Source organism: Micromys minutus (assembly GCF_963924665.1).
Source record: "Micromys minutus genome assembly, chromosome: 4".
Lineage (NCBI taxonomy): Eukaryota > Metazoa > Chordata > Mammalia > Rodentia > Muridae > Micromys > Micromys minutus.
Window position 1 is genome coordinate 44,322,245 of NC_137973.1, and position 72,089 is coordinate 44,394,333.

The window sequence follows — 72,089 nt, forward strand, 5'->3', positions numbered from 1 at the left end:
CACAATTACATTCATGCTTAAACCACACAAAGATCCTACAAAAAAAGAGAACTTCTGACAAACTTCTCTCATGAACATTGATGCAAAAATACTCAAAAATATTCTTGCAAACCAAATCCAAGAACACATTAAGACAATCTTCACCATGATCAAGGTGGCTTCATTCCAGGGATGCTGGGATGGTTAAATATGTAGAAATCCATCAGGTAATCGCATATATAAACAAAGTCAAAGGAAAGAAACCACATAGTAAGCACATTAGGTACTGAAAACATTTGACAAAATTCATTACCCCTTCATATTAAAAGTATTGTTAAATTGTGAATTTAAGGCCCATACCTAAACCTAGGAAAAACAATATACACCAAACTAAATGAAATAACTTGAAGCAATTTCATTCAATTAGGGACTATACTAGGCTGCCCACTCTCCTGCTATGTGTTCAGTATACTACTGGAAGTCCTAGCGTGAACAATTAGACAAGAAATGGAAGTCTAATGAATATAAATTGGAAAGGAAGAAGTCAGAATATCACTATTTGCAGATGATATGATAATGAGCAGAAAAATTTCACCAGAGACCTTCTACAGATGATAAACAACTTCAGCAAAGTGGCTGGATATAAAATTAACTAGTTAACAAATTAACTAGAACTAGCCTTCCTCCATTCAAAGGATGAAGAGATTGAGAAGTAGGGAAAATGAAACCCTTTATAATAGTCATAAATAATAGGAAAAAAAAAAACTTGGTGGAACCCTAACCAAAGTGAAAGATCTGTAGGACAAGAACTTCATGTCTCTGAAGAAGGGAATTGAAGAACTCAGAAGATGGAAAGATCTCCTGTGCTCACTGGTTGGCAGGATTAACATAGTAAAAATACCTATTGTGCAAAAAGAATCTACAGATTCAGTATAATTCTCACAAAATTTCAACCCAATTGTTAGAAAGAAAAATTTTCAAATTCATGTGGAATAACAAAAACTCAGGATAGCAAAAACGATTCTAAACAATAAATGAACTTCTGAGGCAGTCACAAACCCTCAAAATGTATTACAGGTCAATTGTGATAAAACAGCATTTTTTTTTTTTTTTTTGTACAGAGAAAGGTAGGTAGACCAATGGAATAAAATAGAAGACTAGAAATGAACCCACACACCTATGGTCACTTGATTTTTGACAAAGGAGCTAACAACATTCAACTAAAAAAGGACAGCCTCTCCAAGAAATGGTGCTGGTGCAAGTGGTGGTCAGTATATAGGAGAATACAAATTGATTCATCCTTACTTCTTGTACAAAAGCTCAAATCTAACTAGATTAAAGACTTCCACATAAAACCAAGTACATTGAAACAAACAGAACAGAAAGTGGGGGAAAGCTTAGAACATATAGGCACAGGGGAAATTTTTCTGAACAGAGCACCAAATGCTCATGCTCTAAGGTCAAGAAACAATAAATGGGACCTCATAATCTTGCAAAGGACAATGTGAAAAAGACAAAATAGCAACCAACAGATTGGAAAAATATCTTTACCAATCCTACATCTAATAGAGTGCTAGTATCGAATATATGAGAAGAACTCAAGAAATTAGATTCTAGAGATGTAAATAATTCTACTAAAAATGAGGTACAGAGCTAAACACAGAATTCTCATGTGAAGAATATAAAATGGTTGAGAAACAACCGAAAATTTCTCAAAATCACTAGTTATCAGAGAAATGCTGGTCTAAACAACCCTAAGATTCCACCTCACATCAATCATAATGTCTAAGATCCAAATTCAGATGATAGTAGATACTGGTGAAGATGTGGAGAAAAATGAACACTCCTGCACCTTTGGGTGGATTGTAGGCTGGTATGACAACTCTGGACAACATTCTGCCATTTCCATAGAAAATTTTACATAGTACTACTTGAGGACCCAGCCATATCACTACTGGGCATATACCCAAAACAAGCTTCAAATTATAAATTGACACATGCTCCACAATGCTCATCACAGCCTTGTTTATAATAGCCAAAATTTGGAAAGAACACAGATGTACTTCCACAAAGAATGGATACAGAGTTTTGTTCCATTAACACAATGGTGTACAACTCAAATACTAAAAAGAATTATTTCTCCTGGAATTTTTGGGGTCACTTATATACACTATCATGTCATCGTAAAAATTACACCAGAGAATTTTACAACTAATAAACAAGATCAGCAATGTAGCTGGATATAAAATTAACTCAAACCAATCAGAAGCCTTGCTCTACTCAAAGGACAGACATGCGGAGAAAAAAATTAGGGAAAAGATACCCTTAAAATTAGTCAAAAACAATATGAAATACCTTGGTGTGACTCTAACTAAGCAAGGGAAGGATCTGTATGACAAGAACTTCAAACATCTAAAGAAGGATATCCAGGAAAATCTCAGAGGATGGAAAGATCTCCCATGCTCATAGATTGGAAGACTCAACATTGTAAAAATGGCCATCTTACCAAAAGCAATCTACAGATTCTATGTAATCCCCATCAAATTTCCAACCAAATTCTTCATAGAGTTGGAAGGAGCAATGTGAAATTTCATCTGGAATAACAAAAGACCTAGAATATAGAAATCCATCCTCAACAATAAGAAAACATCTGTGGGAATCACTATCCATGTACTCAAGGTACATTACATAGCAGTTATAATAAAAACTGCATGGTACTAGTACAGAGATAGGCACGTGGATCAATGGAATAGAACAGAAGATCCAGAAATGAGCCCTCACATATATGGTCACTTGATTTTTGACAAAGGAGCTGTAAACATTCAATGGAAAAAGGACAGCCTCTTCAACAAATGGTGTTGTTCCAACTGGCACTCAGAATGCAGAATAATGAAAATAGAGCCTTTCTTATCTCCTTGTACAAAGCTCAACTGAAAGTGGATCAAAGATCTCCACATTAAACAAGGTACACTAAAATTATTAGAAGACAAAGTAGGAAAAACGTTAGAACACATAGGCATAGGAGAAAATTTCCTGAACAAAACAACAATAGCTCCTGCTCTAAGGTCAAATATTGACAAATGGGACCTAATGAGATTGCAAAGCTTCTGTAAGGCTAAGGACACTCTCAAGAAAACAAAACAGCAGCCAACAGATTAGGAAAAGATTTTTACCATCCCCACATCTGATAGAGGCCTATTATCCAAGGTATACAAAGAAATCAAGAAGCTAGACACCAGAGAATCAAACAACCCTATTAAAAATGGTATACAGAGCTAAACAAAAAGTTCTCAACTGAGGCATATTGAATGACTGAGAAGCATCTTAGGGAGTGCTTGACATATTTAGCCATCAGGGAAATGCAAATCAAAACAACCCTGAGATTCCACCTCACATCAGTCAGAATGTATAAGATCAAAAATACAAATGACAGCAGAAGCTGGTGAGGATGGGGAGAAAGAGGAACACTTCTCCACTCTTGGTGGGGTTGCAAACTTGTACAACCACTCTGGAAATAAGTCTGGTGGTTCGTCAGAAAATTGGACATAGTACTGCCTGAAAACCCAGTTATTCTACTTCAGGACATATACCCTGAGATACTCCAACATACACCAAAGACACATGCATTACAATGTTCATAGCAGCCTTATTTATAATAGCCAGAATCTGGAAAGAACCCAAATGTCCTTCAGTAGATCAATGAATACAAAAATTGTGGTATACTTATACAATTTAGTACTACTCAGCTAACAGAAACAATTACTTTATGAAAATTCTAAGAAAATGATGTATCTAGAGAATATCATCCTGAGTGAGATAACCCAGTCACAAAGAACAGACATAATATTTAGTCACTGATTATTGGATACTAACCCCAGAAAGCTCTAAACACCCCAGAAACAACTCACAGACTATATGAAGTTCATGAAAAAAAGAAAAAAAGAAAATGAATAACCATGATGCTTAATCTTTACACACCAAGAAAACTTTGACTATTTCCAGGTTACATCTTGTTTTTCTTGTACTTTATGGTCATTGTAACTAGTAAGATCTTAATGCACACTATCAAACTTTTATAAAACCAAGTACTGACAAAAATGTATATTTATATGCAAAAATGCTTAAAGTCTGTACATTTATCTTTGTTTTTTAAAATAAAGTTGTTCATAAAAAAAAAATACGAATTGGGAATTACTTTTTTAGGAACAAGGTTTTGGGTTTCCTGAATTTGTTTTTCTACCACAAATCAGTTAAGAAAAAAAAGAGTGATTTCATGAAATTCCTAGGCATATGGAAGGAAGGAGAATCTATCATCCTGAGTGAGGTATCCCAGTCACAAAAGACAAGTAGATCATTGCCTGAGAATTAGTTCCGAATATACAAGAAACAATTTACAGATTTTTGAAAATTGAATATTCTCTGCATTTTCATTAAATATATTATCCCCTCCACCAATGCCATCACTCCTCCCTTCCCATTGCTTCAATGAAGGTGCTCTTTCTCCCAAACAACCTCTCTCATCTCATTACCTTTGAGTTCCAGTTCACTAGGAAACAAGCCTTTGATGGACCAATGGCCATAAGATTCTATCCTCTGCTGTGTATGCACCTGGGGCCATGGGTCTTTCCATATGAACTCATTGGTTGGTGTTTTAGTCATTCTGAGATGAGGTGGGTTTGGTTAGTTGACCCTTTTATTATTCTCACGGCGAGAACAACATCATAAACCAAGCAAATCCTCCAGATCTTACATGGATTAAAACACCAACCAGTGAGTACACAATTAGAGACCCAATTCTCCAGTTGCATATGTTACAGAGGAGAGCATTTTCTGGATTCAGTGAAAGGAGAGGCCTTTAGTTCAGTGAAGTCTTGTTTTTCCAGTATAGGAAAAGGCCAAGGCAATGAGGAGGGAGCAGGTGTTTGGAAAAAGGAGCACCTTCATAGAAAGAAGCAAGGGGAAGAGAGGGGAAAATGTAGTGGGGGGAAAGCAGATTATATTTCAAATGTAAATACAGAGAATATTCAATCTTAATGGAAAAAATAATATATGTTTTATTATTTTATTATGTGTAAACATTTGTATTTTCATAGTGGTTTTAGCTTATCATAAATCTACATTTATGTAGCTATGAAGTAGCACATAAGACAATGGGTAGCTCAAATCCTAACATGCAGCATTGATCACTTGGATGCTCTGCTCTGTTAGTGAATTTATGTTTGAGTGGTGGTACTATTCAAGCAGAAGTACTTAAGAGTTATTGTAATACCAATGTAGCAGATAATTAAATATGTACAGAATATATTAGTGTGTATAATGAAGATAGAACATCACTGGCATTTATTATGAAATTATAGTATCCTCTAATAATCCTGAAAGGCACTGTTTGTCATGGCATATTGCTTAATGATCTCCAAGCAGTTCATGTTTCTAGAAGTTGAAGTAATTAATATAATTAGTATATAGTGAGGAGTAGTTATAAAAGCTGTAATAAAAATATTAGCAAATATAAATGTGAGTCGAAGAAATAGACTTTAACAGGCCACATTTCCTTTGAAAGAGATTAAATTTATTCTCTTGTACTCCTCTCAGTTAAGAAAGAATAGAAGTGCTCCCTTCTCCTTAGCGGTCATTGCCCAACAGTTAAAATCACTGTTATGCACTTTAGAATTGATATAATTAAATGAAAACTTATGAGAGGAACAGATTAACAGTGTTTCTTTATAGCACTGGAACATCTCTATGGCTCAGTATTCTCAGTGCATATTGGTGATGGACCTTAAAATTATTTTAATCAAGAAGATAAATTCTATACACCAATATTATATAGGGTGCATAATAAACAGAGAATTTCAGCTACTGTCATTATTATTAAATTAGTCCTGATTTATTAAACTGCTTTTGCTTTTACTAATTGTATTTAACAATTTTTTTAAATATTTATTTATTTATTATATGTATGTGAGTACATTATTGTTCTCTTCAGATAAAAGAAAGAGGGGATCAGATCCCATTACAGATGGTTGTGAGACACAAAGTGGACCTCTCCTGAGTTCAAGGCTCTTAATGCTCTTAACCACAGAGGTATATCTCCAGTCCTTCACTACTGCTTAGAGTGTAGATCATGTTATTCTTTTGATTTTCTCAGAAAATCCACCAAAATAACTCCCTTTTGCAAATATGCCCAATAAAATATAGATGTTCAATGGCGTTTGATGTTAAGTTTACAAATAATATAGGAACTAAATCATTCACAAGATTTTTTTTTTTTTTTATTTTTCCTTCTGATCCATTTGAACACAGGTTAGGAGAATTGACACACGGCAGCATTCATGTTCACAGACACTTTCTTAACTTGAAGTAAATGCTGAAATTCTCTTATTTTTAGAAAGTTTCTGCAAAATAGAATATAAATTCTTAAGTAAGAGCATAATTGCTTCATATACCTAGTCACTTGATAGAAATATATTTAGAAATTTTTTTAGAGCAATTATGTATCACACTATTCTACTGAATAACAAAGTGGGGGTTCCATGTTCAACTTAGTTTCCATTGACTAAAGAGCTTTGTCTTTGCATAATTTTCAAGGATATGGAGAGTGAGAATTTATCCAGTTTAATAGGTTTCTTAAACATACACAATTCTCTTCATCGGATATTTTATATATTTACATTTCAAATATTACCCCCCTTTCTCCCTAACATGCACGATTCTTAGATTGAATCCCAGTCTAAGAAACATATATTACTGTATTTCTTAATCTGAAATTATTATATGTTAACTGATTAATAAATATTAGTTAGTGAATCAGATACACTAAGAAACTCAGTTAAAGTTGCCTAGCAGATAAAATAGGTCAAGGTTTCAAAGCATATTAAGATGAACTAAAATGTTCTTATTGTGTTCCACGGTATCAGTACCAGCTTAGCTTGAGGTGGTACACCAAGAGAAGAGTGTTTAAATTCACTTAACAACGAGCAGCAATAACCAAAACTTTAAAATTCTTTCAAAGTGATAAATAGTTTTGGTCTTAGACTCCTAATTTAGAAGATAATAGAAATGAATATTTACTTTTATCGGAGAGTGTTTTTCTATAATGAATGTTTATAGCCAGGAAATGGTGATGCCTTTGCTAACTGGAGGCATCAAAAGACCTCTGAGGCCTCAGAACATCCAAATCTCTTGATTCAAGATGCCATTACCCACTAAATTAATGCAAATACTACTTAATGAAATGTTTCTAATATCATGGTTACAAAATTTCTCTGTAAAATACCACTTTCCACTTTATAAATAAGAGAGATAAACCAGAGTCCTCAACATATTGGTTTTCAAATGTGTATTTCACACAGACTTCTCAAACACTCAGGCTATGAACATAAGCCTCAAAGGTCAGTCTAATTATACAATTTTAAATTGATTTAACATCTATGTAAAATATATATCAACAGATTTAATAATGATAATATTCCTGAATGCACTCAGTGTAAAACCACATGACTGACTCGGTTCCTCACTGAATAGAAAGATGTCTTCTGTGACTTCTCACTAGTTGCTGTGTGTAACTGTAAGACTAGTGGTAGTGACTTATGTTTACAAGGCCAATGAAGTACTAACAAATAAGTAAGCAGTTAGTTATGCTCATAATGATTTGATATCATTATACTATTTAATCCATGATATTTTATAGTTATTCATTTTCTACCCTATTAAATATTAGACTAGAATATGATTAATATAAAAAGATGATGATTATCAAAAAAGATGTTTTTTTGGAAACAGTGTCTTAAAAGCCTTATGACTAAATTTGTACATAATGGGAGATTTTTCTGAACACCATTGTTGAAGATCATAGGAATGAATGGAAAATCCAGATTTCATCCTCACAAAAGCAAAGCTAATAGACCTCAGTGCTTAAGAGCACTTTTTTTTTTCAGAAGACCTTGGTTCAATACCCAGCTCCAGGTAATAGGTTGCAACCATCCATAACTCAAATGTCAACAGATCTGAAGACTTCATCTGACTTCTGCAGTTACTATGCAAATATGCAGTACATATACATGGCACAGGCAAAACGCTCATACACATTATCTATAAAAAATAAAAGGATAAAAAATAAAATTCAGAGCACTGTTTAAAACTTGATTCATGACCCTGAGGTACTGATGCATCTCTTTAATCACAGCACTTGGGAAGCAGTAGTATATATATATATATATATATATATATATATATATATATATATATATATATATATATTAGTTTATAGTTTATATATAATATATAATTATAATATATGATATATTATATATATGATATATGATACATGATGAATGATACATGATATATGATATATGATATACGATACATGATACACACTCTATAATATATACTATATAATATATAATATATAGTATATAATATATAATATAATGTATAATATATAATATTACACATTATAAATTATATATTGTATATTATATATTACATAGTATATATCATATATTATATATCATATATTATATATTACATAGTATATATCATATATCATATATCATATATCATATATCATATATCATATATCATATATCATATATCATATATCATATATCATATATCATATATCATATATCATATATCATATATCATATATCATATATCATATATCATATATCATATATCATATATCATATATCATATATTATATATTACATATTATATATTACATATTACATATTATGTATTATATATTATATATTATTTATTACATAGTGTATATCATATATTATATATCATATACTATATATATTATAGTATATAGTATATAGTATATCGTATGTCATATATCGTATATCGTATATCATATATCATATATCATGTATCATGTATCATGTATCATATATCATATATCATATATTATATTATAATACATATTATATTATAACTCTGAAAGAGCTGAAGGGTTTACATCCTCATATAAAGAACAGTAAGATCAACCAACCAGATCCCCCCCTCAAAAGCTCTGAGAGACAAAGGTACTAACAAAAGTGTAGACATGGGGAAACCCATGGCTCCAGGTGCATATGTGGCAGAGGACAGCATTGTCTGGCATCAATAGGAGGAGAAAGCCTAGGTCCTATGAAGGCTTAATTCCCCAGTGTAGGGAAATGTCAGGGCCTTGTGTTGGAAGTGGGTGTATGGGAAGAGGAGTATCCTCATAGAAGGTGGGGGGGGGCATATGGCAGAGGAGAAAACAAAGAAAGAGGTTAATATTTGAAATGTAAATACATAAACTGTCCTATAAAAGTTTTAAAAATAGATATTATATAATGAGACTGTCTCATATATAAGAGTGGGAGATTTGTATGCAATCCTCAAGCAACTTGAGGCCCCTGGGAGTTGGAGACCATTATGGTGGAAGAGCATCCTCTCAGAAAAGAAAGGAGAAACAAAATAAGAAACTGTGGGAGGGGGAACTGAGAGGAGACACTGTCTAGATTGTAAGTAAAAAAATATTTTGTACCTTAAAAACAAAACAAACCAAAACAAACACAAAATCAAGCCAAAACAATACTAATTAAAAAATAAAAATAAAGAAGATAAAACTAGATTCATATTGGTCTTAAAACTAAACAAATCAGAAAAATAGAGTTAATCTTAAAAATATTCTTCAGTGATCTTCAGAAAAATATGATGCACTGAATATAAATATTTTATTTGTATAGACATTCAGAATTAACAGAAAACAAAGTACCATTCATTGAACTGAAGGGAAAATGTTATTGTGGGTTTATGGACATGTTTTTTTTTTTTTTTTTTTTTTTTCAGAATCCAGAATTTGTCACCTCTCAAAGTATAATGAGTGATATTTGCCATCTGTTCACTTCAATAATTCATAAAAATTGAGTAGGTGTGGGATTTGTATAGTCCTGAGTGTTTCAGGCATATGAAAATCTAGAATAAGTGGAATAAATTCCAGTGCAACTAATTAAAATGTCCATAGTAGGATGAACTGAATAGAATATTTTATAAAGAACTAGTTAATATTCAATAGAGTAAATCACATTGAAGTATCCATTAAGTAAAGAATAGATACTTCAAAATGCCTTTTGTCTTTCACATTCCATATAAAATGTTCACTCATATAGAAAACCCTTATGTAAAATTGTTGTTGGCACCCTTCCTGCCCTTTCAACACACTTTCAAATTATTGGCCAGCTTATTATATTCATTGCATAAGTATATTAGAAACTATATTATTAATCAATTATAGGACAGAACATTTTATGTTTCTAGTTTCTGCAGGCATATATTTTCTCGATGAGAATTTTCTGGACATAATATCTATTTAATAATTAACTAGGATACTTTTATATTCTTAGAGAATATATTAGACATAATAATATAAAATTGTTAGAAAATTCTAATAGATAATTTTATGTACACAACTGAGGTGAGGAAATCTAAGATAATGGATAAAATAAATATTTTTGATTCTTTTTATAAAGATATATTCTGATTTTGAGATGAAAACACAAAGTAAAACGTTTTGGATTTCTTCCCTAAGTTTATTCAGCTCATAGTTAAAAACTAGAGAAATTAAAGAAAGCAACGAGGGTTTACTATGTATCTCAATCTTGCCTGAGACTTATTACATAGAAAAAGACAGCTTTGAATTCACAAGTATCCACCAGTGTTTGTCATTCAAGCACTGAGATTAGAGATGGTTGCTATGATGTCCATCCCAATACATACATACATACATACATACATACATACATACATACATATATATTTAATTGAACAACATTATTTTTAAAAGCAAAGATAAATGTAAAGATTTTAAGCATTTTTGCATAAAAGTATACAAATACATTTTTGTCAGTACTTGCTTTTCTAAAGGTTTGATAGTGTGCATTAAGATCTTACTAGTTACAATGAGCATAAAGTATATGTAAAACAAGATATAACCTGGAAATAGTCAAAGTTTTCTTGGTATGTAAAGATTAAGCATAATTGTTTTTCATTTTCTTTCTTTTTTTTCTGGAACTTCATATAGTCTGTGAGTTGTTTCTGGGGTTGTTCTCAGCTTTCTGGGGTTAGTATCCAATTATCAGTGACTGCAAATTATGTCTGTTCTTTTGTGACTGGATTATCTCACTCAGGATGATACTCTCTAGGTGCATCCATTTTCTTAGGAATTTCATAAAGTCATTGTTTCTGAAAGCTGAGTAGTACTCCATTGTGTAAATATACCACAATTTTTGTATTCATTCATCTACTGAAGGACATCTGAGATTTTTTCAGCTTCTTGGTATTATAAATAAGGCTGCTATGAACATTGTGGTGCATGTATCTTTGTTGTATATTGGAGCATCTCTGGGGTATATGTCCAGAAGTGGAATAACTGGGTCTTCAGGTAGTACAATGTCCAGTTCTCTGAGGAATCGCCAGACTGATTTCCAGAGTGGTTGTACCAGTACCCCACCAACATTGGAGAAGTGTTTCTTTTTCTCTGCATCCTCACCAGCATCTGCTGACTTCTGAATTTTTGATCTTAGCCATTCTGACTGATGTGAGGTGGAATCTCATTGTTGTTTTGATTTGCATTTCCCTGATGGCTAAAGATGTCAAGCAAGTCCTTAAATGCTTTTCAGCCATTCGATATTCCTCAATTGAGAACGTTTTGTTTAGCTCTGTACCCCATTTTTTAATAGGGCTGTTTCATTCTCTGGTGTCTATCTTCTTGAGCTCCTTGTATACCTTGGATGTAAGGCCTCTTTCAGATGTGGGGTTGGTAAAGATCTTTTCCCACTCTGTTGGCTGCCATTTTGTTTTCCTGACAATGTCCTTGGACTTACAGAAACTTTGCAATCTCATTAAGTCCCATTTGTCAATCTTTGACTTTAGAGCATGAGCCATTGGTGTTCTGTTCAGGAAATTTTCTCCTTTGCCTATGTGTTCTAAGTTTTTTCCTACTTTCTCATCTAATAGTCTCAGTGTACCTGGTTTAATGTGGAGATCTTTGATCCATTTGCACTTGATCATTGTACAAAGATATAAGAAAGGGTCTATTTTCATTCTTCTGCATGCTGAGTGCCAGTTGGACCAACACCATTTGTTGAAGAGGCTGTCCTTTTTACATTGAATGTTTACAGCTCCTTTGTCAAAAGTCAAGTGACCATATATGCGTGTCTCATTTCTGGATCTTCTGTTCTATTCCATTGATCCACGTGCCTATCTCTGTGCCAGTACCATGCAGTTTTTAACACAATTGCCTTGTCGAGTCCCTGATTTTAGTGGGATTGCTTCAAGTTTCCAATACAAATATTTATGTTTATAAATTTACAACTTGAAAATTATAAAAGAAACTAGTATGATATAGGTACATAAGATGCATGATATACAAATCTTTTCATGAAAAATAAAATATTTAATTTATCAATGTGTTATACTTACATGAGGAAAACAAAAATTAAAAAAAATCACAAAGAGTAGATCTCAATGAAATGGCAAGTATACAAATCTCAAAACAAACAGAAGTTGACACATGTATTGTTTGGTTTGTTAACAGATTGTCTATCATTTCATTGTAACTAAGGTAGTATATTCATAAGTTCAGTTGTTACTTGTTTCATGGAAATATGCAGATATATAGGTTGCTTGAGATGTAAGAATATCAACTGAAGATTCTGATAAAAACCAGAAACTTGGAGCTAATTTCTAATAACCATGAAAGCAACCAAGAATGGTATATTCATTCAGTATTTGCTCACTTAATAGACTGCGTGTTCCTATCTATGTCAGCCAAGAAGAACACACAAAGAATCCATCTAGGTGCAATAAAAAAGTCAATGTCTAATCTCTTAGAATAGAAGTGACATCAGATTTACTGTTCATTCTGCTTTGCATTCAGCTGTGCATTAGACTGCCCACACACTCATACTTGCATATGCATACTTATACACACAAGCAAACATACACAAAGGTATCTAATACCAAATATAGAGATCCTTGTGAATATATGTTATCACTACTTAAAATACTTATGCTATGAATTTTTACAGAAATATGATAAATAATTTCATGTGCTAGACTGAGTTAAGATTTTTAATAATTTTAAGCCTCTTTATAGATTAGCTAATGTCATACTTAAAAACATAAATGTAGGTATCTACACATCTAAATAACAGAACTAAAGTAGACTTGTATCATCATGAATAAAAGCAAGATTTCAAAGCAAAGAACATGCTATGAAAATGTAATATTCAATGTCAAACTTCACAGGTTTTGTCTCAAATAATTATTTCATGAAAATTAATAAAATTGGTGTGTTGTCAATTCATGAAACAGTTTCAATATTATTGCATGTCTATATGTATTCCAAAATATATTCTTTTTAGAAAACATAGATTTTTGAAAAGCAAATATCTGAGAGTAAGACATTTGCCTCTGAGTAGTTTAGCTTTTATCTCTTAAAGCATCCCCAAATAATAGAGACTGTTTACCTCTCTAAAGTTGTTCGGAACTGGGAGACTGGATTCAAAAAGTGAAACGTGCTAAAGTCCCATTCAGTAGACAGCATTATTCAAATCATGAGAAATCATATACTCTGATAGTAAAAAGGATTTAATAAGCAAAATTTCTATTGAGGAGAAAAAGTCACAAACAATAGCAACAATGAGGGCAACAACAACAAGAACAGCAACAACAGATAGCCAACTGATATATATAGATCTGCGGTAAACTAATCTCTACCTACTACACCTGCAATAGGCAGATAGAACATTTCAAGAACAAGTCCATGTTTTTGAAGCAACTAAGTCTCTTGTATACAAAAGTTTTCTCACAAGCACTCAAAATTATTTTGGTATGGCTCCATTCTTGGATGATTTTCTAATAGAAGGCTATCCTTTTATTCTAGTTACCTACTAGAAGTATACATCACACTCTGGGCAGTGCACCATATTAAAGTCTGAACTTTAAGGAAACGGTTCCTCCTTACCAAGTTGCAGATACAGAAGGTTTTAATTATGAAGAAAATTATCATTTGAACTCTGTGTGTCCAATTCTGACAACTCAAGCAAAATGGCCCAAAGCTACAATAAAGTCTTGATTGTTTAGAAGATAGCCAATTTCTCTTTGATTGGATTTAAAGACTGCTTCTTGGGATAAAAGACAAGCATGATACTGTAAACCTGGTCAAAATACCATGGCAAGATTGTTCTCAGGCCTTAGGTAGGCTACATGAAAATGTGTCCATTTTTTTGGTAAATATTGCATTTATGTCCTTATACTAGCTCTACTTTATTTTTGGCCAGAGCAACTTATTTCTGAAAAAAGACAGATTACAGAGATCAATGTATGCCCAAAGTACAGAGAATAAATATCTGTTCATTATTCAGCCGTGTGTGTGTGTGTGTGTGTGTGTGTGTGTGTGTGTGTGTGTGTGTATGTATGTGTTTGTATCACCGCTTATAAAAATTTTTGTTTTGATATTATGAATATAAATGTTTTAGGTTGGGTTTCCTTTTCTTCAAAATTCCCCAATGTGTCATCTCTGTAGGAGGGAAATAAAAAGTTTTAGGACAAAAAGAAAAAATATTCATTTCAGGTGCAAAATTCTCAAACAGGAACAAAAATCTAACTCTGAATGTCCAGAGATTTATTTTTAAATAAAAAACCATCTTGTTGAGAAGAGAGGATTTAGAGCAAGTATGTACACACATAGTCATATTAAAGATGAGAGACAGGAGAAACTTTGAATAGGCTGAATTTAAGTCTCGTATTTTTTACTTCTGTTTGGGACTTCTATTTAGGAGAGGAAGACATAATAATCAGGTAGTTGGTATTAATAGTTATCACCAGAAGATGCCAGATGAAAAATCAGAAAGTAAGACTCTGCTCAAAACCATTTGAAAAAAATGACAAGTACAGTTATCTTTATAATGTGAAAGCTATAAACTCTAAGCATTAAGAAGTTTCCATGTAGTTAATGAAACAGTTGTAGACTTCTTTTTTTAAACTAAAGGTAGGTTTTGTGTGTTTGTTTGTTTGTTTGCTTGTTTTTTCTCAAAAGAAAGATGTGCACTAACTCAAACTCGAAGCTACAAAGACTCGCTAAAAAATGATGTGTTCTTGAGAATTTGGTCCTGATTTCTGCTACTACTTGCTATTTATTTCTTCTTTTTTGAACGTTAGTTTTAATTTTGGGATTACAGTTTCTTTTCATTAAAACAGAAAAATTAAATGAAATATAAACTAGATTTAGGGTATATTATATGAAGAGAGCAACAAAAATGTTTAAATGCATAACTAACATACAAAAATAGTATTATTTTTACAAATATTAAGATAATTAGCTATATAAATGGTCACTCTAATGACCTTTTAAAACTGTATATTTTTAATGAAAATCAACAACCATCATCACCAAAACCACGTCCACCAATACCAATAAGAACAAACAAACAAACACCGAAGACCAATGCTTTGGTCTAGTAAATCTTGTAAAACAAGCCAACTCATCATCCCTGGTTCTAGGTCATCACAGTTAAATAAACAATTCCAGTCTAGAAATGTACTTTAAAACAAACTAATCTAATGTTTATTAATGTGTTTTATTTTTTAAATCAGATTCAAATGTCCACAGATAGTAAAAGACTTTGATTTTCTTTTCAGGACTATAGTAGTAAAACATATTATATTTTTATTGAAATTACCCACTATAGTAATAAATCCCCAGACAACCATTTTGTAGAGAATAATATTTATCTATATTTGTAAACCAAATGAGTCAAGCAATACATATTTTAAGATTAATATGAAAAAATATACATATTAATACATACATGTCTTTATGTTTGCATATACATATATTTATATTTAGATATATATTTTTATACATATGTTTATATATTACCATATATGTATATGTATTTATATTTCTACCTATCTTCTATCAACCCATTATCTACTTATCTATAATCTGTATATTAAAAACAGGTTCCACCCTAGCATTTAAAAGGGATGGAGACTTGTTTGTTTGGTGCTTGAAATTTTTGGGGTTGGGGGCTGTCTTTCTGTTTACCACAGGCTAGCCTAAAAGTTTTCAATACTCCTACTTCTGCCTCTTAATCGATGGGGTTAAGAGCATGTTTCAACTTTTATATGGACTTCTTTCTAGTTAGTTTTCAAGTTATCCTCAGATATCATTCACTGAAAACTTGTACTAGGAAAATAGGTTACAGGATTACAGTTTGAAATAAGAAAGTAAAATAGAGATGGTATTTTATCTCTCAAAATATTGTTTACAATTTTCTTGATAAAGGAATGTGTAAGATGGATATTTTAATCAGGATTATATACCTTCAATCACTAAAGTGATTCATGGAAGGCTAAAGGAATTATGTAGATTGAACACTGGTACAAAAAAATTCTGATCTTTTGAGTGGATTCTAAATTGAAGTGAAAGAATAGGAGGTGGAAAATAACTTGGATTAGGCACAAAAAAAAGGCTTATTAGGTAACAGCATTATTTAGGTAAGCCTGACCACCTATGTTTTATTACTGGCACATATCTGTAAAAAACCAGGTTTGTCTGGAATCTTAGCACTCCTATGGTAGTATTAAAAATGCAGACAAATGATTCTTTTTGAAAGTAACAAGTTGGGTGTACAAAGAAATATAACAAAAGATACAGCTCACTTCAAGGAGATGGATGCCAAGAACCAACTCTTTAATTTTTTTACTTTTTTATTGTATAGGATATGTATTTACATCTCAAATGTTATCCCCTTTCGTTTTTCCCCTGTACCATGCACCTCCCCCTGCTTCTATGAGGATGTTCCCTCTCCCAACCACCAACTCCTATCTCACTACCCTGGCATTCCCCTACACTGGAAAAATGAGCCCTCATAGGAACAAGAGCTTTTCCTCCTATTGATGCCAGGCAATGCTATCCTCTGTTACATATGCTGCTGTAGCCATGGGTATCCCACCCATACCCCTCCCGGGGATCTATCCCACATGCAGCTACCAAAGCAGTCACTATTGCTAATGTCAGGAAGTACTTGCTGACAGGAGCCTGATATGGATATTTACTGAGAGATTATGCCAGAGCATTACCGATACAGATGAGGATACTGAACTTGGGGACCTCAATGAAGTAGTTAGAGAAAGGACTCAACGAGCTAAAGGGGTTTGCAACCTCATAGGAAGAACAACAACATCAACCAACCATATTCCCTTGAGCTCCCAGGGACTAAGACACCAACCTAAGAACCAACTCTTGAAAGCTGTCCATTGATTTTCACATGTCTGCCAGAGCACACGTAGCACATACAAACCACACTCATCCACACACACTAATTTAATTAAACCATAACTCAAACCCAGCATTAGTCTTGAGATTTGCCACTGGGAACAGGAAAGTTCCACGGACACAGGCCTGGTGAGACTGCACTATGAGTAGCCAGGGCACAGAGAGAGCTGGGCCTAGTACACTCACTGTAGGCAGAGACCTCTGGTTGGTCCAGGAGTGCAGGAATTTGCTGTAGGGACTCGGTGTCTACCTGGAAGTCCCTTACATGTGAACCAAGCGCTCAAGCCATTTGCCACCTAAAACAGTAGAGATCTGGGGACAGAGGCTAGGTACATAGGAGAGATGGAAACCAAACACTGACAACAAAACAGCATATAATCACAGACAAGATGGCAAGAGGAAAGAGAAAGAAATCACACAATGGAAACCTAGACAACCTGGCAACATCAGAACACAGCTCTCCCATCACTGCAAGCAACAGAATGCAAAGCACTCCAGAAAAAGAAGACTCAGACCTGAAATCATACCTCAAGTAGATCTTTTAAAAGAGCATGAATAACTCACTTAAAAAAGATCAAGAGGTAAATTACAAACAAATAGAAGCTTTTAAAGAGGAAACATGAAAAAACACTCAAAGAAATCAAAGAACTAGAGAAAAACAGAAACAAAGAGATGAAGGAATTGAAAATAGAAATGGAAACAATAAAGAAAACACTAAAACAGACAACCCTATATGTGGAAAACCAAAAAAGAAATTGGAGTCACAGTTGCAAGCCTCTCCAACAGACTAGAAAAGATGGCAGATAGAATCACAGGGGCTGGAGACAACAATGAAAACATAGACCAAACTGTCAGAGACAATGCAAAAGCCAAAAAGCTACTAACAAAAATTATCCAGGAGATCCAGGACACAATAAGAAAACCAAACCTAAGGATAATAGGAATAGAAGAGGGCAAAGAATATCAACTAAGAGGCGCAGTAAATATCTTCAACAAAATCATAGAAAAAAAACTTCCCTACCCTTAAGAATGAGATTACCACGGGCATAAAAGAAGCCTAAAGAACTTCAAATAGAATGGACCAGAAAAAAATTCCTCCCAACATATAATAGCAAAAATGCCATGTACACAAAGCAATAAAAGAATACTAAAAGCAGTAAGGGATAAAGGTCATGTAACATATAAAGGCAGGCCAATCAGAATCACACCCGATTTCTCAGCAGAGACTATGAAAGCTAGAAGATCCTGGACAGAAACCATGCAGACCCTAAGTGAACACAAGTGTCAGCTCAAGTTGCCATACCCAGCAAAATTCTCAGTCACCATAGGTGGAGAGAAAAAGATATTCCAGAACAAAACTAAATTTACACAATATCTGACTACAAATCGAGCACTAAAATGAATTATAGGAGGAAAACCAAATACAAGGAAAAAAACTACATCCTAGTAAAAACAGGAAAATACATAAGCAAGAAAAACAAAAGAAAAAAGACACACAGTCACAATTGTACCTCTAAAAGCAAAAATAGCAGGAAACAGCAACCACTATTCCTTAATATCTGTTAAAATGTATGGACTCAATTCCCCATTAAAAAGACATAGACAATCAGACTGGATACATAAACAGAATCAGGCATTTTGCTCCATACAGGAAACTCATCTCAGAGACAAATACAGACACTATCTCAGAGTAAAAGGTTGGGAAAAAAAAAAAAAAAACTTCCAAGCAAATAGTCTGAAGAAACAAGCTGGAGTAGCCATTCTAATATCAATTAAATTAGATTTTAAACCAAAAGTTATCAAAAAAGGTAAAGGACAATTATTACAGGGAAAATTTAACCTGAGGAACTCTCAATCCTTGAAATAAATGCTCCAAATACAAGAGCAACCATATTCATTAAAGAAACCCTACTAAAGCTCAAAAAATACATTGCACTCCACAAAATAATAGTGGGAGACATAAACACTCCACATTCATCAATGGACAGATCATGGAAACAGAAACTGAAAAAAGATATTGTGAAACTAGCAGAGGTCATGAACCAATTGAAATTAATACACATCTACAGAACATTCATCCTAAAAGAAAAGAATACACCTTCTTCTAAGCACCTCAAGGCAACTTCTCCAAAACTGACCATATAATCGGTCACAAAACAAGCCTCAATATACATAAGAAGATTAAAATACTCCCGTGCATCTTATCAGATCAGCATGGTCTAAGGCTGGTCTTTAATAACAACAAAGACAACAAAAAGTCTATATACACATGGAAACAAAATGATGCTTTATTAAAGAAGAAATAAAGAAGAAATAAAGAAAGAAATTAGTGATATTTTTTCTGTTTTTTAACAACTTTATTTTAAAAAACAAAGATAAATGTACAGATTTTAAGCATTTATGCATAAAAGTATGCAAATACATTTTTGTCAGTACTTGATTTTTTTTTATTTTTTTTATTTATTTTTTTTCTGTGTTTTTTTTAATGACTTTATTTTACAAAACAAAGATAAATGTACAGATTTTAAACATTATTTGCTTAAAATTATACATTATTGTCAGTACTGTTTTTTAAGACATTGAAATAAAGGTTTACATAAAACCATGTGAATGTATTTTTTTAGTCAGTACTTGATTTTTTTCAAGGAATTGACAGTATGCATTAAAAACATACTAGTTGCAATAAGCGTAAAGTACATGCAAAACAAAATGCAACATGGAAATAGTCAAAGTCTTCTTGTTTTGTAAATATATGTATATATTTATTTGTTTTCTTTATTTCTTGGACTTTATACAGTCTGTGAGTTGTTTCTGAGGGAGTGCAAGCCTCTGGGGTTAGCATCCCACTATCAGTGACTGCATATTATGTCTGTTCTTTTGTGACTGGATTATCTCACTCAGGATGATATTCTCTACATGCAGCCATTTTCTTAAGAATTTGGTTAAGTCATTGTTTCTGGTGGCTGAGTAGTATTCCATTGTGTATATGTACCACAATTTTTGTATCCATTCATCTTCTGAAGGACATCTGGGTTCCTTCAGCTTCTGGCTATTATAAATAGAGCCGCTATGAACATTGTGGTGCATATATCTTGGTTGTGTATTAAAGTATCTCTGGGGTATATGGCCAGAAGTAGAATACTTGGGTCTTCAGGTAGTACTATATCCAATTTTCTGAGGTATTGCCAGAAAGATTTCCAGAGTGGTTGTATTAGCTTGCAACCTTACCAACAGTGGAGAAGTGTTCCTCTTTCTCCACAGCCTCCCCAGCATCTGCTGTCATCTGAGTTTTGGATCTTGGCCAATCTGACTGGTGTGAGGTGGTATCTCAGGATTGTTTTGATTTGCATTTCCCTGATGGCTAAGGATGTAGAGCACTTCCTCAGGTGTTTCTCGGCCATTCGGTGTTCCTCAACTGAAAACATTTTGTTTAGCTCTGTACCCCATTTATTAATAGGGTTATTTGATTCTCTGGTGTCTAGCTTTTTGAGTTCCTTGTACACCTTGGATATTAGGCCTCTATCTGATGTGGAGTTGGTAAAAATCTTTTCCCATTCTGTTGGTTGCCGTTTTGTTTTCTTGAAGATGTCTTTAGCCTTACAGAAACTTTGCAATCTCATTAAGTCCCATTTGTTAATCTTTAACCTTAAAGCTTGAGCCATTGATGTTTTGATCAGGAAATTTTCTCCTGTACCTATGTGTTCTAAGGTTTTCCCTACTTTCACTTCCAATAGTTTCAGTGTATCTGGTTTAATGTGGAGATCTTTGATCCACTTACACTTGAGCTTTGTACAAGGAGATAAGAATGGGTCTATTTTCATTCTTTTGCATGCTGAGTGCCAGTTGGACCAGCACCATTTGGTGAATAGGCAGTTTTCTTTTTTCCATTGAATGTTTACTGCTCCTTTGTCAAAAATCAGGTGATCATATACATGAGGGCTCATTTCTGGATCTTCTATTCTATTCCATTGATCCACATGCCTATTTCTGTACCAGTACCATGCAGTTTTCAGCACAATTGCCTTGTAATATAGCTTGAGGTCAGGGATAGTAATTCCCGCAGATGTTTTTTTGTTGTTGAGGATGGATTTCGCTATTCTAGGTCTTTTGTTATTCCATATGAAATTGCACATTGATCTTTCCAATTCCATGAAGAACTGGGTTAAAATTTTGATGGGGATTGCATTGAATCTGTAGATTGCTTTTGGTAGGATGGCCATTTTTAAGATGTTGATTTTTCCAATCCATGAGCATGGGAGATCTTTCCATTTTCTGAGATCCTCCTCAATTTCTTTCTTTAGAGGTCTGGAGTTCTTGTCATACAGTTCCTTCACTTGCTTACTTAGAGTCACACCAAGGTATTTCATAGTTTTCTGACGATTGTGAAAGGTACGTTTTCCCTAATTTCTTTCTCCACATGTTTTTCCTTTGAGTACAGGAAGGCTACTGATTTGTTTGAGTTAATTTTGTATCCAGCCACTTTGTTGAACTTGTTTATCAGCTGTAGGAGTTCTCCAGTGAAATTTTTGGGGTCACTCAAGTACACTCTCATGTCATCGGCAAAGAGTGAAGTTTTTATCTCTTCCTTTCCGATTTGTATCCCCTTGATCTCCTTTTGCTGTATAATTGCTCCAGCCAGGACTTCAAGTACTATGTTGAATAGGTAGGGGGAGAGTGGGCAGCCTTGTCCAGTCCCTGATTTTAGTGGGATTGCTTCAAGTTTCTCGCCATTAAGTTTGATGTTGGCTGTTGGTTTGCTGTATATTGCTTTTATTATGTTTAAGTATGGGCCTTGGATTCCTGTTCTTTCCAAGACTTTTAACATGAAGGGGTGTTAAATTTTGTCAAATGCTTTCTCAGTGTCTAGTGAGATGACCATGTGATTTTGGTCTTTAAGTTTGTTTATATGGCGGATTACATTGATGGATTTCCTTATGTTAAACCATCCCTGCATCCCAGGGAAGAAGCTTACTTGGTCATGATGAATGATCGTTTTGATGTGTTCTTGGATTCGGTTTGCAAGGATTTTGTTGAGTATTTTTGCATCAATGTTCATAAGTGAGATTGTACTGAAGTTCTCTTTCCTTGTAGGGTCTTCGTGTGGTTAAGGTACGAAGGTTATTGTAGCCTCAAAAAATGAGTTGGGTAATATTCCATCTGATTCTATCTTTTGGAATAGTTTGGCGAGTATTGGTGTTATATCCTCAATAAAAGTCTGATAAAATTCTGCACTGAACCCGTCTGGACCTGGGCTTTTTTTCGTTGGGAGGCTTTTGATGACTTCTTCTATTTCTTTAGGTGTTATAGGGTTATTTAGATGATTTACTTGGTCTTGGTTTAACTTTGGGACCTTGTATCTGTCTAGGAATTCATCCATTTCCTCCAGATTTTCCAATTTTGTGGAGTATAAGTTTTTGTAGTAGGATCTGATGATTTCTTGAATTTCCTCAGTTTCAGTTGTTATGTCTCCACTTTCCTTTCTGATTTTGTTAATTTGGATACTCTCTCTTTGCCCTCTAGTTAGTCTGGCTAGGGGTTTATCAATCTTGTTGATTTTCTCAAAGAACCATCTCTTTGTTTTGTTGATTTTTTCAATGGTTCTTTTTGTTTCTATTTGGTCTATTTCTGCCCTAATTTTGATTATTTCTTGCCGTCTACTCTTTTTGGGTATATCTGCTTCCTTTTGTTCTAGGGCTTTTAGCTGTGCTGTCAGGTTGCTGATGTGAGCTTTCTCCAGTTTCTTTTTGGAAGCACTTAGGGCTATGAGTTTTCCTCTCAATACTGCTTTCTTTGCATCCCATAGGTTTGGGTATATTGTGTTTCCGTTTTCGTTGAATTCTAGAAAGTCCTTAATTTCTTTCTTTATTTCTTCTTTGACCCTACTATCCTTTCACAGAGCGTTGTTTAGTTTCCATGTGTGTGTGTGGGCATTTTGTTGTCTTTGTTGTTGTTAAAGACCAGCCGTAGACCATGGTGATCTGAGAGGATGCATGGGAGTATTTCAATCTTCTTATATCGATGGAGGCTTGTTCTTTGTCCAATTATGTGGTCAATTTTCGAGAAGGTGCCATGGGGTGGTAAGAAGAAGGTGTATTCTTTTACTTTGGGATAGTATGTTCTGTATATATTTATTAATTCTAGTTGGTTCAAAGTCTCTGCTAGTTTTGCAGTGTCCTTGTTCAGTTTCTGTTTCCCTGATCTGTCCATTGGTGAGCGTGGGGTATTAAAGTCTCCCACTAAGGATTTTTTTAAGAATTTAATGAATATTAAAATACAACATACTCAAACATATGGGATGCAATGAAAGCAGTACCAAGAGGAAAACTCATAGCTCTGAGTGCTTCCTAAAAAAAAAAAAAAAAAAAAAAAAAAAAAAAAAAAAAAAAAAAAAAAAAACTGGAGAGAACCTACAATAGCAACTTGATAGCACAGTTGAAAGCTCTAGAAAAAAAGAAGCAGATACATCCCAGAGGAGTATACAGCAGGAAATTATCAAATTCGAAGCAGAAACTGATGAAATAGAAACAAAAAGAACAATACATGTACTTTTTGCTCATTGTAACTAGTAAGATCTTAATGCAGAGTATCAAACCATAAAAATAAGAAAAAAAAAGCCAAGAACTGACACAATTGTATTTGTATACATTTATGCAAAAATGTTTAATTTTTTATTTTATCTTTGTTTTTTAAAATAAAGTTTAAAAAATAATATAAAATAAATAAAGAACAATTCAAAGAATAAAAAATATTTAAGAGCTGGTTATTTGAGAAAATTAACAAAATTGATAAACTCTTAGCTAGACTAACTAGAGGGCAAAGAGAGAGTATCCAAATTTACAAAATCATAGAGGAAAGTGCATACATAACAATTGAAACTAAAGAAATTCAAAAAACATCAGATCCTACTATAAAAGCCTATACTCAACAAATCTGGAAAATCTGAAGGAAATGGACGTATTCCTAGAAAGACACCAGATACTAATGTTAAACCAGCACCAGGTAAACCATCTAAATAATCCAATTATACCTAAAGAAAAAGAGGCAGTCATCAAAAGCCTTCCAAAAAAAAAAAAAAAAAAAAAAAACACCCAGGTTTAAATGGGTTCAGTGCAGAATTCCATCCGACATTTATTGAAGACCTAATAGTAATACTCTCCAAGCTATTCTACAAAATAGAGTTAGATAGAACACTGCGTAACTCACTTTAACGAGGCCACAATACCCCTCCTTCCTAAAGCACACAAAGACCATACAAAGAAAGAGAACTTCTAACCAATCTAACTATGAACATTAATGAAAAAATACTCAACAAAATCCTTGCAAACCGAATCCAAGCACACATCAAAACTTTCATTCACCATGACCATGTAGGCTTCATCCCTGGGAGGCAGGGATGGTTTAATATATGGAAATCCATTAATGTAATTCACCATATAAACAAACTCAAAGAAAAAAAAAAGCCCATGGTCATCTCACTAGATCCTGTTAATGCATTTGCCAATATTCAACCCCCCTTCATTTTAAAAGTCTTGGAAAGAAATGGAATCCAAGGCCCATACCTAAACTTAATAAAGGAAATTTAGAGCAAACCAATAGCCAACATCCAACATAACGGTCAGAAACTTGAATCAATCCCACTAAAATGAGGGACAAGTCAAGGCTGCTCACTCTCCCCCTACCTATTCAACATTGTACTGGAACTCATGGCTGGTGCAATTAGACAGCATAAGGAAGTGAAAGAGATACAAATCGGAAAGGAGGAAGTGAAAATATCACTATTTGCAGATGACACGATAGTTTATAAAAGTGACTCCAAAAATTCCACCAGAGAAATTTTACAGCTGATAAACAAGTTCATCAAAGTGGCTGGATATAAAATTAAATCAAACAAATAAGTAGCCTTCCTCTACTCAAAGGACAAACATGTGGAGAAAGAAATTAGGGGAAAAAATACCTTTCAAAATAGTCACAAACCATAAGAAATGCCTTGGTGTGATGCTAACTAAGCAAGTGAAGACAAGAACTTCAAATCTCTAAAAAAGGAAATTGAAGAAGATCTTAGAAGATGAAAATATCTCCCATGCTCATGGGGTGGAAGGATCAACATTTTAAAAATGCCAATCTCACAAAAAGCAATCTCCAAATTTTATGCTATACCCATCACAATTCCAACCCAAGTCTTCATAGAGTTGGAAAGAGCAATATACAATTTTATCTGGAATATCAAAACACCTAGAGTAGCAAAATTCATCCTCAACAACAAGAAAACATCTGCAGGAATCACCATCCCTGACCTCAAGCTATATTTAAAGGGAATTGTGTTTAAAACTTCAGGGTACTGGTATAGAAATTTGCCTGTGGATCAATGGAATAGAAGATTCAGAAATATACCCTCACATATATGGTTACTTGATTTTTGACAAAGGAGCTGTAACACTCAATGGAAAAAGGACAGCCTATACAACCAATGGTGTTGTTTCAACTGGCACTCAGTATGCAGAAGAATGAAAATAGACCTTTTTTTATCTCCTTGTATAAAGCTCAAGTGTAAGTGGATCAAAGATCTCTACATTAAACCAGGTACACTGAAACTATTAGAAGAGAAAGTAGGGAAACCCTTAAAACACATAAGCACAGGGGAAAATTTCCTGAATAGAACAACCATGGCTTGTGCTCTAAGGTTAAAGATTGACAAATGGGACTCAATGAGATTTCAAAATCAGTGTAAGGCTAAGGACACTGTCAAGAAATAAAACAGCAGCCAACAGATTGGACAAAGATCTTTACCAACTCCACATCTGATAGAGGCCTAATATCCAAGGTATACAAAATACTCTATAAGTTAGAAAGCAGAGAATTAAGCAATCCTATTAAAAATAGGGTACAGAGCTAAACAAAAAGTTCTCAGTTGAGGAATATTGAATGACTGAGAAACATCTAAGGAAGTGCTCAGCATCCTTAGTCATCAGGGAAATGCAAATCAAAAAAATCCTGAGATTCCACCTGATACCAGTCTGAATGGCTAACATCAAAAATTCAGATGTGAGCAGATGCTGGTAAGGATGTAAAGAAAGAGGAACACTTCTCCACTGTTGGTGGGTTTCTAAACTGGTACAAGCACTCTGGAAATCAGTCTGGCAGTTCCTCTGAATATTGGACATAATACTACCTGAAGATCCATTTATTCCACTTTTGAGCATATATCCCAGTGATGCTCTAACATACAACAAAGTCACATGTACCACAATGTTTATAGCAGCCCCATTTATAATAGCCAGAAGCTGGAACAAACCCAGGTATCCTTCAGTAGATGAATAGATACAAAAATTGTGGTATATTTACTCAATGGAGTACTACATAGCTATTGAAACAATGCCTTTATGAAATTCCTAAGAAAATGGATGCATCTAGAGAATATCATCCTGAGTGAAGTTACTCAGTCACAAAAGAACAGACATAATATGCAATCACTGATAATTGGATACTAACTCCAGAAACCTCTGAACACCCCAGAAACATCTTATAGACTATATGAAGCTCAAGAAAAACAAAGGCCAAAATATAAGATAAAAAAATGAAAGCCTCAGTCCCTCTTAGGGAAAAAATAAATATATAACACTCTTTCAGTGTGTGATACACCTGGACCTCAAATCAATTATAATCCAAGAGCTAAGATAACAGCCTTCTTTCAATTTTTTGTATTCACAGATCCTTATACTTAATCTTACTCAACAAGAAATCTGTTTTCATGTAATGTTCTGTACTACATGTAATTAATACTTATGGTAACTAGTGGGATTTCTATGTATGCTATCAAACATCTAAAATGATTAAGTACTGATAAAATATTCATATAATGTTATGCCAAGATGCCTTTAAAAATCTGTATATGTATCCCTCTTTTTTTTCTAAATAAAGCTGTAAGAAAAAAAAGCAGCATTAGTTAGTTTACAGTGTCTATTTTCATTTCATTTTCTAAAACTAACAATTCTATTAAATATATTTAGAATGGATGTAGGCATGTAGAATACATTATGGTGACCTAAAAAATAGGACTGGTGTCAGAAGACACAGAACTGTAACAGGAGGTGTTATACTCGAGTTTGTCATGTTTTTACCCATGGTACAAGCTGATTTTCCAGATTTGCCAAATATATCTTAGTAGGAATTGATGCAATAAAACCACACAAGAAATTTTTTTTTTAAAATATTTTCCATCTGATTTTAATTTTTTATTGGGGTAGTTACGTTTCCTAATGATATTTTTTTATTTTTTCACTATACTTTGGTCAGAAAAAAAGAAAATGAAACAGATTTTTGATGCTTACATTATTCTTTAGGTAAAGTATTTTTTGTAGTGATACTTGTTATGAAACATCTTAATAATTTCTGCATGTAAGAAAAGCACTGGATGTGAGAAGGCCCAGGAATGGAATAGATGAGTTTTACACTTCCTATAGCTGACCTAGAGATACCCTGTAACAAAGACACAACCTTTCAGCCTCAAACAGACTTCTATGAAGCACCCTGGGGAATGATAGGAAAGGAAGAGAAGGAGCCTGGGAGGAAGGGAAACTTGGTTGTTCATCCTATCCTGGAAGCATTTCTTTGAGTGGAGTTAAATAATGAAATGTGGTGGCAACAGAACATAGTCTCTGGACATCGACTTTGATGATGACATTAATTATTCAGGTGTTTTAAGGAATGGAGTTTGCTCTTAAATAATAGAAGTTCTTTGGGACCTATGCTTTTATTTTTTTTCCTTTTTCTTTTTCTTTTAGTTTCTTAGCTCGTAGTAAAGGAACATCATTTTGAAATAAAAGTTAACTCCTTGGATTTCTAATATAGCTTAATAAACTTTTAACTCTCAACAATGCTTTATATTATTACTGTTCTTGAGTTTTAGAATAATTTCTTGTAAATTATCTGAGGTTTAGGGTACTAAATGCTAAAGATTATGATATTTTTATTTGTTGGTAATTCTTCCAACATGTAGAACTGCTTAGGAAATACATTATATATTTAATCTTTTATCACACTCTTTACTTAATTTTTTCTCTCAACATCTCCTTGTCAGTTCTCTTTTCCCTTACAGCAACTGTGGTACGTTACTCAGTGATTATTGCCCTAAAGTGCTGGTGTCATTTTTATTTCTCCTTTAGCACCAGTGCCTTTTACAAGTCACAGGCAAGATATATCATCTCGTAGGAACTGCTTTGGACATTTCTTTTTGCTTCTGTTATAAGCCAAAAACTTGCCATTAATATGTGCTCCCAGTTTCATATAAAATCTACCATACACTGCATTTTCATGTCAATTCCCTACACGATACCAGTAGTGATTATTATAAATTAATAAATTCATTTAGCGTATTTCTCCATTTAAAATTTGACAGTAATATTAATTTATGCTATTCTATATATCTTTATAAATGCATGTGCTATGATGTGAGCCTCACAACATTTAACATGTTCCCTCTTCCAGCTTTAAGTATCATTGTTGTATTTATGGCATATTTTCATCATTTAAAACACACAGTTCTTTCAAATTGTTTACTGTAAATTTTTATTTTCAATTTTACAAGGTTTTGGGGTAAAAGTAAATTCTTTTGAGATTGTTTTTCTGAACGAGCTCAGTGAGAAAGAAGAAGCACAGAATCATGATGCATGTGCGTGTGTGTGCATGCATATGTGTGTGTGTGTGTGTGTGTGTGTGTGTATGTGTGCGTGCACTTGTGTATTAGGCTCTCCATTTCCTTGATGTGTGACCATGTTTTGTGCCTGTGAGGGACTGAAATTTATGTAAGTTGTACTTCTCAGTCTTTCTCTACCCTACTTTCTGAGACATTCATTCACTGAGCCTATATTACACAGGCTTGTTGTTCTGAGTGAGCCTATATTACACAGGCTTGCTGTTTTGAGTGCGACTAGATTACTCTTGCTTGCTGTTCTGAGTGAGCCTAGATTACACTAGCTTTTGTTCTGAGTGAGCCTAGATTACACTTGCTTGCTGTTCTGAGTGAGCCTAGATTATACAGGCTTGCTGTTCTGAGCAATCAACAAGGCCAAGGGATCCATCAGTATTTGTCTTCCTAGCCCTGGGATAGATAACGTGTTCCAGTGAGTCTGTCTTTTTCCAATGGGCCTGGCAATCATCATTTAAGCTCACATTCTTTTATAGTAAATACTTGACCAATCAAGTTATCTTCCCACACACTATATCGATCTAAAATAATTTCATAGTTTATTTAACTTAAGTTTTTTCCTGGATAGTTTCAAAATAAGACCCAAGTCTAATTTTCATTTTACATGTTCTTCAATAATATCACTTCCCATGAAGACACAGCCTATTTTTTTTTTTTTTTGTTTTTGAATATGAGTTGACATTTACCTGCATCAAAAAAATTGAGTAGTGAGAGGAAAGCACTATGGTGTGACTTCAAATTAGATGAAGAAAAGCCAAAGTGTCTACTTGGTTTTCTTTCAACGTTTACTATTTAGATACTTCCTGCAGACATGACCATCTCTGTAAGAAGCCCAGGACACATGGAGATTGCCCACTCTCCCATTCCCTGATCATCCCTCCAAACTTGCTCAGATTTACTGTTTGAGGCATCCCATCCAAATAACTCATGAATGTGGGACAGAGTTTCAGGTTAGGAAGAATAGAAGCTTTTCAGAAATGTAACCAGATAGTATAATGCAAAAACAAGTAATCTCTGTTGTTCACAAACCAAATCCTTACATAGAGTCTATATAATTATAACATCATAATTGATTTATAAAGGTTTTATAACAAAATGTTTGCTTTATTCCACTGGAATTTATGAAACTTAGTTTTGTGGCGATAGATATCCTGATCATATTCTTCTAAGAGACTTTAAGTGCTGTGAGAATAGGAGATAATTCCTGTGATAAGATAATGTGCTCAGTACTTATTGTTAGAAATCAAAGCTATTGGATCACTATGCTGTTATATCAACTATATCTTATCTTTTCATTATTATATTCTCATATAAATCCACAAGAAAAAATGAGCGAAATCTTATCCTATGTATCCCACTAAAATTTTTTTAATGTTTATACCATTAAGAGGGAGAAATTATATATATATATATATATATATATATATATATATATATATATATATATATATATATGTTAAAACATTTAAAGAAAGCAATGTATCAACCTTTAGTTTTATATTTTTTTTACATTTTTTCTCATTTTGCATGTTATATAAGAATTTTGGACAGCTTATTTTGATCACATTTATATCTGTTCTTCAGTTACATTTAAATCCATGACCCCTTGCTAACCATCCAACACTTTCTTAGAAAAAAATTCATCAAGAATAGTTTGGGCTTTTGTTTTTGTGGGTGAATGCCTTTTTAGAACACAGGACTCAAACCACTACATTTATTTTAAAATTTTATACTATACACAATTCCACTGAATGTATGTATCTATGAATATTATACATATGCTTGGTAGCCATAAATGTAGGAGAAGAGGTGTCAGATCCCTAGAACTGGAGCTAACAGTGCACATAAAGCCCATAAAGCAACATGTGAGTGATCAGAACCAAAACCTGGTCTTTGAGAAGAAAAAAAAGTAATTTCATATGTTCAATTATTTTTCCAGATGCCCCCATGCCACACACTTTTCTTTCTTTCTTATTTTTATTATTTTTTCAAATTGCATTAGGTAACCCAGATTTATCCTTAATTCTTAATTCTTAGTCCTTTTTCATAGGCTTCCAAGTGCTGGATTTGCAGGTACCTGCCATCATAATAAATTTTTCCGATTGTCATGTTCATATTTTCATCCACCTGGATTTTGTTGTACATTATTACCACATATGTGCTCACTTAACAATTTACCTTATTATCCAAGTGACTTAATATTGCTCATTTTTTTTTCTCTAAGTGAAAATTATATTTCTGTGATTAATTATATACCTATGAATACTTATTTATAATTATTTTTCCTAGTATACATTTATATTTCATTTTAACTTACTCATCAATTTATATTTTCTTTTCTCAATACATTTGCTCATACTTTTCAACTTAATAAATTCATTTGCATTATAAAGAACTATTTGGTTTCAAGTAGTCATAAAAAAGGATGAATCCTTTCCTATGCTTTCAAAAGATCAAAAAAAAAAATGAAAGCAAACATTCTATTGGATGCATATGATATTTTTTAACTTTTATACACTCAAAATTAATTAGGTTCTAAATGCTTTCAACTATTGAGATTAGGAACAAAGATTGAAATTTGCTGTGAAAGACCTGTATACCTTTAATGAGTTAAAATATATTTTCTTTGAGATCCTACGTACTTATGCAAGAGTACAATTGGCCTTTTTAAAAATTAAAGTGTATTTTAAATAACCATGAATGGAAATTAGTCTAAACTATAGTGGTACTGAGGAGTGTCATTATTTATACTTATTTGACTATAGAAAAGAGAGAGATAGTTGGTGGCCCGGAGAGTCCATCAAAATTTTCTTATATCATTGGACCATCTCCCTTCTGCCTTCTGGCCCAAAATATCAGACAGACTTTTCTGTGGAACAGAGATTCTGCAGGATGTGCCTACTTTGCCCTTGTGATATTTGGCAGTTTACTTTCCTGTGTTAAGGTTTTTACAGTTTGTAAAGTATTCTGTCTGTAGTTGTGTTGAAATAAGGGATTTTTTTATTATTATTGTCCAGAGAGTAGCTTGCCATATTTGAAACAAATTCTATATAGACAGTAAAACCATGCCAGAAAGTTTGGTTTGGGACACAAACACTCAGTAGGTATACACCTGAGACTTAGGTGACTTCCCTTTCCATGCAAGATTCCTGGCCTGGAATATTTGCCATACTCCTCACATTAAAAAATAAATGAACAAACAAGCAAACAAAACAGATAAAAAACCACTGCCAACAACTCATCCTATGTTTGTATAGGCCTAAAAAACGAGTTCTCCATACTAATGAGGTACCTCAAGGCCTGGAGCACCTATCCAATAAGCTTTTCTTTTCAGACATTCCTCCCTGCAATAGGTACACCTAAAGAAGTGGGTATGGTAGAGTATGCATCCATTTTCCACCATGAAAAACTAATAAACTGTATAGAACCATGGGCTGTCTTACATCAAGATCTGCTCTGGAGAGTCATGGAGAAGGTCTTCCACTACAGAGACACAGCTGAATTCTCCTGAAAAAGAATTTTCTCTGTGCTCCCAGTCACAGTTGCCACCAAGCCTGCCTCTTTGGAGCTAAAGACAAGCTGCTGGGACAAGCAAGAGATCCCCTTCTGCCCCAGGCTAGACATTATCCCCAGTCCATTTCCAACTCTGTTCTCAATTCTGCCATGATTCTAAGTGGCACTTGGATGTCCAAGAGTCTACGAACCACATAGCCCAGGTCTTATTGCAGGCCTGGGGTACCCCAAACTAATTCTGGCTTTTACATGTCTCATACTGTGCTTCCCCACCACTGGAGCAGAGTAGATAAGCTCAGTCAAACTAGCATTTTCCTCCCCAGGAGGTCATGCCCAGTGGCAGGGTAAACACAGCCCACATGAAGGTTCTTTGATGCTAATCATTGCTTTTGACATAGAATGGGGTGCTGTCAGAGGCTGACCTACTTCATTGTCAAAAACCTTTAGATTAATATAAAATATTTAAGTGCCATGTTCTCTAGATCCCTGAGGGTTTTTAATACTACCTCTCTATTTGTTGTATATCTAAATAGTTTCTTGCTATTTATTATCTGTTCAATCTAGAAAGTATATTTTCACAATGAACTAAACTAAATAAATTGATTTTAATGCGAATTTGCATTTATTAATTATCCTAAACAATTTGTAGTGGCAGCTTTCAAAAGGACTGGGAATTAACAATTTAAATTTAAGGATTGCACAGTAATAATACTTTAGCATTTTGTTGAACATCCACTCTTTAATCTGTATTGATATACAAAGCTTTATACAAACGCTGCTAAATATAATCTTGATTTGTATCAATATGTAAAAATGTATATTTTGGTAGGACTTATGGGTTATCAAAACTCTCACCTCATATTTTTTTGTACTCTTCTTAACCTCCATTTATTCTTAAAAATTCCTTTCTTACATTAATGTCTGCTGCTTCATTTTATTTTTCTGACTCACTGAGTTTAACCACAGCCCTGTGTTTGATCCAGGACTTGGAACAACCCACTGTCACCTAGTGCACTCACTAAAGGGTAAAACACTGGATAAAATGATAACCCTTTCAGAATATCTGTGTCTAATTGTTCATCAGGAAGAGAAGAAGAGATGGAGACAATGGAGATATTCTCCATTCATGACAGGTTGTTGGCAGGGACAATTTTATGAAGACTCAGTGCGGAACACAGCAGCTTGTGTGGGTGGTTGATTGCACTGGCCATTATTCTCATTCCAGATTTTCATTATTGACTAAGTCATCTCATAAGTTTAAGTCCCAGATTTGTTATTAAGACACAAGGTGAGCCAATATTTCTTAACTGTGGTGAGTACAGTTTACATAATTGTATACCGTGAACCTAAAACCTGTCTTATCAGTTTGTAAAATTTATATTTGATAAAATGGTGTATATGAACTGTTACTACTAGGTCTGAGCTTTTAAAAGTAATTACAAATGGTACTTGTAATTATAAATGTTATTTATAATTACTATGTTAGAAAACATTAAATTGCAGGTTTAATTGCTCTTTAGATATTACCAAATAACCTGTTACCTTGAACATGGCGAGGAGCATTCTACCTTTCCAAATATTCTAGAAATTTTCTCCCCATGGGATTTATGTTGAGTTTGGTATACTTGACTAACTCTCAGATAGAACCTAGAAGAAAATGTGTTATTCCAAAGCTTCAATTAAAAGCGACTGTTTTGAAAATAATCAGTAAGACATCCCCAGTAAGCCTTGTGCTTGCTCTAATAGATGGGTTCTAAAAGCACATTTCTTCTTATTAACACTGAGATGAATTGTTTAATCAAAAAATTGCTCATTTGGAGATCCTTATAAGGAAATGAGGCATAACTATTGAATACAATTTTACAGGGAAAGATTGGAAAAGAAGAGGTTCTTGCATATCATACGAAGGAAGGTAAGTGGGCAGGCAAATCATCCTGAAGCAGCAGATATAAAAAAGGTAAAATGTATAAACATCCGCATTTTAGAAATGATGTTACTGAGTGGTATTCTACACTGAAAAACCTAGAAATATGTAAGCAAGAAGCTGAGTGACAACCCTGGGTTTCTTGTGAACAAGATGTTCAATTTGAACCACTTATATTTAATGGTCAACTGATTACCTTTTTAATGTCTGATTCTAATTTCGTGATTGAAATCAATGTTCTAAAAGTTTTAAGGTTGTTTACTTTATTATTTTTTTATTTTTACACTAATTTTTTAATTCCCCTTCGTGTTCATCTCTCTACTGTCCCTCAACACATACCTCCTTCCTGTCCCCAATCTCCATGAAGATATCTCCATGCCACCCACCCTGCCAGACCTCTAAACTACCTGGGGCCTCCAGTCTTTTTAGGGTTAAGTGTATTATCTTCTTTGACTAAAACCAGAACAGTGAGTTTTCTGCTGTATATATGTTGCGGGACCTATATCAACTGATGTGCACTGCCTGGTTGATTATCCAGTGTCTGAGATATTTCAGGGGTCCAGATTATATTTTAAATTCTTTAAGAAAATAATTCATAAAGAAAAATTAATGAATATATAAATATGTAATTACATACCTATATATTATCTCTAAATATATTATATAAACTTTCATTTATGGTAAATTTAATTGATAATTTTTAAGAAAATGACTGTTTATACAATTTTATTTTAATAAAGGTATAGAATCAGATTGAAGACTGAAATATAAACATGACCTATTAGGATATATTTGATTATACAAACCCAAATGTTCACAAAACTTGATAATGCATACATTTTAGGACACTTTTTATTATTTACTAGGAAATAATAGATGTATTATGATATTTTGTATTGTTTTTTTGTTGTTGTTGCCTGAATTAGCTATGATTTCTTTTATAATCCCTACGTTTATGTAAAGTAAGTAAATAAATGGTCAACTGACATAGACTACATATAGGAAATACGTGCCCCACTATACCTCAATATAAATTATATGCAAAGACTATTAAGAAGATCAAATCACAGAATTAAATCTATCAAAAGATTTGCTATATCATCCAGATTCCTCTATTTCTGTAGCATGATTATGAATTTGTAATTCCTGTCTAGGAATAAAAAGAAAAATAACATAAATCTCAGTAATTGGGAAGTAGCCAGGTCAAAATTATTTTTCATCTTTAAACTACATATGACTTTTTAAATAATTTTAAAAATATTTTCAACTATTACTTGGCTTTGGAACAAAACATAAGACAGGCCCATTATAAGAAACACTATAACAGCTTCTATTTCTTTATGATTTTCTTCCCGTTATTGTTTAAGGATCTCTATCATCATCTTGAGGTATGATTTTGTGTCTGAGTATTTTTTTTTTCTGGAGTGTTTGGTATTCTGCTGTTTGCTGTGATGGGAGATCTGGGTTCCGGTGTTGCCAGGTTGTCTTGGTTTCCCTTGCTTAAGTTCTTTTGCTTTTCTCTTGCCATCTTGTCTGTGATTATATGTGGTCTTGTTGTCAGTGATTGGTTCCCCTCTGTCATGTGTACCTGACCTGTGTCCCTGGATCTCCATTGTTTTATGTGGCAAATGGCTTGAGTGTTTGGTCCGAATGCAAGAGCCTTCTGGGTGGACACTGAGTCCCTATGGCAAATATCCTGTTCTTCTGGACCAATGAGAGAGGGGGCAGGCATGCTTTCTGCATGCTTGGCCCAGACCTCTCTGTGCCCGGGCTACTCGCAGTACAGTCTCACCAGGCCTGTGTCCCTGGATCTCAGTTGTTCCTGATGGCAGATGACCTGAGTGCCTGTTCTGCATGCAGGAGCCCTCGGGTTGGAAATCCTGTCTCTACAGCAGAGTTCCTACTCCCCTGAACCAATCAGGGGATGGAGGATGGGCACTTTGCTTCACTCACATTCCTATGTTTCTCCTCATCAATTCATCTTTATTTCAGCCAATATGTAGCAATGTTCTCAACAGGGTTAGAGAAAGTACTTAATCACAGGCTCAGCCCTTGAAAAATTAGAATCTAGTATTTTTTATCAATTGTTTAAATTTACAAAAAGACTCATGTTCAGAGTGTAGTGGTGAGTGTTCTGTGCACTGCTTTGGCTCCTACGAGACTGCACTTGCATACCCACCCAGGAGCTCTTTTTGGATCCATGAATTAAAGTCACACACATACACACATTAGCTTATTTTTAACATGCCTTACTAGCTCAGTGACTGGACACTTCTAAGTCTCCCATGGTAAGTATGCCCTTCCCACTGGTACTCCTGACCCAATGCCTTTATCTTTACTACACTGTTACTTGCTGTGAAGCCCATTTGTCCTTGCTGCCCAAGAGACTTCTGAGCAGTCGTTCAGGGGTACGGAACAGCTTTCCCTTTTCTTCTATATTTCAGAGGCTCTCCCTTCTGCAGCTGTAAATCTGTTCTGTCTTTCCAGGGTCATGGAGATTCTCCATTCTTTCTCCTATCTTAGCCTGTGCAACTCTAAAGGGCCTGTCACATCTTTTTTGCCCAGTCATTGGTTACATTGAAATTATTTACTGGTAAAAAAAATCCAGTTGTGTGCAGGACACTGCAAAAAAGGAAAAGCGAACATCAGCCACTACATGCAATGTAAACTAAACACACAAAAATATGCAATTGTGATGTTGGTTTTTATCTACCCTCTTTTTACCCATCTTTCAAAAATATTTTATGTTTATTTGTGTGTGGGGTGAGGATGTTTATGTGTATGTGTGCATATATAAAGTGAGCATTGTGCAGTTAGAAGACAAAATGTGTGAGTTAGTTTCTTCCTTCTGCAGTATGGGAATTGAATTCAGGTTATCAGGCTTGATGGTGGGTGTCCTTGCCAATTAAAGCATCTTGGCAGCATGCTGTATATATAATGTTATCTCAATTTTGTTCATGCTATTGTTTGTATATTATGACTCAGAATAGGAACTATACCAGATACAATGCAAACTATACACAGCATAATGCCCACAATTTGAATAGCTGCACTCTTTGTTTTTAATTCCTTGGCTTCACTTACCACATAAATTGCCTTAACTATTAGGAATGCTTCAAAAACCAAGATAATAATAACAAATTTTCCCAGTCAACTTGAATGCACTTGAATACCCCAAATATTTGTGTTTACTGCTACAAAGACTGTTTCCTATGTAACCACTCTGTAAAACATTATAATCAGATGTATTATGAAATTTCCAAGGCAGTTTATAATTCACAAGTTTAGATTCATAGCTTGCATAACTTATCATGTCTTTGTACTCTTACTAGGAAATAATTAATCTTTCCTTAAATTTTATATTCTAGGCAGTTTTAAAAGCACAGAAACGTTTGAATTTTGTTTTAGTAGAATTATCATTAATTTAGATTTATCTGATGTTTACACAGTTTATTTCTTTAGATTATTTGTCCTAGCAGGAATCAGGCACGGAATTTTGTTTGAATATGCTGGCATCCTATCAGGTAACACATATTTTTGTTTGATTCTTGTATTATAGTCTCTCATAATTCCTCAATTAGGATGTTTCTTTCCAGGTATTTTTTAAAAAATGCTTTTACATTCTCTTTGGAAAATAATAAATACTTACAGTAATGTAAATGTAAGCTTCTTGATGTATTTGTTTCCAATAAATATCTCTGTTTCCCTATTTTAATTAACTGCTTGGATTCATTTTAATATTATTTATTTTTGTGTTCATATTATTCACACATAGTAATCAATGACTCTTGCAGGTGATTTCTCTCTTCTTCTGAGAGGGCTGTGCTTTCCACTGACTCATTTTTTATATTGTGATATAGTCAGCTGCTTTTGAATATATGAGCCAACTACAGCTCTTTTTCAATCCATACCTCAGCCATTTCTATGAAGTGCTTTGCTTTTTTTCATTTGAAAATACTTGTTATGAATTCAAGGTTTTGGACTTAATGGTATTCATCAGTCCTCTCAATATATGTATACACACACACACACACACACACATGCATGCATGCATGCACATAGAGACATACAGACAGAAAGGCATACTCACACACACACATACACACACATACACACATGCATGCATGCATGCACATAGAGACATACAGACAGACAGGCATATTCTCTCTCTCTCTCACACACACACACACACACATACATAGAGACAGACAGGCATACAAACACAGACAGACATGCACATACACACAATATATCAAAATCACTAGCTGATTGCTATGTATGAGTCAGTGTCTAGCCATTTGATATGTAACCGAATAAGAAAAACATTCTATTGTTCATTTGTTCATACAAATGGAATACTTTTAAGCCATACATAGTTTGGAGTAATGTGGATGCAACTGAAAATTTTTTAATCAGAAAAGGACATTCATTGTAATACAAGTGTTTGATATGTGGAGCCTAAAAATCAGAAATCTTATAAGAGGAGGGTAGAATGATAGTTATCTACACAATCAAGGATATCAGTTTCATACATTTTTGAAGAATTTCCTCATTTCTCTGCTTAAATAAACACACACACACACACACACACAAACACACTATACATATCAACAGGACATACTCTTTTACATATATACACAAGTTATTATAGATAGGTGGTATATATATGATGCATATATATGTATATAAATATATACAAACCAGTTATCGACATATAGATACTTATCAAATTTCCAGTGTCCTTTGCTGAATACTCTTAAACATAGAAGACCTCATGTATTTTATTTTTATATTTTTATTTTGATTTTTATTTGTTTTACATACTACTCACTCACCCCCTCCTGCAAGCATCCTTCCGCCATCTTCCTCTCTTCTTCTCTGAGGAAGTGAGAGAATTCTTGGTATCCCTCAATCCTGGTATATCAAGTCTCTACAAAGCTAGATTCATCCTCTCCCACTAAGGCCAGACAAGAAAGTCAAGAAGGAACATGTTCTTTGAACATAGGAGATCTCAAAGCATACTCCCACAGTGGTACACTTCTTCCAAAAAGGCAACACCTCCAAATGTTTCTGTTCACTATAGGCCAAGCATTTAAGAACATAAATTTATGGGGCCCAAAAGTACTCAAACCATCACAGCATTGAAAGATAGTGGCACAGAATTCTGTTTTCTATTCCTCTTTTGGCACTCTGTGCAGTTTTCCCTTTTGTATAAAACTAATAGATATTTCTTGTCTTAACGGTTTTGCTAAGAGGGTCATAGTGGACACCCATAGTTATTGCAGGAAAGCAAGAAAGTGAACTTACCAATAGAGGAACAAGGCAAATGACTGAAGGAGTTGAAAGAATTTACAAACCCCATGAGAAGAACAATATCAACCAAACAAACCCCATAGAGCGCCCAGGGACTAAAACACCAACCAAAGAGTACACATAGAGATATGTAGCATAGGATGGCATTCTCTGTCATCAATGAGAGAAGATGTCTTTATTCCAGTGAAGGCTGGTTTTCTCAGTGTAGGGAAATTCCAAGCTCTGAATTGGGAGTGGGTGGTTGGGAGTAGTATGGAAGCAAGAAGCGGGGAATGGGAAGGGGAAGTGGATAATATTTGAAATGTACATACATATAATATACAATAAAATGATAAAAAAAAAGCAGAAAAAAATTGGGGGTACAGAATTAAATCAGGATTTATCACTGAGTGGGAGATTTTCTTTTCTGAGAGAGAAGAGAGCACAACTACAAAGGAAGGATGCTAGACTTGATACCTACAGCATATTCCCACTGTAAACTTACTCAGGTCAAAAACAGCTGGGAGAGTGAAAGAAATGAATTACAGACGTTACCAAGCTTTTGAAATAATAATCTTTATTCATAGTGCAGAATTTAATGGAGAATTTTACTGTTCCCTGACATCTTACCCACACTGGCTCTTAAGTGTACACAATTATTAGGGATATTATCTTGGCTTTCCATCTTAAGTGATTTTGTTTGTTTGTTTGTTTGTGTTTTTGTTTTTTTTTCACACTTGCCTTTTTAAAACACTGTTCTTATATCATGCTCTGCTTCTCACAAAATTTCTGTTTCACTGGAATATTGATAACTCAGATTTAGGGACTTACTCGTCTCGTGTTTATATTCAACTCATATCAACTTTTGAATACCTAGAAGTTTTTGCTTCTGAAATTTGATAGCGAGCACAATATTGGACACCCTAAAACCCAGAGATGCCCATAATCTATTCTATAAATGTGTGAAGATATTTTCTCATGTCGTCAAAAGAGCCTTACAAATCTACCAAGTAATGGTTCTGAATATAGGGTATTTTCTTGTTAACCTGAGTGGATGAAGTTGCTCACATGCTAATATGTAGGATTGTTGGCATGCAAATCACTATTCCATCAAGGGTTTATATGTTATAATTTTAGTTCATTGGGATATGATGTCAAAGGTAATAGAAATTTGAAGAAACTTTTTCCCACTGAGAAAGTTTTAGGTCATTTTAGGCTATTGCCATGGAAAGAACTAAGATATCTTTGTGTTATTGAACAATGGATTAATTGGTCCCCTGAGACAAAATTATAAGAATAGTGCAGCCAATGAACCTCTCTCTGGTGCTATGTTTAGTCTCTTTTTTTGTTCCTTCATAACAGTTATTTCCAGACCTTGCACCAACATACACACACAATAATGAGTTCAAAACTTATATACACCACTTTTCTTCTAAAATATCTAATTTAATATATTTTGTTATGTTAATGGAAATTATATGAATAGATCTACATAGAAGAAAGTCATATAAGTTGATATATATAAAAAGGCCATGTACATGTGTTGCTATAGTTATATAATTCCCTGTTTCTTCTGATTGCAGTGCAGTTGTTGCCAGACAATACTTTTTGCTTTTACTTTTCTTGGCTGCTAATATTTTCATCAATACTCTTCATCTTAAACAATTCCTTATAAAGCAAGAAAGACACAGAAGCTTGAAATATCATGAAGTTTATGAAACTTCAAGACTCAAAAATATCAGAGAGATATTATTTCTGAAACTACTCTTTAACAGCAAATAATCTGTAAATAGTCCCTGGGGAAAAGAATCGTTCCCCTGGAGTGGACATCAGCTTGATGAGCAGCTTTCCTACCCACAATTTATGATAAAGTGATATTGGCAATGACATAATAATCTCCATGTCATCCTTGTTACCATAATTAATGACCCAACAGTACACCTATAATTAACTTAAATGAAAACATTGGATTATTAAACCTGACTTTAGTAATTTCTACATTTGTCATCATTGCCTAATTTGTCATGAGCAGATTAGTTTTTATGTATCTTAGCAACAGTCATATAAGACAACATTCGAACTATGTACAATCCATGGATGGCTCTTGACATCTATGATTTGAAGCCAAGGATGATCTAAGTGTAGATTGTCTCCCAGAGCAATCTGTATGTGTTCTCCATGTGCTATGAAATGCTGCACCTACATACTTTAGTAGAAATTGGATGTTTACTGAAATTACTGTTTTTAAGACATGTGATCTGGTTCAATCATGTGAAAATAGAATATTTTTCTCTTACTCTATTAAGAGATTAGGGGATTAGAAGAGAATCCTTTGTTAGCTGTTTTCTTCTATTTTGAAAGAATAGGAGAGTATACATTCTTGGAAAGGACTAACCACCTGAGTAGAGCGAGGCTGTGTGAAAGCCTTGAAGATATATTCCACATAAAAAGGGTTAGAAAAAGACTGGGGTGGTAATGGAGAGACTTTGTTTTAGACAATATGACCTATAATTGATGTTCAACTGTGTTTCTGCAAAGACATTAACTGTGTGAAGGAAGCATATCAGTGGGAAAAAGACATAGAAGCCACCCTATTAACTAGTATCTGATTTCATTCAACAAGAGATGGTATATTATTTCATACACAGTACAAGACTTACATGAAAGATGATGCTAATTTGATAAGTACTAAGGAAATTTGTACACGATCTAAAAATTTAAAATAGTGACGAGGAAAAGTGTGAATCAGAGTTATTTATAAATAATACTTCCTACAAACAAACTTTAATACAAAATAAGCAAAAAAAAATCTCTGTTTTGTTAAAGGGCATGGAAAATCATTCTGGTAATTAACTGCATGCAACCTCTCTTCTGGCTTTCATAGTTCTGTGTAGTATTGTGCATTGTGCAAATGGGACAGGACTGTCACATGCAATTCTACTTAATATTGCAGTCTTTATAATGTGTTGTGGAACTGTTTGGTAATATTTACCAAAGTGTTCAAATAAAGCAAGACTGCCTTGGGTACAATCCAATGCCATCTATGCCTACTACACAGGGAAAAATTAATTTCTTTTAGTGTAAATAAGGCAAAAGTCTGTGGCTAAGCCTCAGTGGGGGAGGTGTTTGCTATTATTTAGTTAATGAGATGCTAGGCGGCTATCAAATTATTTCAGAACATGTATGTTTACATGCATAGATTACTGTTGCTGCCTGTCCTGGAAGGAAATTCTTTTTCATCTCAGTGAGCAGTGATTTCTATAGAGAGTCATAAGCAGTCAGTCTAAGAGAATAAATGACTGCTACAGTAACATATGCTCAGTATTCAGCCATGAATTGAAGAAAAGAATCAGATGTCTACATTACTTACTCTTGCACTCCAGGAACAATGGTGAGGAATCAACTGAAGAAGCATATGATGTAGAGGTAGGGGTGGACTGTGAGTGAATATCTCCCCTGAGTTTCAACATTGTCTCATGGAGGCAGAATGCTGAAGACACTTTGAAGCTTAAGAGGTTCATACAATGTAGAAAAATCTTTGATGTAATCAATTTACCATATTAAGGGGCCTCTCCCCATGATTGTATAAACAGCAATTGCAAAAAAAAAAAAAAAAAAAAAAAAAAAAAAAAAAAAAAAAAAAAAAAAAAAGATCCTGGTGAATCACCTTTAAGCTAGTTAGGGAACTTCAGGAATTTTACCTTGTAAGCATCATTGTTTCCCATCCTGTGGTGAGCTTTTAGGTGATATGGTAGAGCTTGCTTTGTGTAACCCATCCTCCTGTAAGCAATCCCAGTGAACTCATCAATCCACCAAACCAGGCTAGAGTGAAGTACAATTCTTTTATTTTTCATTTTTCTGTTTTTGTTTCTTCATTGGTACACTTTTGTGGGTGAAGAGATGCTGAATCACAACTTCTCAGGAAAAGTCCCATAATACAAGATTATAAGTATATCTAGTCTACAATTTTTAAAATATGTTTTTTCTGCTCATACTTTAAAAAGTATTAAAATCCACAGGAGGATTTAAACAACTGAAACTAGATTGTTTCAAAAGGATGACTAAATGAATTAATTTAGAAAAAAATACATCAAGATGTATTTTTAATTAATCATCATAAACATGTTCCCAGAATAGTCAGACATCTGTTTCTAGTAAAGATCACAGGTAGAGAAAATATGAAATATGTAAATTAACTTCACAGAAAAGAGAAAAGAGGGTAGGTAGGAATCATGCAAGCTCTAGAATGAGAGTTAAATGTGAGAGATTACTTTCAGAAATAAACAAATTCTTCTGAAAATTATGGGAGCCTTCATTTGGCCTGAATATTAGAAAACTCATCTATTGTCCAAACATTTTGCAGAAGACAGACATGGTTGTAAGCACTTAGTATAGCAGTATAGAAGACTAGTTTATTTTGTGAAGAGTTTGGTTCCATTCTAGTTGTGGTGGACCTCAACAGTCAGTAAAGATGTTAAACAAACAAAAAAATTATTCATAAAAAGTAGAGATACTAAAATTTGTGTAGAAACTTGTGGCACCTATAATTAGGAAGGAAAATAATCAAATCCAAGAGAAATTTGTGGTGCTTTAGACTAAGCACCAGTCAGCCGCACTCTGGATATAGTCTCTTGGTGTGTGAGCCACCCTAATGGTTTTGCAGAGGTATTAAGAACTTAGCTGAACTGCTGCCTTGTCTGGCTTTGGGGGCAGGGATGTACTTAATCCTGCAGCAAATTGATATTCCCTGGCAGGATGTTACCTAACCTGAAGGGGTTCCTGTCGCAAGCCCCCATGTCCCTCAGGCAGGAATGATGTGCGACAACAGGATTCTTCTGTGAAAAACCTTTATTGTACAACACTCTGAGCAGGGGACCACATGGAAGAAAAATGCACTGCTTATATATGCCCAGGAGACTGGTTTTGCTACCTGATTGGTGCGCCCTCCAGTAGCTCATTAGTATGCCCAGGGCTGTGATGTCTGTGGTACATGCACACTACATCTCTCGGGCTGGGCAACAGCTCTGTTTGCTGAGTCATGGACAGGAAACTGGTGCCATCTTTGGGTGCAGCACAAAGGACTCTCAACAGCTTCCGATTCTCAGGAAGTCCTGGAAAGAGGGTAATTGGGGAAGGGGAATGTTGCAGGTGTAACTGGGAGAAAAAGAGAGAGAGGGCTGAGATGTAAATGTGAAGTGATTAAATGTATGAGTGAATGAAGGAATGAAGGAATGAATAAATAAATAATAAGAAAGAACATCATCTACAGAAGAAGGAATAAGTTGAATGTGGCTGCCTTATTTGAAGATGAACAAGCTGAAAAACCATGTGGCAAAAATAATCTTTTCTTATTCCATAAATAATAAGCCTAAGATTTCAGGATTTTAAGTTAGATTCAAAGTTCATTTTTCTTTAGTTTTCTCTGTACATTCTTAAAATTGTTTTATATATATTCAATTTGATTAATTATTTGAATGTTCTTCTGGATAACGAATTATATATGATGCTTTTTCTGATTTCTTAATAAGAGAAGTCTCAGCTACTGTAAGTGCACAGTGAAACATACACATGTACAATAGGCAATGGTACATGACTCCATCTTCAAATTAGCATAGTATAAAATGAATATTAATAATCACTTCTCTCTCCTAGGTCAGATATCAATTATGTAATATTTTTTACAGAAATATGTATTTCCTCCTTATATCTATGACAGATAGAATTAACTCTCTGTACTTCCAGAAATTAAATTTGAAATCTAGTAGCATCATATTAATTGATGTTTCATATAGAGCAATGAGAGGTATAAAGCTGAGTCATAATATAATTACATAATTATATTATAATTCCAAAAATAAAATAGAAAACTTATGCAAAAGTTTTACAAGTAAGATTACCCACAACACTGTTCATATTATTCAAATCCTTATCAAATCCCCCATACCCTGTATTTTCCCTCATTTATGCTTGGAGTTAATAACTTCTGATTGTCTTAATTTAGTCAATTGCATAAGCTTCTCTGATTTAATGGAAAGTTTCTTTTCCTGAAGATATTCAGTGCCAGTTTCATTATTATCTCCTTTAATTAGAATTCTTATTAGACAAACATTTTGATTGGATACAATGTGCATTATTTAGAAACAAGGATGCTGAAGGTATTAGGTTGTTTTTTATGTTAAATCTTTTAAATACATTTCTTCTCAAACTGACCTCAGTTATGTTCTTCTTTTAAGTTCTGGGAAATTGGGAACTAACATAATTTAAGGCCTGTAGATACTGATGTGAAATAATAACTATCATCCCTGTTAAATCTATAATGTATAATGGCTAGGGTCTAATTCAAGCAAAAGACTGCATGCTTCCTAGTTATATAAACAACCACCCATATGAAATGTGCATGTATAACTGTGTAAATTTGCTTAGACCTAGAACACAAATCTATTTCTGAATTGTATAAGGGAAAGCACAAGAGAAAATCACAAATGTTGATAAGCTTTATTTTAATCAAATGAATAGTATTTATATGAATCATGCAAACTCAAAGTAACAAACTGCATTTGAGAGTATATTACAAATAGCTAGTAAATTTAAGGGCTTAATATTGAGACTATAAACATAAAATAATAGTTAAGATGACACAATAAGATAGTTACATTAAAGAGTTGCAAGCAGAAATTTTAGTTAATTTTTTATATAATTTGAAGGAAGGTTAAAATTATAGAGGTGTGTGTGTGTGTGTGCATGTTTGTGTGTGTTTCTAAGTGTGTGTGTGAGAGAGAGAGTGTGTGTGTGATTGTGTGTTTTGTGTGTGTCTGTGTGTGAGAGAGAGAGAAAGAGAGAGAGAGAGAGAGAGAGAGAGAGAGAGAGAGAGAGAGAGAGAGAGAAGGAGGGAGAGTGGGGGGAGGGAGAGGAGAGAGGGAGAGAGAGGGAGGGGGAGGGTGACAGGAAGAGAGAGGGAGGGGGAGGGTAAGAGGGAGAGAGAGGGGGAGAGGGAGAGAGAGACTTTGTGTGTGTGCATCCATTGCTTAATTAATAGACAGCTTTTGAAGACAAAGTATTCTACATTATTTTATTTGTTCTTCCATTTTGGTTAACCAATGACTTTCATATTGCTTACATTTTCCTCCACATTTTCATGTATGTATACTGCATGTTATAATCACTCTCATCTTCCACTCTGTCCTCTTGCTTTCCTTCCTACAAATCATATTTCTGAATGGTTCATAGAAGCTAGGTGGAGATAAGAGTGGGTACAAAACTGAAGAAAAGGTTTCTCCTCTGTTTCAGGAGCCTGTGTTTCTGTGCTGAGTGAAAGAGTTCCATGAGCATCACTCACAATTATATATATATATATATATATATATATATATATATATATATATATATATATATATATATACATGTATACATATATATGTGTGTAAATACGTATATAACTGGCTGATTACATCCACCATTGTTCACATGCATATCTGTTTAGGGAAGATTATTTGGATTAGATGATCTATCAGTAGGCTCCTCCCTGAAAATACTTATTCTTCCAATCTCAACATTCACTCATTGCCCGTAGTTTTTCAGGTAGGCTGGGAGCTTTTGGTATTTCTCCATCTGATTTAAAAAGGCCAGTGGTGCTGTCATTGTGTAGGTTTTGTCTAGGAAATCACGTTATTAATATATCATCGGTATAAACATGTTCACATATAGAAGATGTTCTGTTTTTATGACTCTTTCTATCTCTACAGCCTCTTTGCAGTAAAATGGTCAGACCCTTGGGTATAGAAGTTCTACAGTGTTTCAAATATAGATAGTTATCCCACAATCAATTGTTCTGTGTAATTTTTCTTGTATATCACTGCTATGGTCTCTAACTGCTAGAAAAGAAGGCTTCATTGCTGAGGGGTGAAAACTGTATCTTTCTATGAGGATAGTAATATATATTTAAAATGAGGTTGAAAATTACACTGGTTTAGAAAAGTGGCAGTAGTAGCTTCCTTTCTAGGGTCAGTGACCCCAACAACCATGAATAGCAGGGAAAGTTTACAGTGTAAACCATGAATTCCTTCTTATTAAGTGGAACTTTAAGACTACATGGGAGGTTCTTTTGTCTATGTACTTTTTAATTGTTTAATATTTTCACTGTATTTCAATAAAATAATTATATTTTCACAAATTTATAAAATGAATTACTCCTTTAATCAGATTCTCTCTCTTCAGAAGCATTACCTCAGATCCAGTGTTAATGTGGTGTGAACTCGAAGGCACAGATCATAGCTCTCCTGAAATGGAATTATGTTATCAAACTTTTCATTTTCAAGAAATCTACCCAGAATTTATTACTGACTTGTTCCTACAGAGGAGCCCTGATTTAGGAATTTCAATAATTTGACTTTTCTTTTAATAAAAGAAAAATTCCAATAATTATTTGTTCATATTCATGTTTAATGATTTCTTTTCAAATCCATATTAAAAATAAAATTACCTTTATGTATTTTGATTCGATAAGTTCAAGTATGTATTGTCATAGTAAAGTAAGCATAAGGCACCAACATGTGTTGAACAATATTTTGTCAGCATTTTCCCACCTGCTTGAGAGGTACACAAACGTTATTTTTAACTGCTATTTTTCAATAAATAAATATCTGACTCAGTAAGACATTTCCCCAATATATTAACTGACATATAGGAAGATTTTCCAGTCAGGACTGGAAACTTCTTTCCCCTCTGATTCAAGTGTTATGGCTTATTTACTCGGCCTGATGGGAATATGCCCTTTATTTTTCTGCTTCAAAGAAAGAAAAAAAATTTTAAGTTTCCGTGGGAAGAAAGGATATTTTCTTCACATTTCTGTGGAGGGACATTTATGAAGGACATATCTTGAGGCTGTTAAAAGATCATAGAGATGCCAGATCCTGAGAAGGGACAGCCAAATGTTTACTAAGAAAGTAATCTACTCACAGAAACAATCCTGGGAAACAAAAGTAATAAATTTCTTACAGATAGAAGCTGAAAGACAAGAAACAAGAAGAAATTTTATACTGATATTGTAAGTTTACCCATGAAGAGAAAAGGCCTTTGGTATTTTTTGATGTCCATTGGGAAGGTGATGATCAGGTTAAAATTTTACTAGGATAATAATATTGATCTGGGGTGTTTTTAAGGGTAAGAGGAAGGAAAAGCAAACCACTTCTTCCATATTTCTATGCACAGGTTGGCAACTTGAATCCAAGTTTGTTTGCTCCCTTGACCCTTTCTAGATTATTATTATTAAAATATAACTTTTAACATTACCTGAATTTTTAGAATCTTTTCTATAAAAAATTAAGCTTATCATAACTGTTATTTTCTCATTTAATATTGAACAGGCCTAAGTTATTTTCATCATCTTTACCAATTTTTTATTCAGTCATCATTTTATGTTTGCCAGTGAAGATACAAAAGGGAAGAGTGATGCTACCCCTACTCTGCATTGGTCGACTGCAAAAAAAAAAAAAAAAAGAAAAAAAAAAAGAGTTTGCAGTCCACTAAAGCAGGGTACAAACCACTGTGAATATTTTTAACCTGTTTTTAAGCACTACATTGTTTGCTTTGATCAAAGAAGGGTAGGGGGCTTTTGAACTGGGACATAAAGTTGGGTAAACTGAAGGGAGGAAGGCTACAGAGAAAGACATTAATCCAGAAAACAATATGACTGCATTTCTAGAGTGCTGTAGTGGCCCCTACTTCAGCCATATTATGATTATCCATACCTAACCCATATTACTGTCTCCTGAGACCCCGCCAAGGACCTCAAATCTACTGCTTCCACAAACTGTCCTGCGACTCAGACGACTCTGCCTTCTGGATCTGTTTGTTAGGTATGTTAGCTTCCAGATCTGTGATGAATACAAGAGTAAGCAACTTCAAGGTAGGTAAGGTTATTTTGGTTGGGAGTTTTAGATTCCATCTCGTGCTCATTTACTCATCACGTGGTGAAAGTGAGCATGGTGACGTAGACTGTGCAGTGGTGTAAAGCTGCACATATCTGGGCAGACAGGGGAAGAGGGGGCGGGGAAAGCACTCATGGCCTTTCAGCGTGTACTTCCAGAAAAGGTAAGGGCACTAAGGAAGAAGATTCTTTCTAGAGAGATATACCAGCAGCTACTTCAGTTATTTTAATTCATGTTTCTGTATATTCTCTGTCTAGATTACATGTATGACTAGATCAATATTTTAGTGTCTTTTTTTTGGTACTATGATATACACTTAAACCACAATTTAGAAGAGAAATAGTATATTTTAGTTCACAATTCCAGTTACTGTCTATCTTTGAGGAGTTAAGAGGATGAGAAAAAAATACCTACTTGTACACAGTAGAGAGCAAGAGAAATAAAGTATGTATACTCACTTGTCTCTCCTTGCTTTTTTTCTGTTTTACTTAGGGACTAAACTTGGAAATGTGTGACTCATTTACATCGAATTTTTCCAAGTTAATTAATGTAAGCTAGATAATCCTTCAAAGGGGACGAATACAAGCAAATGTGAGGTGGACAGTCCTTCACTGAAATTCTCTTTTGCTGTGAATCTCATGTATATCAAGTAGACAGCTAAAATCTAACCATCATAATCAAGAGTTATTCTCTAATGTTATCTAAATTAAAGTGAAAATGTAAATGCCAAAATTTTTACATAGAAATGTTATGATTTTCTTTTCCATATATACTTAATACACATGATTATAATAGAAGTATTTGGACCTGTAAAATCATATTGGTTAATATCTCAAAAAATGTGTACCAGTACTCATATTTGGGTTAGGATATATTAGAGAAGGGATTGGAAAAACACTCTATGTGACTAATATAAATTTCTCCCTTGATAAACTGGAAAATAAAGTTAAATGATTTGCACCGCTTTGAAGTCATTGTGCTGTGGAAGATCAGGCAAAAAAGTATAATTGTCTCATTAGGACTCGCTTCTGTCTCTTTTTAAACAACTTTACCTTTTAAAAAACAGAGATAAATATACAGATTCTTAAAGCATTTTTTGCATAAAACGCTATGAATATATATTTTTGTCAGCCCTATTTATAATAGCCAGAAGCTAGAAAGAACCTAGATGTCCTTCAGTAGATGAATGGATACAAAAATTGTGGTACATTTACATAATGGAGTACTACTCAGCTATTAAAAAAATGAGTTTATGAAATTCTTAAGAAAATGAATGCATCTAGAGAATATCATCCTGAGTGAGGTAACCCAGTCACAAAAGAACAGACATAATATTGAGTCACTGATAATTGGATACTAACCCTAGAATGTTATGAACACCCCAGAAACAACTCACAATCCATATGAAGTTCAAGAAAAACAAAGGCCAAAAAATGAAAGCCTCAGTCTTTCTTAGGAAAAATAAATAAATATATAGCACCCTCTCAGAGTGTGGTACACCTGGACCCTAAATCATTAATAATCCAAAAGCTAAGAATATAGCCTTGTGGCACTTCTTGGTATTCAAAGATCATTATTCTTAATCTATACTCACCAAGAAACATCATAACTGTTTCCATGTTATGTTCTGTCCTACATGTACTTTATGCTTTTGATAACTAGTGGGATTTTAATGCATACTATCAAACCTCTAAAAAAATTAAGTACTGACAAAAAATATTCACATAGTGTCATTCCAAAATGCCTTTAACAATTTGTATATGTATCCCACTTTCTTTTCCTAAGTAAAGTTGTAAGAGAGAGAAAAAAAGAAAACTTACTAGTTTCAATGAGCATAGAGTATATATAAACAAATTAACATGGAAATAGGCAAAGTTCACTTGGTGTGTAAAGATTAAACATAATAATTTTTAAATACCAAGGATTTTCACAAGGCTGCATTATTAGCTCTTGTATTAATAATGATTCACGGTATTTTATTTCACTCTACATATGAGGAAGCTGTAGTGGGAAGCTGAGTCAAGTAAAACCACAGATGGCGTCTGTCTATTTTACTACACTCGGCCATCATGGCTCCAGAGCTTTTCTAGTAAGACACAAATACTTTTCTGTGTTCAGTATACACTCTCCTAGTAGAGATATGATTATTGGTAGATAAACACAAAAGCAGTAACCCTATTCAGTCTGTGTTCTTTCCTATTTTTTTTTCTTTACTGCAAATCCCAAAGGGTGTTTTGAAATGAAAATCTTATTTAAATGCCACACACCATTTATCTAAACAAAGATCATATGTGTGCCAAAGAGAAATGAAAATTCCATTGTTTCCTCAGACCCCAAGCAAATGCATCTCCTGAGAAATTTGATTCTCTAATTGAAGGTAATTCTATTATAATTATGTTTAGATTACTCTGGTGCCAGATAACATTTCAATATTTGCCACCATCCATTTGGAGGCTCTGGTACAGCCGATGCCTCTAAGACGCATTTCCTCTGAAAACCAGCATTTGCTTTCGACAGCTTATCTACAGAAGTCACCAGCTTTTCAAAGGAAAGCAGCTGTAAGAGTGGGAACCTAGATCTCTTTATTAGCATAATTCACAAACATTTTATTCAGTCTCAGAGTTAGACACCTTAAAGTTCCTTCTGCATTTTTCCATTTATAACTTAACACTCATGTTCCACCATAACAACTGCATGTTGTGAGGCAGCCATATCTTTAAATCTGATTTTCTACCAAACTGAACCTCAAAGGCAGGAGGTGAGTACATTTTCTTCACTAGAACCACCTGTAGCTCGTGTGATTCTTCTTACACATTGGGAGTTGAAGCAATCATTGCTAGGATAAAATGAAAAAAAAGTACATTTATACTGAATGTGGTAAACATACAAAGCTGGCATATGTGTGGAAACAAAGCTCTATTTTTTTGAAGTATTCATATTCTCACTTAATTTTTAAATTTTACTATGTGGAATATTGTAAAATTATGTTCACAAAGTCAATTACACTGAAAAGAAAAAAAAACAATTTTTTTTCTTTTGAGAGAGTTGTTCATATTTCCCATGATAATATAATTGAATGATTGAAAATTGTAGATAACATGATTAGAGTATTAATAAAATATTAAAGATATTAAAGTTCTTATATGATTAAACTATGTTTCATAATGTAATACATTTTATTAATATGGGTTTAACTTAACTAGTTATTCTATGATATATGTTTGTCAATACTTGATGTTATATACACTAAATATATCAATTGGCTTTTCATTTTTAATTGGCATATAAAATATTAGACACCACATTGAAAAACGTTTGTTATATATATGTATAAAGTTTTATTATTTGAGGCTCTAATACACTACTGAAACCTAATTTTCATTGAGTTAGTGAACTGTTTGTAATTGTGTTGTATTTTACTTCCAAAAGTGTGGTACAGGCTTTGTAGAAGAAATGTTGGCTGCCCCCTTTAAAGATCATACTGTGCATATTATAAAATATCATTTTATAAAGAATAATGGGTCAGTATTAACAGTGATATATAATTGCAACTCTATATAAAAATGGTGGTGTGTTTGATGGATTTGCAATATCAGAAATATTCTTGAAAAAAGGTTCTCTTATTATTTTTTTTAAACGATTTTATTTTTCAAAACAAAGATAGATATAAAGATTTTAAACATTTTTTGCTTAAAATTATACATTTTTGTCAGTACTGTTTTTTCAGACATTAAAATAAATTTTACATAAAACCATGTGAATATGTTTTTTAGTCAGTACTTGATTTTTTTCAAGGGCTTGACAGTATGCATTGAAAACCTACTAGTTGCAATAAGCGTAAAGTACATGCAAAACAAAACGCAACATGGAAATAGTCAAAGTCTTCTTGTTTTGTGAATATATGTATAGTTTTTGTTTTCTTTATTTCTTGGACTTCATACAGTCTGTGAGTTGTTTCTGGGGGAGTGCAAGCCTCTGGGGTTAGCATCCCACTATCAGTGACTGCATATTATGTCTGTTCTTTTGTGACTGGGTTATCTCACTCAGGATGATCTTCTCTAGATGCAGCCATTTTCTTAAGAATTTGGTTAAGTCATTGTTTCTGGTGGCTGAGTAGTATTCCATTGTGTATATGTACCACAATTTTTGTATCCATTCGTCTTCTGAAGGACATCTGGGTTCCTTCCAGCTTCTGGCTATTATAAATAGAGCCGCTATGAACATTGTGGTGCATATATCTTTGTTGTGTATTAAAGTGTCTCTGGGGTATATGCCCAGAAGTGGAATAGCTGGGTCTTCAGGTAGTACTATATCCAATTTTCTGAGGTATGGCCAGACCGATTTCCAGAGTGGTTGTATTAGCTTGCAACCCCACCAACAGTGGAGAAGTGTTCCTATTTCTCCGCAGCCTCGCCAGCATCTGCTGTCATCTGAGTTTTGGATCTTGGCCAATCTGACTGGAGTGAGGTGGAATCTTAGGGTTGTTTTGATTTGCAGTTCCCTGATGGCTAAGGATGTCGAGCACTTCCTCACATGTTTTTCGGCCATTCGGAGTTCCTCAACTGAAAAAGATTTGTTTAGCTCTGTACCCCATTTTTTAATAGGGTTATTTGATTCTCTGGTGTCGAGCTTTTTGAGTTCCTTGTACACCTTAGATATTAGGCCTCTATCTGATGTGGTGTTGGTAAAGATCTTTTCCCATTCTGTTGGTTGTCGTTTTGTTTTCTTGACGATGTCCTTAGCCTTACAGAAACTTTGCAATCTCATTAAGTCCCATTTGTTAATCTTTGACCTTAGAGCTTGAGCCATTGGTGTTTTGTTTAGGAAATTTTCTCCTGTGCCTATGTGTTCTAAGGTTTTCCCTACTTTCTCATCTAATAATTCCAGTGTATCAGGTTTAATGTGGAGATCTTTAATCCACTTACACTTGAGCTTTGTACAAGGAGATAAGAACGGGTCTATTTTCATTCTTTTGCATGTTGAGTGCTAGTTGGACCAGCACCATTTGTTGAATAGGCTGTCCTTTTTCCATTGAATGTTTACTGCTCCTTTGTCAAAAATCAGGTGACCATATACATGAGGGCTCATTTCTGAATCTTCTATTCTATTCCATTGATCCACTTGCCTATTTCTGTACCAGTACCATGCAGTTTTCAGCACAATTGCCTTGTAATATAGCTTGAGGTCAGGGATAGTGATTCCCGCTGATGTTTTTTTGTTGTTGAGGATGGTTTTCGCTATTCTAGGTCTTTTGTTATTCCAGATGAAATTGCACATTGATCTTTACAATTCCATGAAGAACTGGGTTGGAATTTTGATGGGGATTGCATTGAATCTGTAGATTGCTTTTGGTAGGATGGCCATTTTTAAGATGTTGATCTTTCCAATCCATGAGCATGGGAGATCTTTCCATTTTCTGAGATCCTCCTCAATTTCTTTCTTCAGAGGTTTGAAGTTCTTGTCATACAGGTCCTTCACTTCCTTAGTTAGAGTCACACCAAGGTATTTCATAGCTTTTGTAACTATTGTGAAGGGTACCTTTTCCCCAATTTCTTTCTCCACATGTTTGTTTTTTGAGTATAGGAATGCTACTGATTTGTTTGAGTTAATTTTGTATCCGGCCACTTTGCTGAACTTGTTTATCAGCTGTAGGAGTTCTCTGGTGGAATTTTTGGGGTCACTCAAGTACACTATCATGTCATCGGCAAAGAGTGATGTTTTTATCTCTTCCTTTCCGATTTGTATCCCCTTGATCTCCTTTTGCTGTCTAATTGCTCCAGCCAGGACTTCCAGTACTATGTTGAATAGGTAGGCAGAGAGTGGGCAGCCTTGTCGAGTCCCTGATTTTAGTGGGATTGCTTCAAGTTTCCCACCGTTAAGTTTGATGTTTGGCTGTTAGTTTGCTGTATATTGCTTTTATTATGTTTAAATATGGGCCTTGGATTCCTGTTCTTTCCAGGACTTTTAACATGAAGGTGTGTTGGATTTTGTCAAATGCTTTCTCAGCGTCTAGTGAGATGACCATGTGATTTTGGTCTTTAAGTTTGTTTATATGGTGGATTACATTGATGGATTTCCTTATGTTAAACCATCCCTGCATCCCAGGGATGAAGCCTACTTGGTCATGATGAATGATGGTTTTGATGTGTTCTTGGATTCGGTTTGCAAGGATTTTGTTGAGTATTTTTGCATCAATGTTCATAAGTGAGATTGGTCTGAAGTTCTCTTTCCTTGTAGGATCTTTGTGTGGCTTAGGTACGAGGGTTATTGTAGCCTCAAAAAATGAGTTGGGTAATATTCCATCTGATTCTATCTTTTGGAATAGCTTGGCGAATATTGGTGTTATATCCCCAATAAATGTCTGATAAAATTCTGCACTGAACCCGTCTGGACCTGGGCTTTTTTTGGTTTGGAGGCTTTTGATGACTTCTTCTATTTCTTTAGGTGTTATAGGGTTATTTAGATGGTTTACTTGGTCCTGGTTCAACTTTGGTACCTTGTATCTGTCTAGGAATTCGTCCATTTCCTCCAGATTTTCCACTTTTGTGGAGTATAAGTTTTTGTAGTAGGATCTGATGATTTCTTGAATTTCCTTAGTTTCAGTTGTTATGTCACCACTTTCCTTTCTGATTTTGTTAATTTGGATACTCTCTCTTTGCCCTTTAGTTAGTCTGGCTAGGGGTTTATCAATCTTGTTGATTTTCTCAAAGAACCAACTCTTTGTTTTGTTGATTTTTTCAATGGTTTTTTTTTGTTTCTATTTGGTCTATTTCTGCCCTAATTTTGATTATTTCTTGCCGTCTACTCTTTTTGGGTAAATCTGCTTCCTTTTGTTCTAGGGCTTTTAGCTGTGCTGTCAGGTTGCTGATGTGAGATCTCTCCAGTTTCTTCTTGGAAGCACTTAGAGCAATGAGTTTTCCTCTCAATACTGCTTTCATTGCATCCCATAGGTTTGGGTATGTTGTGTTTTCGTTCTCTTATTATTAATTTCTAGAACATCCACCTCCTCTTACTTATGAAACATAGGTACAATACTGAAGATTTAAATAACAGAATATTTGTCCTTTAAAGACTATTTGCTCTAAACATATCTAGTACTCATGCACTAAATCTTTGCAGTAAAAATAAAATCTTTCAAAATGGATCCAATTTTATTTTCTGTTTTTGCAGTGTATGATCACCACTTAATATTACTTTTAAGGCTCCCAGGTATGTACAGAAAATAAAGTTAAAGTTTGAAAGGTAGACAACAAAACTTATTACTAGTTTTCTTTGTTAAGCATGTTAATTGAAATTATTTGTAATCTTTTGGTATTTTAAAACATGAAGAGGGTATATGGTTTGAAAATAGGTTGCCAAGTACTACCTATTTGAACTTATTTGAGGAAAGAGCCAAATTTCAGAGATGCATAAGTTAGATATTTGTGGCTTCAAAGTTCTCTGTGAAAAGACTTTGAAATTAAGATAAGTTTGTAATAGAGTGTTGATCAAATAAATTCCAGCTGACTCCAGTGTGAGTATATTTGCTTTTGTTCTGATATTGGCTTCTCTCCTCACTCCCTGTTGAAAGATACTAAATTGGTTTGAGAAAGGTGTTTTGGTACCCAAATTGACTTTTCAAATAGTTTTGTTTAAATAATGTTTTTACTATTCCTCGAAATTTTCCTACAATATTTCGATAATATTCTTTTCTTCTTTCAAGCTCCTCCCAGATTCTCCTTCTTTTCTGACACATTAAACTTCTTGTTCTTTCTCTTTCCTCAAGCAAAACAAATCAAAAACTAACATGTACAGGTTTTCACACTTCCTGGGAATTGGGCCTTCCCTGTTGTGTGGTATATGAACTGTTAATTTCTGGATGGAAAGTGATTTCTGATCACACAGAAACAACCTTGTTCATTGGTTAGTGGTAGAACTTCTTGCCCAATGCCCCCATTCCATGCTGAGCTCCAGGATTGAGCTTGTAGTCCTTTTTCAGGATTTCACTGTCCCTGTAAGTTTGCATCTGCTCTGCTCTGTCTTGAAATTACCCAGCACGTTCGGCTCCTTTCATCTTTCTGTCCCCTCTTCTACATACTTCTGATACTTGATGAAAAGGCTATCATATAAACATTGCATGTAGAGATGAGAATGCCACAGTCCCTTGTTCTGTTCCCAATAACCAGTTGTGGATTCCAGTGTTAATTGAATTTGATGTAAAAAGAAATTTTTCTGGGATGATTTGAAAAGTGCACTGACATATGAGTACAACAATAAATCATTATGAGACATTTATATAGATAAACTATGGTTTCTAAGGGAAAAATTACCAATATTCTTCTAAATAGATATAACAAAAAGATGACCTTTCCAACAGAGTAACTTCAGTGAAGAAATATTTTGAACTATAGTATATAGAAGTATTTTGGAATTATATGTCATTTCATAAATCAAAACTTTCATTAAATCATAACTATAGGAAGAATAAAATTATTAAAAAGGTGGGTGCATTTTTTTTATTCCCTAAACACAGGACCAATAAAAATAATATTATGAGGAAGAATGTAGTTTTACATAACATAGGATACCTTTTGTGAGCTCTTGATAGAACAAAGTTCAAGCCTTAGTAAGAAACAGAAAACTTAACAAATGATATGATCTATGTCCTTGTAAAGATTCTCTTCCTCTGGACAAGCTTGTCCAATAGTATTGGCCTTTAGTGCCTTGACACTGGGTTTATTTACTTTCTTATTTTTATTGGATAGTCTCTGTATTTACAATTCAGGTTTTATCCCATTTTCACTAATCCCAATTTCCTCCCTCTCCCATTACCCCCATGAAGGTGCTCTCTCTCCCAAACACCCTTAACTACCTCAGCATTCTCCTACACTGGGAATTTGGTTGGTTGATAATGTTATTCTTTCCATGAGGCTTTAAACCCTTTCAGCTCCTTCAGTACTTTCATTAGCATCTTTATTGTGGTCTCTGGTGTTCAATCCAATGATTAGCTGTAGGCATGATCAACTGTATCTATATGACTTGGCATAGTCCCTAAGAAGGCATCTATATCTGTTTTCTTCCAGTAAGTACTTCTTGGCATCAGCTATAGTGTTTGGATTTGGTGGCTTCATATGTGGTGGATCCTGCATGAGGCACCTTCTGAATGATATTTTCTTCAATCCCAGTTCCTCTATTTGACTTTGCATTTCATTCCATGGGAGTTTTCTTCTCTTTTCTAAGAGGACTGAGGCATCCCCATTTTGCCTTCCTTCTTTTTGAGCTTCATAATGTCTGTGAATTGTTTTTTGGGTATTGGGTATTGAGAGGTTTCTGGGGCTAGTGTCTGCTTATCAGTCAGCACATACTGTGTGTTCTTTTGTGACTGGGTCATCTCACTCAGGATTATAGTCTCTAGTTCCATCCATTTGCCTAAAATTTCAAGAAGGTATTGTTTCTAATAGCTGATTAGTACTTCATTTTGTACATGTACCACACTTTCTGTATCTGTTTCTTTGTTGAAAGACATTTGGGTTTTTTTCAGCTCCTGGCTATTATAAATAAGGCTGCTATAAACATGGAAGAGGATGTGTCCTTATTATATATTGGAGCATCTTTAGGGTATATGCCAAAGAGTGGAAAGGCTGGGTCTCATTTAGCAGTATATCTGATTTTCTGAGGAATCACCAGACTAATTTCCAGAGTGGGTGCTCCAGTCTACAATCCCACCAATAGTAGAGGAGTGTTCTTCTTTCCCCACATCCTCACCAGGATCTTATATCACCTGAGTTTCATATCTTAGTCATCCTGACTCGAGTGAGGACGAAACTCAGAGTTCTTTTGATTTGCATTTCCCTGAAGACTAGAGATGTTGAGCATTCTTAAGGTGCTTCTCAGCCATTCAAAATTACTCAACTGAGAATTCTTTATTTAGCTCTGTACCTCCTTTTTAATAGGATTATATGATTCTCTAGAGTCTAGCTTCTTGAGTTCTTTGTATATTGATTACTAGTACTGTATATGATATAGGATTGTAAAGATCCTTTACCAATCTGTTGGCTGCAGTTTTGTCTTCTTAACAATGTCCTTAGCCATACTGTCAAGAAAACGAAACAGTAGCCAACAGATTTGGAAAAGATCTTTATCAACCCCACATCAGATAGAGGCGTAATATCCAAGGTATACAAAGAACTCAAGAAGCTAGACACTAGAGAATCAAACAACCTTATTAAAAATGGGGTACAGAGTTAAACAAAAAGTTCTCAATTGAGGAATATCGAATGGCTGAGAAGCATCTAAGGAAGTGCTCGACATCATTGACCATTAGGGAAATGAAAATCAAAACAACTCTGAAATTGTACCTCACACCAGTCAGAATGGCTAGATCAAAAATTCAGATAACAGCAGATGCTGGCGAGGATGTGAGAAAGAGGAACACTTGTCCACTGTTGGTGGGGTTTTAAACTGGTACAACCACTCTGGAAATCAGTCTGGCAGTTCCTCAAAAAATTGGAGGTAGTAGTACCTGAATACCCAGTTATTCCACTTCTGGGCATTTACCTCAGAGAAGCTCCAACATACAACAAAGACACATGCACCACAATGTTCATAGCAGCCATATTTATAATAGCCAGAAGCTGGAAAGAAGCCAGATGCCCTTCAGTAGATGAATGGATATAAAAATTGTGGTATATTTACACAGAGGAAGACTACTCAGCTATCAGAAACAATGATTTTATGAAATTATTAAGAAAATGGATGCATCTAGATAATATCATCCTGAGTGAGATAACCGAGCCTCAAAAGAACAGACATAATATGCAGTCACTGATAATTGGATACTAACAGTAGAAAGTTCAGAACACCACAGAAACAACTCATAGACTATATTAAGCTCAAGAAAAGAAAAATACTTTATGGTTAATCTTTACACACCAAAAAAACTTTGACTAATTCCAGGTTATATCTTATTTAACATGCACTTTATGCTCCTTGTAACTGGTAAGATTTTAGTGCACACTACCTAACCTTTAAAAAAAACAAGTATTGACAAAAATGTATTAGTATACTTTTATGCAAAATTGCTTAAAATCTATACATTTATCTTTGTTTTTTAAAATAAAGTTGTTCAATTAAAAAAAATGTTCTTAGCCTTACAGAAGCTTTGCAATTTCACGAGATCTCATTTATATATTCTTGATCTTAGAGCATAAACCATTGATATTCTATTCATGAAATTTTCCCCTGTGCCTATGTATTCTAAGCCTTTCCCTACATTCTGTTCTATTAGTTTCAGTGTACCTGTTTTTATGTGAAGGTCTTTGATTGACCTGAACTTGAGCTTCGTACAAGGAGATTTAAAACAAGATCTATTTGTATTATTCTAGGTGCTGACTACCAGTTGAACCAACACCATTTGTTGATGAGGCTGTCCTTTTTCCATTGAATGTTTTTAGCTCCTTTGTCAAAGATCAAGTGACCACTGGTGTGTGGTTTCATTTCTGGCTCTTTGATTTTATTTCATTCCTCTACCTGACAGTCTCTGTACCAATACCAGGCAGTTTTTATCTCAATTGATCTTTAGTATAGCCTGAAGTAGGGGTGCTGACTCCCCTTGAAGTTTTTTTTTTCTTTTAATTATTGTTAAGAATATATTTTGCTATCCTGGTTATTTTAGTATTTCAAATGAATTTGGGAATTATTTTTTTTAAGTTTATGTAGAATATATTTGGAATTTTGTTTGGGATTGCATTACTTTAGGCACCATAGTCATTTTTTACAATGTTGATCATTCTAATCCATGAGTATGTGAGGTCTTTCCTAACTTTTAATGTCTTACTCAGTTTTCTTCTTGGAGGCTTGAAATTCTTGCCGTAAAGATACTTTACTTGCTTGATTAGGGTATCACCAAAGTATTTTATATTCTTTCTGACTATTGTGAAAGTTGTTAACTATCTAATTTATTTCTCAGCCTGTTTATACTTTGAGAAGAGGTAGGCTATTGACTCCTTTGAGTTAATTTTATATCCAGCCACTTTGCTGAAGTTGTTTATCAGCTATAAATTTTTTCTGGTGGAATTTTGGGGAGTCCCTTAATTATAATATCGTATCAACTTCAAATAGTAATGTTTTAACTTCTTTCTTTCCAATTTCTATCCCTTTGACCTCTTTTCCTTCTCTTATTGCTCTGGCTAATACTTGCAGTACTGTATAGAATAGGTAAGGAGAGATGAGACAGCCTTGTCTAATCCCTGATTTTAGTGGGCTTTCTTCAAATTTCTCACTATTTACTTTGATACTGTCTACTGGTTTTGTGTATATTGCTTTCACTATGTTTAAGTATGATCCTTGAATATCTGACAATTCCTAGTCTTTTAGCATAAAGGGGTGTTAAATTTTGCCAAATCATGTGATGTTTTTTCTTTGATTTGTTTATATAGTGGATGACTCTGATGGATTTCCATACACTGAAACATCCTTGCATCCTTGGGATGAAACCTACTTGATCATGGTGAATGATCATTTTGATGTGTTCTTGGATTTAGTTTGCAAGAATTTTATTGAGTATTTTTCCAACAATGTTCATGAGGGAAATTGGTCTAAGGTTCTCTTTCTTTGTAGAGTCTTTGTGTACAGGAAACAACAATAACTATTCCTTAATATCCTGTTAACATCAATTGACTCAATTATCCAATAATAAGACCTAGACTATCAGACTGGTTATGTAAACAGGATCCAGCATTTTGTTGCACACAGGAAACCGATATCAACAACAATGACAGGAATTACTTCAGAGTAAAATGTTGGTAAAACTTTCCAAGCAAATGGTCCCAAGAAACAAGCTGGAGTGGCCATCATAATAGCAAATAAAGTAGATTATTAATCAAAAGACATCAAAAAATACAAGAAAGAACACTTTTTACTCATCAAAAAAAAGCTATCAAGATGAACTCTCAATCCTGAACATACACACTCTAAATCCAAGAGCACCCACATTCATAAGAGAAACTGTTCTAAAGCTCAAAGCACATATTAAACCAAACACAATATTAGTGAGAGACTTCAACACCCCAATCTCAACAATGGACAGATCATGGACGCAGAAATTAAAAGGAGACACAGATAAACTCTCATAAGTTATGAATTAAATAAAATTAACAAACAACTATAGAATATTTTATCCTAAAAAAAAAAAAAAAAAAAAAAAAAAACAGAAGAATATAACTACTTCTAAGCACTTCATGGCACATTGTCCAAAATTGACCATATAGTCTGTCACAAAAAAGACCTCAACAGATATAAGAAGATCGAAAAACTTCCATGCATTGTACCAGATCTTCATGAACTAAGGCTGGCCTTCAATAATAACAAAAACTACAAAAGTCAACATACTTATGAAAGCTAAGCAATGCTCTATTCAATGATAGCTTTCTCAAGGAAGAAATAAAAAAATCAAAGACTTTTTATAATTTAATGAAAATGAAGGTGCAACATACACAAACTTCTGGGATACAATGAAAGCAGCACTAAGAGGAAAACTGATAGTGATGAGAACCTCCAAAAAGAAACTGGAGATAGCACATATCAACAACTTGACAGCACAACTGAAAGCTCTAGAACAAAAAGAAGCAGATACACTCAAGAGGAGTAGATCACAGGTTATAATCAAACTCAATGCTGAAATAAACCAAATTGAAACAAAAATAGTTATACAAAGAATCAACAAAACACAGAACTAGTTCTTTAAGAAAATCAACAAGATTGATAAACACTTAGAAAAACTAACTATAGGGCACAGAGAGAATATCCAATTTGACAAAATCAGAAATGAAAGGGGAGAAATAACTGAAACTGAGAAATTTCAGGAAATCATCAGATCCTACTTCAAAAGCATATAAATCAACAAAACTAGTAAGTCTAGAATAAATGGACAACTTTCTAGCCAGACAAAAAGTACCAAAGTTAAATCAGGATCAGATAAACCATCCTAACAGACCCATAACACGTAAAGTAATAGATGCAGTCATCAAGAGCCTCCTAACCAAAAAAAATAAAAATAAAAAACACAAAAAAAACAAAAAAAAAAAAAACAAAAAAAAAAAAATGAAGCAAAACAAACAAACAAACAAAAGAAAAAAAAAATCCCAGGACCTAGTGGGTTTAATGCAGAATTTTATCAGACCTTCTTAGATGACCTAATTCTAATACTCTCCAAAATACTCTGCATAATAAAAATTGAATACTGGATTACTAACCAGATCATTCTTCAAAGCCATAATTATGCTCATTTCTAAATCACACGAAGACCTCACAAAGAAAGAGATATATTAGCAACTTATCAACACACCTGAAATCTCTAGAAACAAACTTACCCAAGGGAGTAGAAGTAAAGAAATATCCAAACTCAGGGCAGAAATCAACAAAATATAATCTAAGAGAACAATAAAAGGAATCAACAAAAACAAAAGCTAATTTTTGATAGAATCAGCAAGATATATAAACCCAACAGCCAAACTAAAGGGCCAAGAGGCAGTATCCAAATTAACAATATTAGAAATAAAATGGTAGACATAACAACAGAAACTGAAGAATTAAAAAAAAAAGAATGATTAGATAATACAAAAGTCTATAGTTTACAATTAAGTGAAATGGATAGTTTTCTAGACAAATACCAAATACCAATGTTAAATCAAGAGCAGGTAAATTATCTAAACAGACCCATATTCCAAAATGGAATAAAAGAAGTCATTAAAAACTTCAAAACCAAAATGAACCCACGGTCAGTTGGTTTTATTTCAGAATTCTACCAGACTTTCAATGAAGACTTGTTAACAATATTCTTCAAACTATTCCTTAAAATAGAAAGGAAAGGAGCAGTGTTTAATTCATTCTATGAAGTAGAACTACTCAGATACTTAAGCCAAAGAAGAACCTAACCAATATAGAGAGCTTCAGACCAATCTTGCTTAGGAATATTGATGCAAAAATACTGAAGAAAATTCACACGATCATCTCCTAAGAAAAATCATTTGCCACAACACAACATCCCTTCATGTCAAAAGTATTGGAGACATAAGGAATTCAAAGCCCATACCTAAACACAATAAAAACAATATACTGCAAACCAACAGCAATATCAAATTAAATAGAGCGATACTTGAACTAATCACACTAAAATCAGGGACTAGACAATGCTGACCACTCTCTCACTTCATATTAATCATAGTATTCAAAGTCCTAGCCAGAACAATTAGACAACAACAACAAATACATCACAGAGATACAAATTGGAAAGGACAAGTCAAAATATCACTATTTGTTGTTGATATGATAATATACTAAAGTGACCCAAAAGATTCCATCATAGAACTCCTTCTGTGGATAAACATCTTTAGCAAAGTGGCTGGATATCAAATTAACTGAAACTAATCAATAGTCTTTCTTTATACAAATGATAGACAGACTGAGAATAAAATTGGGAAAACATCTCCCTTCACAATAGTCACAAATAATATATCTTGGTATAGCTCTATCCCAACAAATGAAAGATCTGCATGACAATAACTTTAAGTCTTTCAAGAAAGAAATCAAAGATTTCAGAAAATGGAGATATTTCTCCTGGTAATGGATTGGCAGAATTAATATGGTAAAAATGGCCATCCTACCAAAGACAATGTAAAGATTCAACATAATGGTCATTAAAGTCTAAATAAAATTATTTAAATTCATGAAGAAAGCAATTCTCAAATTCATTTGGAATGCAAAAAACAAACAAACAAAAACAGGATAGTGAAAACAATTCTTTAAAATAAAAGAATGTCTAAGGGAATCACCATCCCTGACCTCAAGCTATACTACAGAGCAATAGTGATAAAAACTGCATGTTATTGGTACAGAGACAGACATGTTGATTAATGGAATAGAATTGAAGACCCAGAAATAAAACCACACACTTACACATATTTGATCTTTGACAAAGAAACAAAAAAAAAAATATACTAAGAAAAAAAAAAAAAACATCTTCCATAAATGGTGGCAATCTAAGTGGCTGTCTGTATGTAGAAAAAAGAAAATAGACCCATATTTGTTATCTTGCACAAACATCAAATTCACATGGATCAAGGACCTCAACATAAAACCAGATAAATTCAATATATTAGAAGAGAAGTGGGAAAGAACCTTGAACTCATTGGCACAGGGGGGAATTTCTTAAACACAACTCCAATGGCTCATTCTCAAGATCAAGACTTGATAAATGGGATTTCATGAAACTGGAAAGCTTATGTAAGGCAAAAGATTCAATAAGGCAAATCAGCAACATAAAAATTATGGAAAAACAAAACTTCACTAACTCCACATTCCATAAAAGGCTAATATCCAGCATATATAAACAACTCAAGAAGTAATCACCAAAATCCAAACAACCTATTTTAAGAAAAAATGGGGTATAGAACAAAACTGAGAAGTCACAACAAAGGAATTTCAGATGGCTGAGATTTTTACCTAAAAAAATGCTCAAAGTCTTAGTGATCAGAGAACTCCATATCAAAAGAATACTGAGATGCCACATTATATCATTCAGAATGGCTAGATCAAAACCTCGGGTAACAACATACTTTAGCAAGTATGTGGAGGAAAAGAAACATTTGTCCATCGATGATGGGATGGAAAACTGGTGCAACTACTCCGGAAATCAATGGATATTATCCAAAAAAGTATAGAATACCCAAGATTCAGCCCATAAAACTAAAAAAAAAAATCATTAAACTGAAGGGCTAAATTAATAATTCCTTTTTCTCACTTGGGAGAGAAAAGAAAGCAACCAAAAATAGGGAAGGGTGGTACCTGGCAAGAAAATGGAAATGGGTAAGAGGGAATAAATCTGTTATTGGGAGAGGGAAGAAGACTGAAGACATGGGGGCCAGCAGAAAAAATAGAAACAGGTAACCTTGGAAGGTAGGAGTTTGGACACTCTAGAATGTATCAGAGAATTAGGATGTGAGACTCTCAGGACCCAAATGGAGGGGACCCTGATAAAATGCACTATCATGGGTAGAGGGGACTTGTAGGGCCCACCTCCAGCAGAAAGACAGGGCATCAAGTGAAGAATTGGGTTGCTAACCCACAGTCAAACTTCTGACCACACACACACACGCACGTACACACACACACACACACACACACACACACACACACACACACACACACACACACACACACCTCATATACCTTATTTCAAACAATAAAACACTATGGATTTTTCCTTTTGTTCTCCTACCTCAGTCACAGAATAAACAAGTTCCTCACATGCCAGTAATCTAAGACAGTTTTGCACTGTTTACTGAGTCTTTACTCCTAATATTACCCAGTAATGCTTGCAAAGAACATCTTGTTATATGTGGTAATAATATTTTTATGTGATTTGAAGAATTTTATCTTGATATTTTTGTAAGTGCAGCAGTACATATCAGTTTCATAGTATACCATCAATTGTTATTTCTGATTTGCCTTTTACCCATAGACATATTTCCTTTGAATGGGTTCTTTAATGAAATGCAATTGACAGTGAAACCTCTAATCAGCTGTTATACCCTTTTTCTCATATTAATGTCATCTCTAGCACAAATTTATTTAAATTAAAACGATTCAGCAAGAGAATTTTCATATTGAAAGTACAAACTCATTAAGTACTTAAGGTCATTGCAATAATGTTTATAAACACCTTAATATTAATGAGTGGGATGAAGATATTCAGTGAGAAGAGAAAGAACCGGCACCATAGATGTTATGGAAGACAGGGTAACCACCAAAAGAACTCTTTAACATCATCTTGAGTAAGGTAACACAGACCCAAAAGACATGAATGGCAGTAACCTAGAATAACTGTCCTCTGAGAGGCTCTACCCAGCAGCCAATGAGTACAGATACAGAGATTCTTAGCCAAACATTAGACAGAGCTTAGCCATCTTACAATAGAGTTGGGAGAAGAATTGACGTGACTGAAGAGAATAGTGACTCTACAAAAAAAAAACCAATTGGGCCAACTAACCTTGAACATTAGGGGCTCCAAGAGACTGAACAAAAGATCACATGTAGCAGCTTTGTCTTCATACAGGTCCCCAACAACTGGAGCAGAGCCTATTTCTGGCTCTGTTGCCTATCTGTGGATCCCCTAACTGGACAACCATGTCTGGTCTCAGTGAAAGAGGATGTACCTAGTTCTGCATGACTTGATGTATCGAGGTTGGTTATGCCCTGGATGCTTACCACCTTCTCAGTTAAGAAGCAGGAGGGTGGAAGATGGTCTGTGTGAGGAAGATAAGAGGTACTGCAATAAGCTTTTAAAGCTAATAAATAAATATTCATAACAAATCTTAATGAAACATTCCTTATCTGTATTTATACAGAGAATTTTAGAACTAGAAAGTTATGTAAAGATTGTGTACCTTACATGTTCCATTTCACTGACAAATGAAACAAGAGCTGCAAATGTTCGAAGAGTTGTGAGTGGTAATTACAAAAGCTGTTGTTAGACATTTCTAAGATGTAAGTGCACTTGGAGTCTCAGTCCAATTATTTATGATAAAGTAGGTTTTGTCTTGGATGATGAATCTTGAGCCTCATGCATGTTAAGGAAGCAGTCTTTATCATTATGCTACATCCCAACATCCCAAAGCTTAAACGAGGCATTGCAATCATTTGAAATATCTATGTGCACTTAATAGTTGGAGCTTTAATAACATATAAGTGTATAGTTTTGAATATCTGTTATATATATTTATGTCTATGTACACATTTTACTTTGCAATATAGTTATTTCTCTTGCAGCAAATCCCATTCCCAATAAGATATTCATGGGGTTTATATTGCAAATATAATATGTATGCTTTCATTGGCCATACACTGGCAGAAGAGCAATATTAAGGGCTGGAAAGCACTATTTTGGGACATCCAGTAGAAGATAAGCAATTTGTTTCAGAAACCACGTAATTAGGAGAAAACAGATAAGTTTCATGTTTATCATCCATTGAACTGTGCTGGAATGAATGGAGGAGGATCATGTCCAATTGGAATTTTTCTGTTGAAAATTACAGAAATAAATGTATTGCAAAGTTTAAAATTAGAGAATATGAATTTGAACGATTGGGCATTCCTTGCCTTTAAGGTATTACTAGCTCCATATTCACAATATGTTGTTCGCAGTCTAAGGTTTTTAGAATACCAACATTGTTGTTTCTCAGATCACTTTATTCTCTTAGGACATGCAGGTAAATAGACAGAACTTGAAGTGATCTCAGTAGTGAAGTGACCCAGACCAAGAAAACTGCCACATGCTCTCTTTTAATGTGTAGTCCAGCTTTAAATCTTTAGTCTAAATTGTAGTACATATGGAAACCAGAAAAGTAGACAGAAACAATTGACAGGGGAATAATTCAGTACAGGAGGTACAAAAGAATAATGAAGAATCTTTTGGGGACGTTTTAAATCAGGACAGTGTGTGAGGCCAGGACAGATGTGGGAATAGTTAATACTAAAGATCCAGGATATGTAAACCTGCTGCTTTAGAAATTTCCTAAAATCCATGTGTATTGCATGTTTAATATACCTATGCATAGGAGGAATGGAAATATTTATCCCAAATGCCATAAATTCTCAAATAAAAAAACAAACAAACAAACAAACAAAAAACAAACAAACAAAGAAAAAACCTAGCCATAATATGGAATGCACCTCTGTGAGTTGTTGGGATAGCATAATGTTTCAAATAGATTCCCTACATTAAAAGGCTATTGCCTTAACCCCTAGCCCACATGAATATGAGAGGAAAACCCTTTAGTTGAAGACAACATATATATATGTGTCACAGGACACAGAGAAATCAGGCTGACAGTGATGTGGACAACACTCACATTGTAAATAAAATTAATATTACTACTACTATGTAAACACTAGAGGAGAGAAAAATCTTACAGAGCTGTATATCCTATGAACCCATATATTAACATAATGTTCAACATTAAAGAGGTTTCATTTTTCAGTCTATAATGGTTTACTAGAAATTCACATATGTTGACACTTGACAGGAGGCATGGCATCAATTGAAAATATATATCAGTTAAAGGGAGTAAGCAATAGGCAAAGGCGATTGATAAAATGGCAAACATGCATTATGTGTAAAAAAAAAAAAAAAAAAAAAAAAGAAGAGTTAAGGTGGAATCCTTGGGATCCAGGAAATAACCAGTTGCATCATATATTAATTAATCTCAGAGCCAAGAGAATAGGATATTAGGAGCTTTGTTTATGTGTTTCTTTTTTTTTTCCTTTTTTTTCTTTATTTTTTTTGTGTATTGTGTGTGTGTGTGTGTGTGTGTGTGTGTTTGTGTGTGTAGGTACAAGTGAATGTGTTGGTTTGTGTTTGTTTCTTTGTTTTATTTTCAGATACATGGTTTCTCTGTGTAGACCTGGGTGTGCTGGAATGAGTTGTCTGTGTAATCACACTCTGCATTAGGTCTGTACAGCTAGAAAATATATACTTTGTCTCTGTCTTTTAATATAATTCCTTGTGTCTGTGTGTCTCTGTCTATCTCTGACACACACACACACACACACACACACACACACAAAATGAGCTCATTCTAATCTTGTTCTAATGTTATATTTTACTACTGAGCACTTGTAGCACACAACTTGTACATATAAATCAAAGAAAATTATTGAAATATTTTCTTTCAACTTTTAAAAAAATCTGGAGAACAAACATCACCTCAATGTTTATGTAGATTTATTTAATAAATTATTTTACACATATCATTAGGGAACCAAGAATCTGATAGGATTTAAAGTATGATGTGATGTAAAAAAAATATTATTTGGTTTAATCACCCAATATTGGATTGGTTATGTTCCTAATATGTTACACTCTCTGTGTCAGGTACTTGAATTAGACTTTTCAGAAATTTAAGGAGCTTGTCATATTTTAAGTAATATTTTTATAGAAATGTAGGCTAAAACTTCCTGATGATTTCATTAAATGAATTGTTTTAGATAACTGATTAATGGATCAAGTTTCTTTAACATCAATCAGTTCTATGTTGAACAGTCCTGTTGCATTTTCTATGTAAAACTATCACTAATATCTTTTCCCTATTTTACTGTTTTTCAATTTTATATAGAAATTTGCATATGGAAATAAAATAAATTTATGATTTCATATATATGTAATTACATGTGGAATATATACATATACATATATATAATTGGTTTTTAAATCACTTCAAGATTAATTATATGACCTTTTAATTTAAGAAATCTTTTCTTCAAACTGAAAAACATATGTGAATATAGTTTGTAAGAAAATTTATCTCAACCTTAGAAAAATTGTGAATTTTTTCTATTCACAAGTGAATGTTTGTATCTGGGGCAATGAAAGAGGCAATGTTTCCATTTTGTTCTTTTTTCATCTGTGTGCATTAGTGTCTCAGTAGCAGGAGAATCATATTTCTTTAAATAGCTACTAGCTCCTCTGCTGGATTAGAAATTGTTCATGTTAAATAGCAAAGATTCCTTTGTTTACTTCTTTAAAAGAAAACATCACATATTAAAAAAGAGAAAAGTACAAAGTATAAACTTCACAAGTTTCTGTTTAAATAATTTATGAAAAATAAAACCCTTGTGGTTTAACCCAATGAAATTGACTACAAAGAAAAAGTCTCAGTTATCTTCAATGAGAATATATTGCTATTACCACTTTAAACTTGAGTTGCATCACATGAGTCTGAGATAATTACTTATTGCACAAGAGTTTACTGGTGCCTTTTTGCTTGCTGATAGATGGGTTTTAAGCATCGGCAAGCAAATCCATTGTTTAGCTTCTATTTTCATCTAAGTCAGTTTCCCATGTCTCTTGCAACTGCAGAAATATGAGAGAATTAATTTAGATAAGATAGTGAGGTAATTCTGTCACTGAAATCATAAAACAGAGTATACTCCAAGGTGTTTCCTCAGAATACACAAATTAAATTCTAATTGAAAAGTATACTTAATCAGACTACTTTGAAAATAATGCAACTTATTTCTATTGATAACATTTATAATTGACAAAGGAAATGATTATGTTGTGTAGTTTATTACCAAGGTTACATATACAATGTATACATGTCATCTATATATATGAATACACAATCATCTACATTTGTGTTTTTATATAGTCATGTCTCTTCACAATTTCAATTAAAATTATAATGCACTATTTTTTAAGATTATGGTATTTAACATTAGTGCAGAATGTACCATGAGGTGAGGAGAAGAAGGCATTTCCTTTTGTTTTAGGATGAAACCTTCTATAGATGTCTATTAAATCCTTTTGGTTCATAACTTCTGTTCATCTCACTTTGTCTCTGTTCAGTTTTGGTTTTCATGATCTGTCAACTGATAAGAGTGAGGTGATGAAGT